This window comes from Megalobrama amblycephala, linkage group LG16, assembly GCF_018812025.1.
Source record: "Megalobrama amblycephala isolate DHTTF-2021 linkage group LG16, ASM1881202v1, whole genome shotgun sequence".
Lineage (NCBI taxonomy): Eukaryota > Metazoa > Chordata > Actinopteri > Cypriniformes > Xenocyprididae > Megalobrama > Megalobrama amblycephala.
The window spans coordinates 1,542,516-1,614,604 of NC_063059.1; the positions used below are offsets into that span (position 1 = coordinate 1,542,516).

The 72,089-nt window shown below is 38.6% G+C and overlaps 2 protein-coding genes across 3 annotated transcripts; one reads left to right on the forward strand and one right to left on the reverse strand.

The window, feature by feature from the left end:
• The first annotated feature begins 5,750 nt into the window (after positions 1-5,750).
• aadac (arylacetamide deacetylase) lies at positions 5,751-51,624 on the forward strand. Of its 2 annotated transcripts, none has more exons than XM_048161186.1 (5): positions 5,751-5,882; positions 33,981-34,209; positions 35,068-35,137; positions 49,877-50,048; positions 50,497-51,624. In XM_048161186.1, the coding sequence occupies exons 2-5, from the start codon at positions 34,026-34,028 to the stop codon at positions 51,115-51,117; spliced, it is 1,047 nt and encodes a 348-aa protein (XP_048017143.1). In that variant the 5' UTR covers positions 5,751-5,882; positions 33,981-34,025; the 3' UTR covers positions 51,118-51,624. The 2 variants fall into 2 exon arrangements, with proteins under 2 accessions (XP_048017143.1, XP_048017142.1); XM_048161185.1 differs by lacking the exon at positions 5,751-5,882 and adding an exon at positions 25,771-26,240.
• Positions 51,625-57,379: 5,755 nt separating this feature from the next.
• LOC125249475 (sericin-1-like) lies at positions 57,380-57,811 on the reverse strand. The gene has a single exon (XM_048161775.1). It carries the CDS (start codon positions 57,809-57,811, stop codon positions 57,380-57,382), a length of 432 nt encoding a protein of 143 aa, XP_048017732.1.
• Positions 57,812-72,089: the final 14,278 nt, after the last annotated feature.

Below are 72,089 nucleotides of genomic sequence, written 5' to 3' on the forward strand. Positions count from 1 at the left end.
GCCGAGGCACTGCGTGGATTACGTGCCTGTAATTTTATATTTATTCTATTACGAGCTATAATTGTTTTTGTGTCTAATATTTCAGCTAGAACATTCAGCATGTATTCTTGTGTGTTTGTTTACTGGCTGCATTTAATTTGAGAACTAAATGAAATATTGTCTGCTTTGAAAGTGTATGTCTGTATGAGAATATATCCAGCCTCTCTAGACCGTTTTTACTTGTCTGGTTGATATGGCTGCATTTAATTTTTTAGAAATTAAATGGTAAATACTTTTCAGAAGTTAGACATTTGTAGCCTATTAGTACTATATTCAGCCTTTCATCTAGACCATTTATTTGTCTGTTTGACATTTGGCTACATTATATTCTGAGGAATTAAATGTTAATTACTCATCTGTTTTGGGTGAATCAGATGTCTGTATTAATAGTTAGTTTATTTATTTGTCCTTTCAGAAAATCTTTTTGCAATACATATTCAGCCTCTCATTGTCTGATATTTGGCTGCATTTAATTTTGAGAAATTAAATACTTATCTGATTTTGGGGAAATTAGATGCCCATTTTATTCACTATATTCTGCCTTTAGTCCAGACCGTGTTTACTTGTCTGGTTGATTTGGCTGCATTTAATTGAGGAATTGAATAGTGAATTCCCAAGAGGAAATGGATAACTCATCTCCCTTTGGATCTATTAGCTGAAGTCTCCTCTGGGTAAGACGAATCTGAGGATCGTTGTTATCGCGAAGAAGGCTTCGGTGAAGAGGTTCTCACATCAGTGGTGTCAGACCTCTGAGGGCATCCCCTCTGGGGGAAATGGATTACACCTCATTTCACTTTGCCCATCTCCCTTCACTGCCTTCAGGGGGAATTCTGCCAACCCCGCCACCTCGGTGCTTTGGGGCACAGAGGTCCCCAGTGAGTTCTAGCTTGGTTGTTCCCTACCGGTTTCCCGTTTCAGGGCATCTAATTGGCTACTCAATTTATGTCAGAGCCCAGTCTCAAGAGGCTGGTTCTCTTAGTACGAGGTCTTTTCGGGGTAAGGTGGATCTGAGGACCGTCAGGGGGCCGTTTTGCCAACCCTGCCACCTTGCATGGTTCAGGGCACAGTGGTCTCCAGTGAGCATATATCTCAGCGTCCGCCCAAAAACATAGTGGCACTAGGATGCTCGCTCCCTCTGTGGAGGGTTGGGTTTGGCTGTTCCCTGCCGGTTTGCTGCTTCAGGGTACCAAATTGGTCACTTGAGTAATACCAGAGACCAGTTTTGAGAGGTTGGTTCTCTTGGCCTCAGAAGGAAAGTGGTTAACACCTCACTATATGGTGCCCGTTTCCCTTCGGGGCCATCATGGGGCCGTTCTGCCAAATCTGCCACCTTAATCAGATACGAGGACTGGTTTGTTATGATCCCTTGAAAGGGAACATCTCGGTTACGACTGTAACCTTAGTTCCCTGAAGAGGGAACGACGCCATTCTCGACGCAACGTCTCGTTCCCTCTTCAGGGAACTAAGGTTACAGTTGTAACTGACATGTTTTTACTGTTTCATTCATAAAAAAAATAATGTTGTAAACTATATTGAAAATGTCAAAAATTCTGGTAACATTGTTGCAAACTAAAATAAATGTAAAATAAAACAGTTAAGCTGTTAGCCTGCACCCCCACTTTTGAAAAAAACCAAAGAAAGTACATAGCCAATGAAAACAGATACAGTTTCCTACAATCATAAGTATGGTGTCATTGTAATTTATTAGAAAATTATTTTTTATGAAATATCTTTATGCAAATAAAATTGAAGTTGGCCTGTAGAAATGTATAATTGCAGTTAAAGCCATGTTCTATTTCAAATCTGTAGATCATAAGTCTAAAACTATGCATTTTGTGTTTTTAAGACCATGTTGTGTGTTTTTTTTTGTTTTTTGTTTTTTTAAGACTCTAAAATGCTAGCTGAGGTTTGTCATCTTCTAAGCATCCATTAAGTGTATTGTCACTATTGCTCTGTGGTGCAAACTTCCCCATTCAGTTTCAGAGCCATAACCAGGCCGGAGATGTGTGAATGTGTGCAGGGAAGACTAATTATTACTCTTTTGTCTTTTTTGTAATTAATGATGACTTTCATTGTTTGTTTTAATCCCTCGTTTCTTTAATCAAACTTCTCCCATCACCTTCTTTGAAATTGCATCAAATGCCCTTCTTGGAGAAAAAAAAAAAAAAAAAAAACATTCCAATGAGCTTTACTATTCAAAATTATTCATAAAACATTCGCTTCTGGTGGCAGGTGCATAAGGGCTAGCTAGTGTGTTAGCTTAGCACACCATCAAAACATGACAATTTATGAGATTAAAACCATGTTTTTGCACCAATCTCACTTTATATCGCAAGTCAAGTATTTTAAATAACCTTCTGTGATACGATGTGGCTTCAAAAAAGGCTATGTCGATTAACATTGCATTATAAATATACTCTGCTGAAAATAAAGTGGGATGCCATGAAAGGGATTTCTGGAATGTCTTATGAATTATGGCTTTATGAATCTCACTCAACATGCAGACTTTCTGCATGAGGGCGCCCTCTGGCTACCAGTATAAATGAAACAGACATTGTCAAACAATATGAACGTTGCTCAAATCTCCCTTTACTGAGCATTTGTTGAAAACAAACAACATTTTGTAGCTATTTAATAGTTTAACTGTTTATCTAAATGTGATGAAGTGCTTGAAGCGTTAGAACTTGAAAGTTGTTCAGCATCATGAATGAATGAAGAAGAATAAACACCAGTCTCTTAGTTCTTCAGTATCTTCAGTGTGTTTCATTCTGCAGCGTTCTGGATCACTCATGTTCTCACTGTCCTCTTTAATAAACTCAGTCTTTGCAGATTTCAGCTCTTCCTGATGCTCGTCTTCACTTGTAGGCTGATGGGAATATTCCAGCATTTATTGGTGAATTGCTGTAGGAGGAGCCTCACTGATGATGTGACTGCTGTGGGAGGAGCTTCACTGATGATGAATTCCAGTGTGGGAGGAGCTGATCTGTAAAAAATAAAATAAAAAATATATAAGTTACTGGGTTTGTTTTTAAAATAAATGACATTTCTAAGCATTCGTGTCTGTCAGTCTATTCATCGTAAAGTGATTCTAACTCATAAATTATTTTTATTGCTAATCATAACATTATTTTTGCTTCTTTATTCAAATAGATATCAAGAAATATAGAAACGAATACATATAATGTAATGTCAATTCATGCAAATAAAAATAATGGTAAGAAAAACCTTTTGAAAGCATAAACACCACAGAAATAAATATATAAATTAAAAAAAACAGTTTTTTTTATTGTATTTATTGTGCCATAACCTTTTTAAATCCATGAAGAAGAAATTACTCGAGAGAAGCAAAACCGCATGAAGTGACTCTCTTTATACAAGTTGTGTTGTGTGTAACTTTATACATACGCAGCGATTGATCAGATCACTGATTTGATGACTTTGAATTTCATTCAGCAAAATTAAATAATCTTTAATCTGTAAAATCATACAGATTTTTCTTTGTTTTGTTATAAATTTGTTGCTTATATAAGTATACAGATGCAGAAAAGTGCCTAGATTAAAAATGTTATGTCATCCCTACTCATTATCACACAATAAAATATTACTTGTCAAGTAAATAAATGAAATTAAAAATTACATTAGTTCACGTGTAGAAACTGCAGAGTGAAACATGACCCAGTAAAAATGACTTCCCATAATCCTGAAAATAGATTAAAGTGTTAGTTCACTCCAATCCTGTATGGGTTTCTTCTGTTGAACAAAAAAAACTAGACATTTTGTTGGGAAAAAAAAAGAAAAGAAAAAAGAGACATTTCTCAATGTCTTTTATGTTCAAAAGAAGAATGTCAAATTTGGAACTACATGATGGTGAGTAAATGATGACAGAATTTTCATTTTTAGGTGAACTATACCTTTAAGATAAAGGTTAACGTGTACCCCCTAAAAGTACAAGCGGCCCCTGCTTGGCCCTCTCAGTTACCCTGGTCTAGAACCGCCACAGAGTATTTCACAAAGATTTTAGGACTAAAACCAGCTCCTAAATCTGTGAAAAGTTAGAGGTAGTCAAGCAGACTCCTAAGTCACTAAGACCAAATCACAAACAATCCTAAAATGGTTGTTGAATGTGGCAAAATGATACCTCGTTCTACAATATTTCTATGGTTAAATCACTGACAGAGACTCCTCCCATCAGCCAATCACTGTGGACATAGTTAGTAAGCGTACTGACATCATCCATAGCAACGAGGTCAACCCCATCCTTTCTCTCAGTGAACCGGGTATTAAGAAAAGTATGGTTTAATATAACAAAGTCTCAGTCTCTTACTGAAATATGTAGTAGAAAACCCACTAAAGGTGTGATCTGTCTTGTCCGTTGAAGCGTTGTCAGTGTCCTCTTTGCTCTGCAATGTATTTTTCACTCTGCGAGAACATGATGTGTGGCGTGATAGCGGCTTGTCGGACATAGCAACAGTAACTAAAGTGGTGGGTCTTTGGTCAAATTGAGCAAATCTGTCGCAAATTGAAGAGTTTGCAGCAGTCAGAGCAAGAAATGTCTTCTTTTAAATGGTGAATCAACTGTATTAATTCACTACACCTGTATTAAGTCAACAGTAGGGGTCAATATGATAAACTGCCATTTTATTCTCTTAAAAATTTTGAAAGTAGGGGGTGGCATATTGCTATTTTTCCCAGAGCGCTGGATTGTTTTTAACATCGGCCACAGCCGATGTTAAACACACCTTAAGACTTCTCTCTGTTCCTTAGTAAAAGTTGGTCTCAGCAGCTGTGAATAGTTTTTAAGAGAGAAAACTCTTACCTAAGATCTTTTACTGCTATTTAGGAGAACTCTTACTGGTAAATGTTTTGTGAACAGCCCCAGATTTGATAGTTAAATGTGTGTATGTTAATAAATTCCAGTCATTCCTATATAGGGTGGGCATGCTCGCTCATTCACAATTGGCATAATCCCTGTCTGCTGTTAATTATAGAGTCCGGGAATGCTGTGGAATATTTTGGACTCCCTTCTCAGGTTTGGCTTCATTATAATGCCAAAGAGACTATTAGGCCATATGTCTAACATTAAATATTCAATTAACGTGTCCACCAAAGTGGTTTTAGCCAGCTGAAGAAATGCCAGGTGCTCTTCTGAAAACGGCCTGCTGGGGGTGCTTGAGAGTGATTTGGAGGCACAACGTTTTTCCCACTGAGATATTGGTTGCTATGATATGGAATATCCAATGTGTGTATTAATAGTATCTCATTTTTAAGAACTCATGAAATATTATTATGGTATATAATAATGCATCAAAATGCAGTGTCATCAGTTTGCCTAAAAGAACATATAGCGTTCAAATTTTTACGCACCGTTTACACATGGTACACATTCTTTCATACCAGCTAACATTTTGAAAATACGAACTTTTCATGAATCCAAAAATGTATGTCAGAGCGACTTTATACACACAGATTCGTTCTGCTTGTGTTTGATGAATGAGGCCGACTGTGAGAAAAGAGCTGATGCTGCAATGTCTATAATGAGAAAATAAAACTGTTTTGTGATTTGGAGACCTCCAGAACAAAATTAGGAACCTTTAATACATAATACTTACAATACTTAATTATATTTATATTACAAGTTATGTCTAACATTATTAGCCTGTTAAATCCAGAGTTTTTGTCCATTTATCATCTAGGGATACTCCTACCAACCACTTGGGGTCGCTGTGGCTTCTTGTCTGAGGTTGAGCTCCTGTTGTTTTTGTCTTCCTGAGCCTCCATGACTTCATCTGTCACGCATCACTAAGTCATGATCTGGGAAATCTCTTCTGGGGCCTGATTTTTAGGTAAATCTTTATCGATTTTTTGGGTATAAATACAAAAACACATTTATCTTTGTTTAGCTCTTGCAAAGGTCTCAATACTCAGAATGAAAATGAGAGAAAGACACGCATATAGAGTCATACTGTTGGTGTTAAACTTTCTGTGACCCACTTCTTTAGCAATAAGAAATGTGCAAACAGAGACATGGGTGGATGGAATTAGACGTTTAATATTGTTATTGTAATAGCTCCAAAAGCATTTAGGCATTTTTTTTTTTTTAAATATGCCTGTTTAAAATGAAAATAGATATAATCTTGTGGATTCTACACCCAGTTAACCGAATTTGCATGCAAAGATAATCAGGACTGCAGAGCTAGTGAATATTATTAATAGCAGCAGCATGTGTAGCCTTTCCATGTTAAAAGGGATATTTAGTTGTTTTTGAGACTGTATTACTTAACTAGGCTGTGCACCAAAATCCATTTTCATACATACAGTAGTGGCCAAAAGTGATGTCCGATGTTTTTAATGACCCTACAAGTTTGATTGAATAGGGAAATTAGTTTGGCTTCACTGCTCAGTTACTTAAAAACCAGCATGAAAAGAATTGTGATAAGATCATGGACTGTGATCCTGTCTGAAAAAAATAGTTATATGATGATATTTTTGCCATGTCACCCACCCCTAATTACACCACAGGGAGCTCTCTCTTTCAGCTCCAAGTGTGGAGAGGTTGAGTCAGTGATAAGCATGTGACTGAGAATAATGGCCTTTTTAATAATCTTTTGCCCGAGGACTTAGTGTTGGCGGATTGTGGATTTACCAATCGACAACAGTGTCAGACTGATGTCTGCAGAAGTTTTCAATCTCTTTATTTGTGTGTACAGCCCCCTACCCTGTCACTGGGAATGTTATGGGTGACGCCCAGGTTTAGTTTAATTTGTGCTGCTATCTATTTTGCTTCCAATCCTCAGTACATCAAGAGAGGGCATACATGGGCGCTAAAAATACATGGCTGCTTCACTTAACTGAGCCACAAATGATTAAAAATAAAACAGGTACCTTTGTTGAAGATGTTGATCTATTAAATCAGGTTCACTCCCAGTCACAGTTTGTCAGGTTCCTAATCGGAATCCATCACAGCTGTGAAACGCACTCAGCAGCAGTCAGCGTTTCTTTATTTATCCAGTGAAGCAGCTGATTCCATTCCCTTCAGAATGTCTGTTTCCCTTAACATAATCATGCTAAAAGTCTTGCGTAGATGCTACGTTTCCACACGTACCATCAGAACTAACGTGAGCAAGAATCACAACTGGATGTACGGGAAGCCAAATAGTTAAAAGTACTGTCTTTTTCTCTGAAACTTGAAAATGTTTTAGATGCGAGGTTTTCCAACTTTCAATTCAATTTCAAAAACTTTCAATTTTTTTTTTCTCTGCAACTTTTGAACTTATTACTGACTTCGATGTAATGATTATTGAAGGGGTCATATAATGCCACTTTTACAAGATTTAAAATAAGTCTCTGATGTCCCCAGCGTGTGTATGTGAAGTTTTAGCTCAAAATACCCCACAGATCATTTTTTATAGCATGTTAAATTTGTCACTTTTTTTTAGGGTGAGCAAAAACGCTCCGTTTGTGTGTGTGTCCCTTTAAATGCAAATGAGCTGCTGCTCTCAAGAAGAGGGTGGAGTTTCAGGAGCTTGTGTTATGCCGCATTCTAGGCAAACCATAACCCGTGTTTTTCCAAACTTCTACCCGTGATAGTGCACTGGAACAGCAGTCAAACCTGTGACTTCCCACCCGTGAACTCGTACTAGATCGACGTACTCCCAGTTCCGCGCTCTGACGTCACATAGCCCGCGAAACAACAATGGCAGCCCCTACGGATGCGGTGTTTATGCAAGTGGTACACGGTGAGAAAAAAACTTTTGGACAATATAGCGTTGCAATCAAATTAATAATAATATAATAATGATAAATAATACACACGATTATGTATTACAATGTTATGTGTTTGAAATGATAAGTATGTCGTGAAAGTATATCGAAATTCCTTGCGCTCAGGCAGTTTGGCGTGACTTGCCTGGAACGCTACAAAGTCGTGAGTCGTGGTTTGAAGTCGTGACTTACGGGCTCAAAAACCTGCCTGGAACGCAGCATTAGCAGCACCTCACACAGACTCACTGAAGATGTCAGTAACGGTGTTCAGCCTTTTATGTTCAAACCAGAGTTGGACAGTGATGGAGACTCAAGAAGAAGTGACAACATGCAGAATGAAACAGAATGTTTCCAAATGGTTAATTGATGAATTTATGTAGCTGATGTGGAGTTAACTATCTTAAAGTCATTAATTAGCACATTCTGTCATGATAATCTATAAATGGGAACTGTTGTAAAATGCCTGCAGAGCCAGAGAATATATGCTGCATGAAGATAGAACAGAGATAGTTTAGTTTAATTACGGTTATAACTTGTCATCTTGCTTTTATGACATGCTATTGGATTTGTGTTACATTTTGTAATGCAATAACATGGTCTCATCTTTATGTAAATTTTAGGGTTAGTGATGAAGCTCGTTGTAGTCCCTACCAGCTGTTTATTGTAGTCCTTAAAAAGTGATTTCTGTAAAAGAAAATATCTCCCTTTGCATTGTACTTTCAGCACTGTAACTTTGCAGATGTTGTTTATGATCAAACAGCAACATTACACACTAACTAAAGTTAAAGTCAAATCATGATCAACCACCCATTTAAGGCTTTGGTTATTATGGATAAGCCTCTAGCGTTGGCCTACTTGAACCACAATGACTGTCACGAGTGTGTTTTTAAAGACATAATGCTTGTTTTCAGAGACTAATTTTCCAGTAGGTGTAACAATTCACTCAAAGCGAAAAAAAAAAAAAAACTCATCAAAACATCAGACTTCAAAACTTAGTGTGATTTATTGCAAGAGAAGCATTTGTAGTCACCCTCTGTGGATGGATTGTCCACCCACACTGTAAAACTCAGTAAGTTCAGAATACTCAAAACATTTGAGCAAACTGATTTTTTAGTAGAAGTTAACATGTTTGTGACAAGTGGGGCGGGGCCTAACCACAGGCTCTACTCATCACCACAATGGTAACCATACAAAACAAACACAACAGAACCTCTGTAAATCCCAACATAACACAACACTAACTTACGTAGAAACAAACAAAATAACACTTAATTTCAACATTTATTTATACAGTCTGATGTAAAGCATGCAGGGAATTAGAATCTGCTGCAACACAATCATATTAAGTTCAGCTCACAATCAAATTTGAGTTCACACAACTTTAATTAAAAATGTTCGGTAATTTACTCACTCCAATGTCATCCAAGATGTTCATGTCTTTCTTTCTTCAGTGGAAAAGAAATGAAGGTTTTTGATGAAAACATTCCAGGATTTTTCTCCATATAGTGGACTTCACTGGGGTTCAACGGGTTGAAGGTCCAAATGTCAGTTTCAGTGCAGCTTCAAAGAGCTCTGCATGATCCCAGACGAGGAATAAGAGTCTTATTTGTTTTATTTGAATCTTATAAGAATTAGTTCAAACTTGTATACTTGCAGTAGCATATTATATATGAGAATTTAGTTCAAACTTTGACCTGTGGAGGGCAGTAATACACTTAGCAGCATCTACACTGACGGAATTCTACAAGAAGAAGAAGAGTGCTATTGGTAGATGAGCATTTGTGGTTAAAAAGTATGTAATTTTTATTTTTTTTAGAAAATGGCCAATGGTTTCTCTAGATAAGACCCTTATTCCTCGTCTGGGATCATGTAGAGCTCTTTGAAGCTGCACTGAAACTGACATTTGGACCTTGTTACTTGTTACAGGTGCCTGGTTACTGAAACCACACCCGTGTTAGCGGGCAAAGGAGCTATCTATCTATCTATCTATCTATCTATCTTAGATACTGTCTAAAATATTAATAATGATAAGTTATATCATTAGAAAGTTTTAAATGTTTACTGTCAACAGTGTCGTTTTTACGAGTACCAGTAATTGTAATTTGTGTCAGGTGTGCAAATGACAACACGCAAAATCAAACGGGACTTCATAGCTTTATAATGAAATGGCGATTGAGAGATGAATCCAATCCATGGCACTTGGGTAAAATGTCCATGAGTGTCCATTGAAAAACAAAAGCGTTAAATCCATGAAATATTGATTTATTATCCATTGTTTGCATCACATTTCTTCTGAATGATCTGCTCTCTGTCATCGTTCTTCAAGAAATTATGCAAACTGAACAGCGTTTGTTGTAAAACTGTATATGATCGTATATATCTCACAAACAAATGAGCCCGCGTCCAAAGTATAATTTTTCAAAATAGTGCAGCAGTTTTGGTTATAATATTCAAGCAGTGCCGTCGGAGTTTTATTTCCTCCCACCATTGTCATTGTAGTAAATCTCACGAACAAAACTTTTAGCCAATGCCACGATCCAACAACGTGTGTTCTGTTTATCTTCCGCATGTGTGCACATCTACACATAACATTAACGCAGCAAGCCATATTATTTTATAATTGTATATATTATTATTTTATAATTGTATAAACCCCCCCCTCCAAAAAAAACAAGAAAGACGGCAGAGATGCCATATTCAGTAGCTGGAATTAGCTGAGGTAAAGTGACGTTTCACAGACCTGTCACTCAAGTGACCACGCTCTTAATTATGCAGAACTTTAAGGCTTAATATAATTTAAACGGATGAGTTATAAAAAAATTCACCCCCCTCAGAGTTGTCATGAAGGGCAAAAATAGCAGTATAGACCAAAACCGTAATATGTACCAGCTGTAAACATGCTTTTTTTCTGCTGTAAAATTGGCCATTTTAACACTGGGGTCAATGAGATTTTGCCCTCTTTTGGAGCCTGTCCCTAGCGGCCGTATTGCTTCAAGAGAAACTGGGGGAGGTTGCCACTTGGTAAATTATCAGGAAATTTTAATTTGAAAGTGAACTAATCCTTTAAGTACAATGAACTTTCATTATTATTTGAGTGAAACAAACTCATTTCATTTAATTAAGTTAACTGTTCAGTTTTACAGTGGAGGATGTGCCCAAAGCTGAATATCTTATTTGGAAAGGCACAGATAATGGCTTAGAAAATGAATAATTCTGAGGAATAATAGAAAAAATATTTATGTGAGGCTGACACAGTCACTCCTTGTGATTGCTCACTAGGAGATAGAATAATATATCTAAACCTCTAACATCTTTACATAATAATGAGTGTGTGAAGTGAATGAGTGCAAATCAAATAATCGAGCTGCCGTCTCAGTGCATCTCTCTCTCTATATATATAGTATGATATAGTAACTAAAATACTATATCATACTGTAATGAAAGTCCACTGAGGCGAGTTGTGGTTGAGAACCCATGTGCAGTTTATTCTAAACATGAACAAAATACAAAAACAAAGATCTGATTTGACTTGAAACGTGGACTTGAACAAGAACATGAAACTCAACAAAAGAGGTTTACAGGGAACAATACTAAACAAAGGAACACTGCAACATGGGGGCTATATATACACAGAGACTAATGACTTTAAGACATGTGAAAGCAATGAACAAAGAACCACATAGGACACATACACATGTTCTACTATTTGATATGTCTATTCAAATCATTTAATCTACAAACCCGATTCCAAAAAAGCTGGGAGAAAGATCTGGACTGCAGGCTGGCCGTTTCAGTACCCGGATCCTTCTTCTACACAGCCATGATGGGAGCATATGTTGTTCTAGAACTTGGATATACCTTTCAGCATTGATGGTGCCTTTCCAGATGTGTAAGCTGCCCATGCCACACGCACTCATGCAACCCCATCCCATCAGAGATGCAGGCTTCTGAACTGAGCGCTGATAACAACTTGGGTTGTCCTTGTCCTCTTTAGTCCGGATGACATGGCGTCCCAGTTTTCCAAAAAGAACTTCAAATTTTGACCACAGAACAGTTTTCCACTTTGCCACAGTCCATTTTAAATGAGCCTTGGCCCAGAGAAAACGCCTGCGCTTCTGGATCATGTTTAGATATGGCTTCTTTTTTGACCTATAGAGTTTTAGCCGGCAACGACGAATGGCACGGTGGATTGTGTTCACCGACAATGTTTTCTGGAAGTATTCCTGAGCCCATGTTGTGATTTCCATTACAGCAGCATTCCTGTATGTGATGCAGTGCCGTCTAAGGGCCGAAGATCACGGGCATCCAGTATGGTTTTCCGGCCTTGACCCTTACGCACAGAGATTGTTCCAGATTCTCTGAATCTTTGGATGATATTATGCACTGTAGATGAAGATAACTTCAAACTCTTTGCAGTTTTTCTCTGAGAAACTCCTTTCTGATATTGCTCCACTATTTTTGGCCGCAGCATTGGGGGAATTGGTGATCCTCTGCCCATCTTGACTTCTGAGAGACACTGCCACTCTGAGAGGCTCTTTTTATACCCAATCATGTTGCCAATTGACCTAATAAGTTGCAAATTGGTCCTCCAGCTGTTCCTTATATGTACATTTAACTTTTCCGGCCTCTTATTGCTACCTGTCCCAACTTTTTTGGAATGTGTAGCTCTCATGAAATCCAAAATGAGCCAATATTTGGCATGACATTTCAAAATGTCTCACTTTCAACATTTGATATGTTATCTATATTCAATTGTGAATAAAATATAAGATTATGAGATTTGTAAATTATTGCATTCCTTTTTTATTCACAATTTGTACAGTGTCCCAACTTTTTTGGAATCGGGTTTGTATATGATACACGAATGAAATAAGCACAGCACAATCACAAATCAAATAGCCACGTTGCGTCTCTCAGAAACCAAACCAGCTCTCTGTCAAGAGTAGCCTAATAATTAACTAAAACACTGAATCATACTCATTTTCTACCACTTGAAATATCTATTTAAATGTTTTAAACTTTGTATGATAGGCTACATATTCCCCTGTCTCAATCTCTCTTGGAGACCTATTCTTTATAATTTCTTCAGAATTGCAATTGTTTGCCTAGTAAAAGTTGTTTTAGCAATTTTCAACCACTGAATATTTTCTTCAAGGTTCTCTAATCAGCTGATAGAGTCCGACTTTTAAAAATAACAACAGTCCAAGGCACTCGAGTGTTATTGAAAAAAAAATATAAAAAGCCTTTATTTCATCATTGCTTAAGTATTTAAAGGGAACCCCTGGAATTAAGACTTGTATGTCTTAATATAATTTAAATGATGTCTCTTACTGAAATACTGTGCACCTAAACAAAATGGCGCCCCCCATTGTCCAAATATGTCATGGATTTTTTAAAACGTAAATCTTTAATGGGTTTTCTACTATATATTCCAGTAAGAGACATCATTTACATTATATTAAGCCATACAAGTCTTAATACCAGGGGTTCCCTTTAAAAACAGGTGACAAGTCCTACACACCTATGTGTTGCGGCTAATGAGCCTTCGTCAGAGTCTGACTCTTATTTGAGGTTGTGCGTGACTGTCGTGACATAACTCTTCAGAAAGTTCCTCTGGAAAATAAAAAAAATATTTCCCCTCCTTTTATTTAACATTTTGTATTATTGTTTTAATTAGAAGATATTTCAGTATTTATTTGTCAGGATTGAGAAAGGTCCCCGAGCCAGGACTTGAACTCAGTTGGCCTGAAGCACAACCGAATTAGAATAAATGTCTTAAAAATCATTAATAAAGCAATTATTTTATGTTTATGTTTATATTTAGTTATACAAGGCATATTTGTTCAATGATAACTACAAAGGAAACAGATATACATTTAAAACCAGACAAAGGTCTTCTTCTTCTGGTTAAAGCCCCACCCATTTCCGATTTTATCCCAATACAGATATGAATAATTTTGAGATTGTTACTGATACAGATACTGATATTGGCTCTGCTGCACACCCCTAGTCCACAGGCATAACAAGTACAGGTATAAAAGAAGCATGGGAGGCCGCTAATGTGGTTTCACCATGCATTCGGTTGTAGAAGTTAAAAAAAGTAATAAAAAAAAACATTAAAGAAGTTTTTGAGTCACAGAACTATCTCCATGGAAATAATTCCTTCAAAAATATCATGCAAGATGTCTGGTGGGTATCCTTTAAAGATGCTGAAAAATGGCTCAATTTTTCTGTCGAGAAACACTGCCTTCTCACTCCAAATGTATAAGCATACAACTTTGAATTTGCAATGCTGTTTGAATGTGTTCCTGTTTTTTCCTTAATTGAAATGCACCAGAGCATACCTCTTTTGACCGATTAAATAAAAAGACAAAATCTTCATGGGTTCTGTCCTGAAAAGCTTTCTATGAATCCGCCAAATGAATGAGCTCCTAGGTTGTCTGTGACTGCACATTGCACTGTACCTTTGACATTTTTGGCAAGACTTGAAACAGAAACTCCTTTCCTCTCCAAGATTACAAGATCTTTCAAAAGTGGTTCCAGAGGCAATGAATTATGTGCTGGTATATTTCCTAATACCCAATAAACTGCAGTTATCTTCTTTTTTTCCCTTCCCTTGAAGTTCTGAGTGGATTACAGATTTCAAAGTCATCCACATATAAGATCAGGTGAAACCCTAAATTCATTTCCAGAAACATGTTCTCCTTAAAGTATGTGCCATCATAAAATGATATGGACTGTATTGATTCACACACGTTTTTTTTGTGATATCAAAGCCTACAGCAGCTTTTTCCTGAATTTTCTTATCATTTAGATGTTTAGACTGTAATTAGACAGAATTAGATTACCACAGAAAGAGAGTTCAAGGATTAGTTCACTTTGAAATGAAAATTAGCCCAAGCTTTACTCGCCCTCAAGCCATCCTAGGTGTATATGACTTTCTTCTTTCCGATGAACATATTTGGAGAAATAATTAATAAATATCCTGATGCATACAAGCTTTATAATGGCAGTGAATGGGATCAATGATTATGAGCTGAAGAAAGTGTCTCCATCCACATCCATCCATCACAAAGATGTACTCCACACGGCTCCAGGGGGTTAATAAAGACCTTCTGAAGCGAAGCAATGCATTTCTGTAAAAAAATATCCATATTTAACAAGTTATGAAATAAAATATCTAGCTTCTGCCAGACCACCTTCCATATTCTCTTGCAGTTCACAAAACTTATGCTACGCCCTACGCCTTCCCTATTCAACTTATGGAAAAAGTGTAAAAAAGGGAAAAAGGCGGTCTGGCAGAGGCTACATATTTTACTTCATAACTTCTTTTAAATATGGATATTTTTTTACACAAATGCAATGCCTTTATTAACCCCCCGGAGCCGTGTGGAGTACGTTTATGATGGATGGATGGATCTGGATGGATGTACTTTCTTCAGCTCATACTCACTGATCCCGTTCACTGCCATTATAAATAGGGCTGCACGATTAATCGCATGCTATTCTCACGCGCATTTCGTCAGTAAAGCCGGTTCCCTGATTACCGCTAAATCGCCATCACCTGCTTTCAAATGAAGCGGCATTTAATAGACAGAGCCGTAGGTCACTGAAAAGCCACGCAATATCGCGTTCATATCGCAGATGAATCGCCTGCGATAATGAACGCGATATTGCGTGGCTTGTCCGTGAACTACGGCTCTGTCTATTAAAAGGCGCTCCGTTTAAAAACAGGTGATGGCGATTTAGCGGTAATCAGGGAACCGGCTTTACTGACGAAATGCGCGTGAGAATAGCATGCGATTAATCGTGCAGCCCTAATTATAAAGTTCGAATCTGTCAGGATATTTATTAATATTTCTCCGATTGTGTTCATCAGGAAGAAGAAAGTCATATACACCTAGGATGGCTTGAGGGTGAGTAAAGCTTGGGCTAATTTTCATTTTAAAGTGAACTAATCCTTTCAATTTTACAATTTTATATATATATATATGATTTTTTTTCCAATCAATAACAAAACACACACACACACAGGTTTGTTGTTGTGAATTGTGGGGTAATTCCATAGACGTAATGGTTTAATGGTTTTTAATGGTTTCTCTCCCCCTACACTACCCCTACCCCTAAACCTAACCATCACAGGAAACTGTGCACACTTTTACTTTCTCACAAAAACTCATTCTGTATGATTTATAAGCCTTTAGAAAAATGGGGACATGGAGTAATGGAGTACAGGGTGGAGTACATTTATGCTTCGGTCAATAATATTTCTCAATGCTTGCACTGCTGTCTCTGATGAAATAAAATGGAATTATTCTACTAACAGATTAATTCAGTTGGCTGGAACATGGAAGAGGTTTTCCAGTTTAAGCAGCAAAGAACCAACTTTTCTCACTGCAGTATTTTGTACAGATTCACCTTCCTCATCCATAGACAAAAAAATGCCTTTCGAGTCCCTCTGTGTCATTTACATAATCAGCAGCTCTGCCAGGATCCAATGTTCTTTTCAGCACTTTTTAAAAGAACAGCAGGTTTAAAGTCAGCTACTGAATGAGTTGTATGCCTTCTGCTTTTGTGAGAAGCAAATGTTCCATACACATTTGTCTGAAAATCACAACCACAGTAAGCTCATTGGACAGTTTCTTTATAGTTGAGATGATGTGTAATGTGTGGAGAGAGAAAAACACCCTTAAAAATTCCCATTCAATTTGCATTGCCATTTCATTTTAACAACAACAAAGACTATTACAAGCTTAAAAACTTGATCTAATGAATTGAATTACCTTTATATTTTGGCAAAATATGCCACAGTATACAAAAGATGAAGTGATTTAAGAAACAATTGCTTTTTACACTGTCCAAACAATATTGTAACATTTCTTAAAGAAAGTAATAATAAAAAAAGTCAATTTACTCGCCATCATGTAATTTCAAACCTGCGTAACTTTGTTCATCTTCAGAACACTGCCTTTACTTGCATCAAAGTGTTGGTCACTGTTCACCGTCATTGTACAGCTGACAACATCCTTGAGATATCTTCATTTGAACCAAAGTCATAATGATTCGGATTTACATTTTTTGTTCATTCTAAGATGGATCCTACAGTCTATTTCGGCTTACAGTGCTTTGGGGAAATGCCGACCTGACTCAGTGATTCATGATTCACAGTTCACTGTTCAACATATGCACAAACAGTCTGCTACATCATCCTGAAACATTACTATGAAAGTTCTTATCTATCAAAGTCGATGGAACTGACTCCTTGACTCCATTTAAAACGGTGTCAGGAACAGAATACAAAACTGTAGTTGTTATTTCACACTAAATTCATTCTTTTCCCCGACACAAAGATTTAAACTGACTTTATTAAAACAACTTTAATTTAGAGATGACATTACCTTGAAATCATGAGTAACACATCAACATCATTACCGTGTTGTCAATAATATATTTTACAGAGCTAAATTTCAGAAGAAAAACAACATTGGTTGAATTAAATAAACAAGAGAGAAGGTAACAAATTCTTTAAATAATTTTGTACAGTGATCCAGTGATGATGGCAGTAAATCATCTGCAATTCATCTCTTTTCCTAGGCTCAAAAAGGTGCTTGGACAGGAGATGTCAAGATACTAGAGATAATAAATAGGCCTGCAATATACACAAAAATATATTAGATACAATGATATACGCTTATTGATGTTTAATATTGTTGGCAGCTTTTCATGATTTTTATGATAATGCGGTAAATTAATATTGCTCACCTCATTTCATTCACTCCTTGCTGATATAGTGCACTCAATTGCCATGCACTATATAACTCACAAAAGTTAGAGACTCCGCCATGCATGCAAAGCTGGGTTATTTGGGAAGCAATGTTATCTTTCCCTCACAACCAAAACTTTGGCGACATTGTTGATTTCGTGGTCTAAAAACAAACTGACAAATCGTTCTCAAGCAAGTCCTGTGCAGGGCTGCCGATGACTTCCATAACCCAAATGAAGCGCGTTAATGGGCGAGCTCTCGCTCTCGCTCTGGTTGATGTGTGCGCGCGCTCTTCCCGGAGAAGTGTCCATACAAGGAATTCTGCCCTTTATTGTGTCATACAGGGCCATACTCGAGAGAGAGAGAAAAAAAAACCTTTCCAAAACTTGTACGAACCCTGAAGGAGTGTATTTGACACAGAAATACTTTGTCATACGTCCAATTAATTTTTTAAAACTTTGGTCATGTTTAGCAAGAGAATCTAACTCTTTAACAGTGTAAATAAGTCAGAATGCATTAGACCCCCCCCCTTTAAGGTTCAACCACTGGAGTCACATGGACTATTTTAATGATGTCTTGACTACCTTTCTGGACTGTGAAAGTGTTGATTATATTGTTGTCTATGGAGGAGTTAGATACCTCTCAGATTTCATCAAAAATATCTTAATTTGTGTTCTGAAGATGCATGAAAGTCTTACGGGAGTGGAAAAACATGAGCGTGAGTAATTAATAATGACATAATTTTTTCTGGGTGAACTAACCCTTTAACTATTCTTAAAAAAATGTTTATTTATACCAAACATTTTATATCACAGCTCTATGGAGGCTTGTTTACACCACTGAATAAAAAATAACAAATTGTAATTGCCATTTTTTATCTCACAATTTTGACTTCATTGCTTAGAATTGTGAGATATAAACTCGCAATTGCAAGTTATAAAGTCAAAATTGCAAGATATAAACTGCCAATTCAGTCTTTTTTTCCCACAGAATTGGACTTTATAACTTGCAATTGCGAGTTTATATCTGCCAATTCTAAGCAATGAAGTCAGAATTGTGAGATATAAACTCACAATTGCAAGAAAAAATTAAGAATTGTGATAAAAGAAGTCAGAAGTGAAGCACGCCCATCTAATCTTCCAGTTAATACCAAAGTATAAAAACCAGCCTCTTACTTCTTCCCGTTGTTAGTTCTTTTGACAGCCCCAAACCCACATCATGACTGACTTCCAGGAAGTTGAACTGTTCCCCTCCGACGATGAACTCTCAAATCTGCCAGAAACACCTACTTCTTTTTCCCGAACAGATCATCTCGGGACTCGACTGCTTCTTGCCATAATGCATCTCGTCCTTCATCATCCTCTTCAGCTACAATCCCTTCTGTCCCTGTTGAGAAATGGTCTGTCAACGCACTCAGGAAAGCGCTATCCAACACTGGTATCCATTTCTTCCAGAGGAATTCAAAAGCTGCCTCCGCTAATGGTCCTGCCCCCCCCCCCACCCATTCCTTCCTCCTCCGCCATCGGAGCAGACCCAAGCATAAGGCTGCCTCCATTAATGGTCCTTGTGCTGTAAATCATTCACAAATCTTATGATAGTTCAATAATCTCAATTCAGTTTTCACACAGTTTTAGTTGTTTTCATGCCTTTTGCACAACATTGCACCATTTCATGCTTTTCATCTTCAGAAAGATCTTTCTTCTTCCCCATATTGCATAAGAACTGTGACTTGCCTAATAATGTGGAACAACCTCTAAGTAGGGTTTCCATTTACCTAAGTTGACCTGGAAAACTATTTAACAAACCTGTCTGAGATTGACACCAGTTATCTATAAAGATATGGAAAAATAAACAAACACTTTCTTCAAAAAACTAAAATCTGAATGTTTATTGTACTGAAATCCTACTGATATGTCACTTTCATAATAAATGGGTACACAGTGTATATTCATGGATACATTAATTCGCACCAAACATTTCTATTTTCGCTCAGCCTTTGCTTTTCCATTACAGACTGAAGGCACCTTGTGAGTAACGCGCTGTAACACACTGCACCATTACTTTCACCTAAAAAGAACAATACTGCAATTTTCTGGTGTTATTTTTTGATTAGTTAGGGCATTCATCAAACTTTTCAACACACAGCCCACTCTCAGATTGTATTCAATCAATGCCCAAATCGTAAAAAAAAAAATATATTAACACTATCTTGGGTAAGCTCAGCTCACCCCTGCCCATGCCTAGATCTGGCCCTGGCCCAAAGTCTCCTTTGTCACTACTGGTTCCGCCAAGCTCCCACTCCCTCCTCCTTTGCAGATTCCATCCAGTTCCTCATCCTCACCTCTGCTGGCTCCCTTCAGCCCTTCGACTCCTACTTCGGTGGCCCTGCCACGCTACTCGGATCCACCTTGGACTTTCCTGGTCTCCAGCCTCTGCCTTGGTGTGAGGATTCCCTAGCTCCACCTCGGCCTGTCGACCCATCATCTCCACCTTGGCTTCACAGTCCCTCAGCTCCACAGTAGTCTGTCATCCCTCAGGCTCTGCTTTGGTCAGTCATCAGCCTGGTTACACCATGGATGTCCGAGCCTCCAGCTACACCTCATCCCTCCACTCCTTTGGCTCTAATGGGCTCCTCCTTCCCCCCGGCTCCGTCATTGTCCTTACTCCCTCCGGCTCCGCCATGGTCAGCCGAGTCTGTGAGCCTGCAGTTCTGCCTTGGCCCTCCAGTCTAATAGTGTCACCCTCAGTCCTTATCTCCTCAGATCCATCTGGGTCTCCAACTCTCACTGCTCCACCTCTGTCCGAAGTCCCCTTGGGACTCTGCCTGGACTCAAGCATTCTAAAATAATTGCCCTTCATTAAACAAATTATTGCGTTTTTTTTGCGTTATTGTTTCTTTAAAACAGTAATATACTATAGAAACAATGCATTCTGGGTAATATTTGGTGTTTTCAAGAAAGTAGCCTACAGAAATATTCTGTGAATAATTTTATAGATTGTTTTATATTTTTGATTATGGTATCTCTGTGATTCTCCAGCATGAGACCCATAATTGATGTGACAACCAGATAATATAAATGATTCTGAAAACAGTTTGGGGGAGGGGGTATTTCATGTATTCTGGCTTATTTACACTGCTAAAGAGTTGCATTCTCATGCTAAACATGCCTGATCATGGCGTTGATCAACATCCTCATCTAGAATCATCCCTCAGTATTTGACATTTTCTGGTTGAAACTTTTCCTCTGTCTTCCATGACCCTTCATGTTTATTTCTGTAAATACAGCCAGAGTGTCATGCGAGGTGATAATATCTTCTCACCCAATAACTCGGTAGGGGAGGGAGGCATCCAAACCATCAGATGACCCAAGAGGTTATCTGAGAAATTTGAGAGGAGCTGATCTGTGAAGCTTCAGTCATGTTTCATTTAGAAACATTTTATTTCAAATAGAAAACAAGTAGGAAAAACAGATATAAATACATAAAATACTGCCTAACAACTAAACAGTATAACTGTTAGGGTTGTGTGTGTGTGTGTGTGTGTGTGTGTGTGTGTGTGTGTGTGTGTGTGTGTTTCAAAACCACTTTCTTAAGTGGTAACTCACTTAAAGTTAAAACACCCAATAATCTCCCCTACACATCAATAAATAACAGCAATACTCGAACCAAAAAGATAAAACTTAATAATATGGAAAACACAGGGTTGCTTTGGTGTTTGCTTTGTTGTGCTGTGTTTAGCCCACTCCACCTCACCAAAGACCACATACAGCTTGAGTTACAATGCATATGACACTGTGTTCCAAATGCAAACTCTTAACAACCTTGAAATACTAACCAATCTCTTTTTGTAGGCTGGATCCTTCAACATAGTGCACAAATCTTCCATTTCCTTTGGTGTGTTACAGGGCTTTTGAGAATCTCTCGTCCTTCATGTGGTTCAGAACACATGTTAGTCCTAAGGCGTTCAGTGTTTTGGAGTCTTTCTTAGACTTGATTGAGATGAAGGAGTACAGCCCACTCAAACTTTGATGACTCTGGATACCATACACTCCATTAATCTCATAGACAAAACATAAAATTACTTTGTTTATATAATGAAATGCCATACTGTTAGAACCAGAAGTTTTTTCTATTTGGTGTACACTTACTTGCCACTGATGTCCTCTCTGTGTTGTGGTCTTCAGATGGACTGCTCATGCAAAACACTGCTTTAAAAAAATATAGTAATAATATGATAAATTACACCAGTACATTTTAATTATACAGGCCTAATACCATCACTGTTAGATTACCATCACTGTCTTGTTGGGTTGTGACCAATAGCTGGTTGTCAACCCAAAGCATCATTTAGAAAACACATATGCAAATACACATGACCCATTGAACTCTGAGGCCTAATTGTTGTTACTTCTAAGTGGTCAAAAAAGTGCAGTGAACTTACCTGTAACGGATGGGAGCAGGACAACGGAGTTGGAGATCCACGTGCAGGCTTTATTAATAAGAGCGTAGTCGTACAGGCAGTAGGTCAAACACCAGCAAACAGTAACAAGAAGGAAAGGCAAGAGAGTAATCCAAACACAGACTATGGTCAAGGCAGGCAGCAAACGATCATCAAACAAAGAAACAGTCCATGGTCAAAAACACAGGCAAGGCTAGGAACAAGGAACACGGAGACAAGGTAGAACAAAGGCTAAGCAATACTCAGCCTAGTGATGGCCGAATTCAAAACACTGCTTCATGAAGCTCTGAAGCGTTCTGAATCATTTGTTTCGAATCAGTAATTCGGAGCATGTATCAAACTGCCAAAGTCACGTGATTTTAGTAAATGAGGCTTCATTACGTCATCACTGTTTCAAAACGTTTCAAAACAGATCGGAATTTCAATGGTTCACCGTTAGAAGGCTTTACTTGATCTCTGATCAGTTTTATACATTTGTAGATGTTTTATTTAGACATTAGAATAATTAAAATTAATAATGGTAGTTATTAATCTCTTATTGGCCTGTGGAACATTATTATTGAGCCATGGAACAGAGAAACAAGCCTTGAAAATTGATAAAAGAACACATTATACAGACACACTATATTTAATCATATTAGATGATTAGTTAATTACATTTGATTGATTTTACTTTCAATAAAACTTTTACAATACATTTTTAAAAGGGTATTTTTAATGCATGTTTGGCCTGAGTTTTGTTGCATTTAAACCGCTCTGACCACTAGGGGTCACCGTGGAGACGGGTGTCAGATTGTTTCGAAGCCTCGACACATCATGGCACGACTGCTTCAGTGTTTCGAAGCCTCGATCTGCCCATCACTAACTCAGCCATGGCTGCGTTCCACTCCAGTTTTAGACACGCACTCGTGAACTTCCCTAAACACTTCCCCTCGGGGGAATCCCTGCCTCCATTTTGAAGTGCGTTCCACTTCGTGAAGTGGACGAGGGAAGTTTATATGGACAGACCCTCGCTGCCTCGATTTTAACCGAGGGAGCGAGTTTACTTCACATGTACACTTCAGGCAGCTCCATAACCCACAATGCAACACGATTGTGACGTCACCGCATATCGCGTTTAATTTACCCCACCACAAACAACTCTATGATATATTAATTATATTTTTAAACATTTAAAACACACATATATATATATAGAATTCTGTATCAAACACTTTTGTAAGGGAAAAATAAATAAATAAATCAACTCCATTGCGGATTCCAAGTGATCAAGGGCTTAGCACGTTCCAGTTCAGCCCATTGCATAGGTTCCGCCAGTAGTGGGCACTCATGCAACGTAAGCAATGACGTACATCCAAGTCAATGAGACTGAGGGAAGTTAGCGAGGGAAGGGCATTTAAAAAACGAACTGGAACGCAGCCCGTGTGTGTGTTAGAGTGCAGCTTATAAAGTGTCACTGATAGGAAACAGGTGTGAGTGAGTGATTAGTTCCTAGATGGGGAATTGTGGGAAATGGAGTCCATATAACCAAGTTGATGCACACAGACCAGGGCACATGTAACATTACCACTGCAGGTTGTAGCTTTGGGACCACATTGATATGTTTATTTAAAGTAAAATGTGTGTTTATGATGCATTATATTTATATATAATAATATACACACACATTTTTAAATTTCAATAAAATGAAAACTAAAAGACTTTCAAATCACAAGAGACAATATTTTATTCACAATAGATCATAGATAACATAACATGTTTAAACTGAGAAATTTTACACTTTTATCCACTAAATGAGCTCATTTCAAATTTGATGCCTGCTACAGGTCTCAAAATAGTTGGCATGGGGGCAACAATTGGCTGAAAAAGCAAAACATTTTGAAAAGATTCATCTGGGAGAACATCTAGCAACTAATTAAGTTATTTGATATCAGGTCTGTAACATGATTAGCTATAAAAGGGATGTCTTGGAGAGGCAGAGTCTCTCAGAAGTAAAGATGGGCAGAGCTGTGAAAGAGTACGTAAAAAGATTGTGGAATACTTTAAAAACAATGTTCCACAATGTGAAATTGTAAAGGCTTTGCAAATCTCATCATCTACAGTGCATAACATCATCAAAAGATTCAGAGAAACTGGAGAAATCTCTGTGCGTAAGGGACAAGGCCGAAGACCTTTATTGGATGCCCGTGGTCTTCGGGCCCTCAGACGACACTGCATCACTCATCGGCATGACTGTGTCAATGACATTACTAAATGGGCCCAGGAATACTTCCAGAAACCACTGTCACTAAACACAATCCGCCGTGCCATCTGCAGATGCCAATAAACCACTGTCAGTAAACACAATCCGCCGTGCCATCTGCAGATGCCAATAAACCACTGTCAGTAAACACAAGCCACCGTGCCATCTGCAGATGCCAACTAAACCACTGTCGGGAAACACAAGCCACCGTGCCATCTGCAGATGCCAACTAAACCACTGTCGGTAAACACAATCTGCCGTACCATCTGCAGATGCCAACTAAACCACTGTCAGTAAACACAATCCGCCATACCATCTGCAGATGCCAACTAAAGCTCTATCATACAAAAAGGAAGCCATTTGTGAACATGGTCCAGAAGTGCCGTCGTGTCCTGTGGGTCAAGGCTCATTTAAAATAGACTGTTTCAAAGTGGAAAGGTGTTCTATGATCAGACGAGTCCAAATTTGACATTCTTGTTGAAAATCATGGACACCGTGTCCTCTGGGCTAAAGAGGAGGGAGACCTTCAAGCGTGTTATCAGCGTTCAGTTCAAAAGTCAGCATCTCTGATGGTTTGGGGTGCATAAGTGCATACGGTATGAGCAGCTTGCATGTTTTGGAAGGCACTATGAATGCTGAAAGGTATATAAAGGTTTTAGAGCAACATATGCTCCCCTCCGTCTATTTCAGGGAAGGCCTTGTGTATTTCAGCAGGACAGTGCAAAACCACATACTGCAGCTATTACAACAGCATGGCTTCATCGTAGAAGAGTCCGGGTGCTGCCTGCAGTCCAGATCTTTCACCTATAGAGAAAAATACGTCAAAGATGACCATAAACTCTTCAGCAGCTGGAAACCTATTTCAACACCAAAACTCCAGAAACTCATAACCTCGATGCCCAGATGTCTTCAAACTGTTTTGAAAAGAAGAGGAGATGCTACACCATGGTAAACATGCCCCCATCCCAAGTAATCTGAGACCCGTAGCAGGCATCAAATTTGAAATTTTGTGCATAAAATTGTAAACTTTCTCAGTTTAAACATTTGATATGTTATCTGTTCTATTGTGAATAAAATATTGTCTCATGTGATTTGCAAGTCTTTTAGTTTTCATTTTATTTAAATTTAAAAAACATCCCAATATTTCTGGAATTTGGGTTGTATAATGTGTTTGTGTGTGTGTGTATATATATATATATATATATATATATATATATATATATATATATATATATATATATATATAATAGAGAGAGAGAGAGAGAGAGAGAGAGATCGATCATATAATCATGTGCAGCAGCATAACACGTTGACAACAGCTGGTTTAAAACAAAACACAAAAAGCTTCTTCTTCTTCTTTTTTTTTTTTAAATAAATAAACTGCTCGTCAAAATGTCAACACAAAGCATGCAAGAAAAGTGGAATCATTCAACAGTGTTAAATGTTAAGTATACATAGGGAGGCACACAACCCGTGCGATGACCCACAAGGTTATCTGAGGAATTTGAGAGGAGCTCTGCCTAATGCACTGAAGCTCCAGCCGCGTTTCATTACGATTTAATAAATTCTTTGCGCAAGCCACGGTGAGGATCTGAGAAGAAAAGCAGTGCGAGCTCAAGCGCAAATCTTTCCACATGCACGCGTACAGTATCACGATCAGATGACACTAACACGTGTTGTCATATCTCGCTGGCTCCAGTCCAAAATTAATCCAGGATTACACTTTAACACAGAGAGAACTCAATGACTAATAAACGCAGCTGACGGAGGTTTCAGTTGGTCGAAGACTTTATATAAACAGAAGACACAGACGAGATCCAAAGCCAGATCTAAAAATGAGGTCTAAAGGAGTGTTTGTGCTTGTGTTACTCGGCGCGTTAACTGCTTATCACGTTTATTCACCAATCCCGAATAACATAGACGAAAGATGGAAATTAATGCTCACTGACTCCTTCTTCAAAAGTTTAAGCCAGTTGGTAAGTTTGCTTGCATTCGTATTTTACATGCATTGAGCTGCCTGAAATATTGACAGCCATCATTTTAATGCCAGTTAGACGCATGCATATTATCATGATTTGCAATGTCACTGCCATATATGTCGTATCGTGTTATTATTTTGGGCAGGGTTGATCAGAGAGTGCTATTACGCAACTAATCGCAGTTGTAACGCATTTGTTGGGTCAGTTACGCATTTGATTATTTATTTGGATTTCAGAAGCGTGTTTGGCATGACACCACACCAGTGTCTGATCAGGGTTGTGTGTAAATAGAGTGAGGCAGATTTACAGATTATGTCAATTCTTAATCCCACCATTATAGCTTATATAGTGAGCTTTGTGGCTAATAATAGAAGGAAATTGTAGCAGCAAATGCCAATTATAAATACATGTGTAAAATCCACCTTTAAGTGTTGCAACATGATTTGCTTAAACATCTAACTCTGTGGTGGTGGTGTTTCTTTTTCCCCGGCTCAGTTTGTCAGTTACAAATTACAATCAATCTTATTAACTGTGTAAATTGGTGTCACTGTTGTTACAACTGCTGGTTGAGTTGTAGCAGTAGGTGGGGTGGGGTGGAACACTAATAAAAATATGGACATCAGTTTACATTTTTGAAGTGACATTCGTCTTGTTAATGAAATTTACTGAAAATTCATGATTTTTTTTTAAACCATTCCCCGTCATCCTGACTTCACTTTTCATTTTAAACATTTCATTAAATGAATAGGAAATGTTTACATTGTAAACAAGTTTGAAAAACTAATAATAAATACTGTACAAACAAATAAAATACGGACAACAACTTAACAGACTGTATTTGTATGTGTGCTATGCTGCATCCTAATTTGCCTACTTGTACTGTGCCCCCCAAAATACATTCTCACATCATAATTGTATCTTTTTTCTTAGCATAGCTTTGTTGATCCTGTCATCTTGTCATCTTGTCACAGTTAGCGTCCTCATATGCTGTCTTCACATGCAGATCAGAAGTTTCCTACTTCTTATGATTACAAGTTTGTCACATTCAAGTGCTTTGTTGTTGGAAAGAACAGGAATCATGGAAGAAACCAGGTTTACCCTTGCTTGTTTATTGGGAAAATTTTATTAAAGCTAAAATGATTAGCATATAACATTCACCGCGCTAAATGCTTGCTCCGCAAATACAGTATGCTTCAAATGAGTAGGCCTATTCATATTTGTAAATATGCACTACTTTAACAACAAGACAAGGCAGTGTAGTTAAACTAATGAAGAATATCAGTCACAGAAGCAATCGTTCTCCCCTCCTCCATGTTTAAAGTTTATGGCATGCCCAACTCAGGAACTCAGGTATCAAAATTACCCCCGAGCTTCCCAGAGGTAAATACGATTTGAGTTCATGTCCAATTTTTAACTAGGAAACTTGTATTTACGATAATTCCGATAGCACATGAAGGCAGCAATGTACTCACTCCATATTTCAGTTCATTTAATCTGCGTCTTTTATGCAGATAACTGAGAGACCTTCATCTGATCAATTTTTGAAGACAGCATAGATGTGTCTTCACTGCCTTTGATGTCCCACAATCCTGTGTGTTGAATTCCCTGACAGTTGAGCTAAAAAATAGAGATGGCATCTGAAAGTTTGTGTATAAATGTGTGTCTTTGAACAACTTTGTATTTGTAAATAGTTTTAACATTTAACTTTCTATTAAGTTTACAACGTTGCTGCAGATGAAAAAATCAGGTTAGATTTTAATTTTTAATCACACAAATCCCTTTATCTAAATCGGTCTCATGCACCATGATTGTACTTTTTTCTTTTTTTTGAAAGGAGATTTTACTCTTGAATAAAAAGTAAATGAATGATGTGGTTGTGTGCCGCTGTATACTCTTGTATTAATCTATAGATATTGAGGGGGACACGTCCCCAGTATTTGATATTCTTGATGCTGCTCTGCTGCTTTGCATATGCATGTTATTAGGATTAGTATAGTCTTAGTGGTCTCAGAGCACTTGTCAATATCAAAATAACTGAGAAGACCAATCAAATCAAAGAAGGCAGCGCTTTTTGTTGTACAGAAGCCAAGTGCAAATTCCAGCAATTTTAAGGGTAAAACAGTGTGATGTAAGAAAAAGGATACACAGTAAACATTTAACATCTGACAACTATTATACGGTTGAAATATGAAACTGTAATCCAGTGATACAAACTACTGGTGACAAACTACTTTTCTTTGTCAAATTTTGTGATTTTGAATTTAAAATATTATTTACGTGATTCATGTAATTCATAATTTAATGGGATGAGAAAAGAAACTGAGCCATTTTTGGCATATTAGGCATTAAGAGTGAATGTGTGCATATTTTAAAATCAAATTATTATTTGCAAATTGTGCAAATGCATTACGATAAATAATTTTACTGTTTTCTTTATTTTTCTTTATTTTATGTCCTGCATACCCTTCTTAACTGTTCATGGCACCACTGCTGGAAATAGTACACCATCCTGGTACTTTTGGGATACTCATTTCAACATACTATGACTTTGGAAGACACAAATTCTGATCTTAAAAACTATTTACTTCCAAGCTAACTCTGTTTTAGAAATACTGAGGTCCAAAAACTGAGTTAGCTTAGGGGGTTAAGGGATCCTCAGGAAGATTTTGATTGCTTCGATCCATATATGCACATTTTAAAAACAATAGCTTTAAAACCATGTCAGTTTTCTTCATTTCTATCTAGGCCTGTGTCAGTGGAAAAAAAATACACACATGGTCATGAAAAATGTCACAAAACTGTTTGAACACAGACCGGCCATGGACATATCAGTATACAAAAGTTGCAGACACTTGGGGGTTTCTTGTCAAAAAGACAAAATTAAAGAAATAAAGGAGATGACGTATAAAGAAAAATACCCAAAGAACTTGAATATAGTAATGCATTTGATCTCTCTCTCTCTCTCGATGTTGTAAACTGTGTATATATGTATATATATATATATATATATATATATATATATATATATATATATATATATATATATATATATATACAGACACAGCATAAAACATCAATGGTGGGCCATGTTTAGGATGGATAGTATGTGAATTGATATGCATCAGTTACCCTCACAATTGCAGTAACTCATCTGGTGTTACTCTCCAATCTCCCCTGCATATCTCTGTAGCCTGATTATGAGTAACACATTATCGGTAACTAGATTAAAAAGGTTTTCAAGGCAAATTTTGATGTTGTTAGATTGCTATCATGTCACTAGCATGTTTTAGCACATTGCTGCCATGTTTCTAACATGTTTTTTTGCATGTTGTGAGAATGTTTCTGGCATGTTTTAACACAGTGGATCTCAACTTCGGTCTTTTTTATTTAACACAGCTGATTCAGATCATCAGTTCATTAGGAAAGAGTTTCATGAACCGAACTGAGTGTGTCAGATAAAGGAGACACACAGTACCGTGCACAGCAGTGGGTCCCCAGGATCGGAGTCGAGGAACACTGTTTTAACACACTGATTGCATGTTCCTAGCTAGTTTTATTGTGTTGTTAGCATGACGGTAATATGTTTTGGCACGCTTCATGTTGCTGGCCTGTTTTTGCACGTTGTGAACATGTTGCTAGTTTGTTTTAATATGATGCTAACATGTTTGAGCACATTGCTTAGTCATGTCGGATAAATCATATTTTTGAGTTGAATGCATATGAATATTTTGTACAAATTCAGGATTTTTTAAGTTTAAATTTTTTTTTGAGTTGTAAGCGTGTCAGTGAGAAAACACAGTGGTCATAATTAACGAATCCAGCATCTGTAGTTGATGGTAAATTTGTTCAGATTTGTTTTGTTTTTTTTATTTTGCATTAACAATAAAACTAGCTAAGTTGCATATACAAAGTACTATAGTATTGTACAGTTATGATATAATTGTACTGTATATAGATTCAGTTTACAACATTCAATAAAATGAATTCATGAATTCAATAAAACATAAAAAAGCAAAAACACACTTGATAATTCATAATTTTGCAGAAGTAGTAGACTTAAAAAAAAAAAAAGAAAAAAATCCTTGGTGTATTAAGGTACATTATTTGGCTGTACCTCATGTTATGATTTATGCTGCATTCACGTCACCGCGTAATTACCGTAATCTTGAGATGACAACACGTGACATTATATTCGGAGCTGTTCACATCCTCAGACTGGGAATTATGCGTTTCTATGCCACCACGATCAACGCCTAAATGAATCTACAGTGGTGAATGCTTTTTACGAGACAGAATCTCGTACAGTAATTGCGATATACCTTTAGACTTCCCAACTAGTAATAAACTTCCCTGGAGGAATTTAATGCATCATGGGTATTGTAGTTCTAGAGCTCAAGCATGTGAGATCTTTGTAGTTCCAGTGCATTTCATACTTAAGTATACAGAGCTTGTTTTCTTTCAACTCAACATGCAATTTATATTTTAAAAACAGCATAAATAATCCAGAAAAAGAGCATAAGAGAATGCTACAGTGGAAAGCAGCAGTACTCATTCGCAGCGGTGGGTATATTCTGCCCTTAAGCTTGGCTGCCATGAACTTTGCTGTTGTCATGACAATCAGCGCAACAGGAAAAAATAAGAACTCCAGAAAGTCTGAAAACGTAGGCAGCTGACTTGTTTCCCCGCTGCCCTATAAGGCAATGACTTAGCAGACAGCGTTTGCGCACAAAGGTACCTATCGAAACCGATTTCTGAAAGGCTTCTGAGGCAGTATGATGGTCTAATGATCTACAACAAAATAGAGAGATCATTAACTGAGCAAATATTTACCACAATACTACTACAATACTATTTACTAATACAAAGTTGTTCAAAGACATACATTTATACACAAACTAAACTAACCACCAACTGTAACTTTCAGATGCCATCTCTATTTTTTAGCTCAACTGTCAGGGAATTCAACACACAGGATTGTGGGACATCAAAGGCAGTGAAGGATACATCTATGCTGTCTTCAAAAATTGATCAGATGAAGGTCTCTCAGTAGACGTGATGTGACTTGATATCTTCTACAATAGTCTTTACTCATCTCACTTTACTTGCACAAAACAGATTCGGTATGTCTCAAAATGAATAAAAACACAAGTCTGCTAAAATTAAATGCTAAATAATAAAAAATCTACTTTAATTTCACTTCATTAAACAATGTCTTTGCTGCTGACAGAAGATCCAATTCAAGCATACTAATAAGCAAATATGTCTACTGCCTTTAATTAAATGTCAAGTCTGTTCAATTTTTAATTAATTTAATTATTTTTTATTGGTGAAGTAAAAGTGTTCAACTTGCTTTTCCTGCATCCTATTCTTCTGCAATCCAAAATGGTATTGCAGCTGCAAGGTGCGTTTGTGTTGTGCCCTCTACTGTAAGGGCATGGATTTGCACTTCCTTCACCCTGATACATTTATTTTGCTTTTTAAATTTCACCTACTTATACTATGCCCTAAAAGTTTGTACTGTTCTTGTGAAGAAAAATTACATACTTTTGAGTGTGCAGTAGAGCTTCACACTGATGAAGTCAGCAAGCTTTGGGACATTCTTCTTCGTCTTAATTGCGTCTTTAATGGACTGCTCTGTTGCTTAGTTACATGCAACCTGTCACTGTTTAAACTGCCCTGTCAATCATCTTGTCACAGTTATAATCCTCCACATTCAATTTAATTAAATTTCCTACCATATCGGAGAGAAATGTAGTTCACGTGGATCTGCCAGTCTTTCATATGAAGACTCTCTTCAAGTTAATGACAAATCATATCTTTATAAAAGTTCACAATGCTGTTGCAGATGAAATATAATGTGGATAACATTGAATAAATATTTTTTGTCAGTTTAGATACTGATAATTAATCACTCAAACCTCTTTATCTAAACTTCTCTACTTGTCTCTACTTTAATTTTTTTCTTGCAGTAATTAGTTTATCCACAAGGTGGCAGCCGTGCCCTGGGGGCGTCGATTTACAAGGTAGTCAAAGAAAAACTGCATAAACTGAACAGAACGGAACACATGCGAGCTACAGCGACAACGGAAGGCCTACATAGACGAGAGATTATGTGAAGAGATTAGAAAGTTCCCTCATTTGTACAACTCTAGAATGAAAGAAAATAAAGATGTTTATATCCGTTGTAACTCGGGGGAAGAGATTGCTCAAAACTGCCCATGCGTCAAATGCCTGTGTGAGTCATGTGAAGTATACTTCATTGTTCATTGACTTGTGTTAAAGTTATGCATTGTTTTATCTCCGTTCGTTCTGCGTCACGCATCTCTCTTCATTTGGATTATACGACAAACTCCTGACAGTGAATAAATATTTTAACATTTTATCATATTAATTTAAATGTTAATTGTTTCTGAGGTTTATTTAACATTTAATAACATTTTTAAGTATAAATACGTAAGTATGAATATGTATTAAGTAAAAAGTACTGTTGTTTTTCCTTCAAAAAATGTAATTAAATAAAAGTACAGGTATTCAGTTTAAACTGCACTAGAGTAAAGTACAAATCCCTCCAAATAATATGTAATTATAGTAATCAAGTAAAATTACTCAAGTATTTTACACCCTCGCTAGGAGGAGTTCAAAATTTTTAGTCTCAGAGGAAGAATAATAGTAATTTTTGGAATAGTGAAGTGTTTATTATCAATGATTTATCCATGCACATCATCTTTTTTTATTCATGTGATTTAATCTTTAAAGAAAAACATTAACCTCCTCACTTCACACATCGCTGAAATGTTAGCTAGATTGTGTCAGGATTTGTCTCTATTCTGTTACCTGGTGGAAAGTTTATTCCTTGCCGCTGTTGCCTTTTGTCTTGCCTAGTTGGGGACACTTGATATTCAGCAATGTTTTTGATCTGCCTGCATTGACACCATTGCATGCAAATTGAACTGAGCTGGACGATGACATCACAGTTTAGATAAATGAACTAAATTAATAACTATTGATTTTTACCAAGGAATGAATCAATACTGAACTTACTTAAGCTGGACAGTGACACCATTTTCTTTAATAGCTGCTGTGCAGCCAAAGTTATGTTCCTGCTATCACTGTAAAGCTGCTTTAAAACAATATGCATTGTAAAAAGCGCTATATAAATAAAGGTCACTTGACTTGACTTATCTCTTCTCTGATGATGGGCAATAATCCGTCTCCTCCAGCAACCTGTCACTCAAATGAGGTAGCAGCAATTAGCAAATGATAAGGATTCCATCAATTCCCAATCAAGTTGCACCCTACATTTTTTCTTGCTTCAGAAGTTATTTCACTCTGATATAATGTTATTTCATTCAACACTGTAGGCCATTTAGGATGATTCACGTCCAGTAGAATCCAAACATGGTTTATAATACTAACCTGCAAAATATCAAATGGTATTACTTAAAGAGATTTTAAGTTGGAATGAAAAATTGTGTGTCGAAGGCTAATGTGAACATGCTGGAGTAACATCATTTAACATTAAGTGGCTTAACAAAGGGCTGTTGTGCATTGAAGCAAAAGTTTAGGGTGTTCTGGCTATTAGTGAGATGATCTCAGCTGATCAACCATGCGTCTGACTTGTTCATAACCTTTGTGAGAAAATACAGCAATGCATCGTGTGGTAAGCTCTTTTGTGGAAGCTTGAGCACAAAATAACCCAAACCATTTCAATTGATTTGTATTTTTCCCTCTTCACAGGCAGAACTTAGTGAGCAGGTGGGACTTTTGGACTTTTGGAGAGTTATGATGTTCATCACCTTTGCAGAGCGAGTTGTACCTGTGTCAGATGAGAGGGTGCAAGTGGCAGATGAAGTTTTTGATGGGGTAGAGGTGATTGTGTATCAGCCTACCCAGCAAGAAGAAACAGGAGAGCTGAGAAGAGCCATCATTTACCTGCATGGAGGAGGATGGTGTCTTGGCAGCTCCCGTGAGTCCCATTAACCACACACTCAGTATAATGGAATATTCTAGCTTTCGTATCCTAAAGTAAATGTATTTCTATTCAAACTGCCCACTGGAATGTCATTTAATTTATGATCAGGGTGGGAGCTCAGAACAAAAATTCCAACAAAATGAACAAAAATGCCTCCTAAATTCAAGATGCGAGATTGAAGTGGAATGCGAAAATAAATGAAAGTGTTGATTGCAGCATTTACATTTAGATCTGCTCATGTTGCATCAAAGATGGTATAACAAAACTCAAGTGCTCAAAATGTCAGTTTGTTTCAGAGCACACTCACTGACTGAATTCTGCACTCTTGCAAATTCTATTATAATAATCAACAAAGTATGGTATGATGTAAGTGATTCATTGTGCAGTAGACCACTTCAGTGATTAGAACAGTTTTTCTGACTGTGCAGAACTCGTGCTGAACTGAAATCTGCTACAGTGATGGAAATGTTTTTTTTTTTTTTTTTTTTCTCTTCTGTATACAATTTAGTTTGTATGACTTTTGCTTTTCATGCTGCTAAGGTAACTAATGCGAAGTCTTGCTTTTGTAATGCATAAAAACGAAATGTTGATTATTTGTATAACTAAAAAATTTCAGTTTTATTTAATAGATTGAAAACTGCTTTGAAATTACACAACATGTAGAGAAGCTGTTCTAAAACACCTTCTAAAATGCTATTGGTCTTGCATAGTAAAATAAAGTAATGGATAAATAAATACGACCTAGTGGAAAAATGTTTTCAGCCAGAATTTGCTTTAATCCCTTGTTACTGTTTCATCTTTAGAGGCTCAATTAAATAAAAGTCAAATGTATTTTTTTCTTTTTTACCTTAGGTATGGGCCCATATGATCTCCTAGCCAGGCACATGGTTACAGAACTCAATGCAGTTATTGTATCTGTCGAGTAAGTATCTGATGTTGTTTATTACAGCCATTAAATAGTCAACTCAATAAATATCATCTCTAACCCGATTTGTAATAAAATAGTAATAAATTGTTATAGAATTCCCTCCATTTTTTTCCCATTTTAAACAGGTCCTGTTAGTAGCTTTATCTGAATTTGTATCTGAATGGGCAGTTGGACAGTTAATTTCAATGAACTGGTTAAAAAAATTAATAAATAAATAAATAAATAAATAAATCACCAGTTTGTTTACATAATCATGCAATGATGTCACATATACACAATTCTATTATAGTGAATAAACTAGTATTAATCGGCTCATCTTTTTATATAAACCATGAGAAACCATAAAGGAAACTTTCTTTTCGTCCCTCATTCAAGTCAACTTCTCATTCACGCAAATGCTCTTATCAGCAGCTCATTGGTTCTTCACGGACATGTCCGAGTCTGAACTGTTTCCTCAGTTCAGTGTACTGGTGACTCGAGAACTGTTAAAACCATTAACTGACTCTTACTTTGAGAGAGAACTGCTATCAGTATACAGCTTTTGACTCGAGAACTACTGCCATCGGATCACTGTTATATTTCCAATACATTTTATTTGTTATACTTATGCTTTTCAGCAAAAGACATCAGAAACATACGTTTGCCCCCTTTATGAAACCCTTGGCGTACAGTTCTCTGGACATGCCCGAAAGTCTGTTCTCATTTCCGAGGGAGGGGGATTGTAAAGGCCGGGACTTCCCTTGTTATAGACCATAGAAGCTTGGGTATCTTCTTCTGCTATTGGAAGATATCGGCTTAGGGAGCGGCACCGCTATACAGTCTATATCAGTGGAGCAGGAAACAACAACAAATGTAATTTAGTGTTTTTCTGATGTGAGACATTTATTTTGAAAGCCGTGTATGAAAGCTGTTGAATCTTCTGTCAGATGCAATTTAAGTAAAGAGTTCAAAACATGTTGCCTGTTTCAGCATTGTGCGGTCAGATGAGACATTGTCAGGTTATATGTCAGTGTCATTATTCTAATGTTATTTTCTTGTTACGAAATAAAAAGTCTCTCACCTCAGAAAAACACACTTTTCCTGTCCTGTCATGCTCCTGGCAGGCATTCCCTCAGCATGGTGTAGTGAGTATTGGTTGCCCATATCGAAGGTTCACTTCAAAAAGGGAACTTCTGGGTTACGTATGTAACCCTGGTTCCCTGAGAAAGGGGAACGATACACTGCATTTCATTGCCATGCCTAGAGCTTGCCTGTACATCTCCTTCAGACAAAGGAGTTGATGACGTGTATTACAGTTGCCCTTTTATACTCAGGAATACTTAACAGTATAGATTCCTCTGTTACTCCAGTCTGAGAAAAATGATCACAACATGTAATCATTGCTACATGCTCACTGTTTCTGCTTAAATGTGCAGTGTGTAAATTTTAGCGGCAACTAGCAGTGAGGTTACAAATTGCTCAGTCCACCACTCATCCCTTCCTTTCGAAGCACATAGAGAAACTACGGTGACAGACACAGGACAAAGACATCGTCGCCTGAGACAGCAGAGAGTAGCCAGTCAAGCAATGAGGTTCTTACTTCTAACAAAAAATGGTCTCTGCTTCTAATAAACCAGGCGACTACTACTACTTCTTCTTCTTCATGCATATTCAATGTAGTGACAAAGTTTTTATAAAAACACCAGTGATGAAGAATAACAACAACATAGTGACGAAACATGCTCTGTAGAGCAGTTTGTCCATTTAGGGCTACTGTAGAAACATGCTGGCACAAAATGGCGACTGGTGCATTTTCTAATTGTAATTCTTAATTGTAATTTTTGAAACAATATGTATTATTAAAAGTGCTATACAATTTGAAAAAAAAAAAAAAAAGAAGAAGAAAAAGAAATGGGTCAACAACCAGTGTTGGGGAAAGTTACTTTGAAAAGTATTTGAAAGTGTTTTATAACTCGCGTTACTTATTTGAAAAAGTAACTCAGATATTTTGTTGTAAATTTTAAAAGTAATGAGTTACTTTACTAGTTACTTGGAAAAGTAATATGATTATGTAATTCAAGTTACTTGTAATGCGTTACCCCCAACACTGTCAACAACCTCAGTAGCTTTTGTAGCTTTGCATTATGGAAGAGAGGGAGATTAGAATGAATTCTAGAATCTAACTTTGTTAACCTTCCTACAGCATTCCATACTGTAAAGGTGTTGATATTTGATATCACCAAAACAACCACGCCAACACAAAAACGATCACACACCTTTCTTGATGCCTCCATCCCCACAATCACGTACACACTATGCAACACAGGCAGCGACTATGGCGTGACCTGCTGTGCTGCCTGCCACCCAAGGGTATGATGTAATCAATAAGTGAAAGCAATGTGCGTTACTATGGTAATTAAGGTGAAATGTCCTATTGTTATTTAGCTCCTTTTCTCCTTCTATGGCAAAATCATTCCTTCCATCCAAAAAACAAACAGTTTTCATGAACAGCTCCCTACATAACACGATAGTCCAAGTAACTAATATATTACAAATGTAACAAGATTAAGGGGTTATAGCGATCACTAAAAGCGGAACCAAAGGAGTATGTTTGTTTTCTCACTTTTCAGACAACTTTGAGAGCCGATGCTTGAAACGGGGGGTGTAGGAGGTTTAGAGGGTCCATGCTTATAATAATAATGCAAATGAACAAACAAGAAAAGATGACACATGAGAATATTCAAACTAAAGACAGCATATCTCAAGTTCAGTAGCGTTTTCCAAAAATCATTACTGCACCTTTAATTAAATAAAATTTAAAACAAATTTAACTCTATAATTCCTATCAGAAATATTGGAGTAAATAAGATCTTGTAGCCTAGAGTGGAGTGGAGATTGAGCATTTGCTGCAGCAGCTCCTAAACTGCTCTACCTCTTTTTTGCAGTGTTTTTAAGTGCAAGTTAAAGGAATATTTCTTCACATATGATGAGGCAGGGTAATCATAACTGGCTGTTTTTTTTTAAATTTATTTTATGTTATTTGTGGTTTTTATTGTTGTGTCTTTTATGGTTGTGATTGTCTTCATATGTGGCTCATAAAATTATACAGGACTTTGGTGAACGGGCTGTTGTTTATAATAGTGCTTAATAAATAAACAAAAAAAAAAAAAAAAAAAGGAAGTGGAAAGAGTCAATAACAGATTGAACAGAGATGTGTCAGAAGGAGAGAAACATATCAGACTCCTATAATATGCTTTATTCATGGCCGGAGGACCTTGTGTCAATCACAGAAAATCCCACAGACAAAAAAAATGCAACAGTTTATATAGGATAAGAGCATGGTAAATCAATTCTACAATATGATTGGTTCTTCATATGTCAAGCCATTCTGTTACTAGGTAAACCAAAATCTGCCTAACTCATGGGCTTATTAGTTTGTTGGTTAATCAGTATGTCATGGGGCTATTTTATTTAGATAGTTGTCTAGTTTAATTTCCCCTTGTTATATTCAGATATGATTCAGACACACACTGACTGGCCCAAGGTTTGGGGATATTTAGGTTTCAAAAGCATATAAACATTAATCCTGTAAGGAAAAAGAAATGTTAGTTATGATTAATTAAAACATTCCATCACAAATGAGACTGAAAAACAGCAGAAAAATTAAGAACATGTGGAGTGTGCATGAGAGCAGTTTCAGTGCCTGCAGGAACAGGGTTGGGAAACACTGCTATAGTGAATGTGCTGTAGGCCTGTGTTTTGTTGGCTGTTGTGTTTGACCCCCTCCCTTCCACTCCCTATGCTTTCCTCACCCTTTGCTCCCCTCTTCCAATCATCAATCATTTCCACAGGTTTATAGACTCAGTTTTTTAGCCTTTTTCAAGTCTTAGGTGTGAAAGATCAATGCTAAAACGTGATTTTCATTACCCTTAACAAACTTGCATGCCCTAATACCTATGATAGCACTCACTGTTTGCTTTATCTATATCAATTATATCTTTCTATACCTTGCCCTAGTTTGCTAACAAAGCCGAACAGTGCACTTCCTCAGCCCTAACTCTGTTGGAGCATTTTCAACAAAAGGACATTAGTATGAGGATACGTTGTTCAAAAAAAAAAAAAAAAAAAAAAAAAACAGGGACTCTAGGCTGTTCTTGCTGTACACATATTACGTTTTAGTCAACCACAGCAGGAATAATGACATTAAAAAATTGCTGATGACACAGCTGTGATCTGATAACCATCAACAATGAATCTGCAGTGAGAGTAAGCCCTCTCTGCGCATACCAGTGCTTCAGTATTCTAAATCAGAATCCCTGTAGTATCATGGACCGCAGCAAAAAACAAGGACATATGATATTCAGTGGATCGTGGTAAAGAGATAAAGTTGAACATAAAAGCCAAAAGAAACATAGCAAAGTAACAATAAAATTTTTGATAACCTTAAGACCAAAGGTCTAATGCACCTCATTTTATCTTCTTAACATATCACTAGCCCCTTATGAAAAGAAGTTTATTCAAGTGTGCTATTAGTATACTTCTTTTAAACTAAAAATAAGAAAGCATACTTTTAGTTTACTTTTTATGTACTTCTCAGAAATAAACTTTAAATTGCACTTAAAACCCAAAAAGCCAGAATGATCATGAGGCCCCGGTTTCACGGTCTGTACTCATACTGAAAATCAAGATCAAGCAAGCTTTTGCCCTTCTGCTTCACGGGAGGTTTCGGTCCTCTCTGAGCTTGCCTTAGGCCACCTTAGGTTACCGTTTGACAGGTGTAGCGCTCCAGTCAAACTCCCCACCTGCCATTGTCCCCGGGATGGTTCGCCAGGGGGACCTTGGGGAGAGGCCCGCCCCAGCTTGATGCCGAGAGCCCGCTGGGGGCTCGCCTCACTGGGTAAGTGAGGAAACGATAAAAGTAGTGGTATTTCACCGACGGCGCCCGTGGGTCGGAGCCCCGGGGCCTCCCACTTATTCTTATTCTATACTCCTCATGTCTCTTCACAGTATCAGACTAGAGTCAAGCTCAATAGGGTCTTCTTTCCCTGCTGATTCTGCCAAGCCCGTTCCCTTGGATGTGGTTTCGCTAGATAGCAGGTAGGGACAGTGAGAATCTCGTTCCTCCATTCATGGATTTATGAGGTGCGTGCCGCCGCGTCAGCGTTATCTGACACTGGATGAGACACACGGCTTGTGCGTTATTTGTCTTGGTGAGGATCACGCATGTTCTGTTCTCGAAGGAGCAGAATGCGTGGATTGCGAGGGCTTGTCTATGAAGAAGCTCCATTCATGACAGAAGCTCCATTCATGACAGGCATCTGCACTTTGCAGTTCGGCACCTGCTGCAGCTGAGGCCCAGCGAAGACTCAGATCATGGGAATCGCTGGTTGAGCTGGCGGAGGAATTTGATCAAGGTATTTCTATCTCTCGTTCCCCTGCCGCTCACTCGAGCGATCTGCTAGACGTGGATGTACTTTCTTTAAAAGACTTATCCGATCTAACAGACAGCACTCTTTTGGCTTCAAGCCAGGAAGAGCAGGATGTGGCCTCTGAGGGTGATGAAATGCTGATGGAGCCCTCTCAGCCTGCCTGCCCCATGTACGAGGAGCTGTACGAGGATCTCCCTTGGAAGCACAAGACACCCCAGATTGCACTTGGAAATATGCAACCCCGATCGCTGCTGGCAGGCACTATACACCGCATTCTCTAGCGGTCGTCAGTGTGAAGTGGTTTACCTGCACAACTCTCTATAGCTAGCCACAGTTACACATGCAATGCAAGAGTGGATGTCTGTTTATTACAGCTGATGCGCAACAAAATAGTGCTTCATGAAAAATAAAGCGCAGATGACGAACGACAAGGAAGCACAAAAAATGAATGTACAGTTCACAAGAGTACATACAATCAAGAGTTTATTGTTAGTTGCCAACAGCACAGCAGCTCCATACAATCAGTGAACTCAAACCTACTCACACATGGAGCGGAATCAAAGTAGCCTCCGCGTCTGTTTTTCAGCTCTCTCCAGTGGTGGAAAGCTTTTCTAATATTAATGTGGGTCCTAAAGCGCTCTTTTGTATTGTGTCTCATCTCTCTTTCTTCAAACCCCCCTCTTTCTCTTTCTGTCTCCTCGACTGTCATATGCCCCCTAATGCTGATTGGCTACACGTTTGTTGTTGTCATTTGTGTCAGTCCAACTAACTTCCAAACAGTGTTTTTGAAATATCGCTTCCCCTACCTTGAAATGGCAAGACTCACATGGCTACAGGTTAAGCCTACCAGGCAGACCTGCTAAGAGATCTGAATTATGGCCAGGGCCTTTTCCTCTGAAGCGGTTGCTGAGCTGCGCCGAACCACAGATCTTGCTCTCCGGGCCACCAAACAAACCGCTGCTGCTAACGGTCGCTCAATGGCGGCAATGGTGGCCATGGAGAGACATCCGTGAGGCAACCTGGCTGACATCAGTGAGAAAGAAAATTGCTTTCTTCTTGATGCGTCAGTATCACCCTCTGCTTTTTGGCACATCTGTCAAGATGGTGGTCATAAAATTCAGAGAGGGGAGGGTGTGGTCTGTAGCATTTAAGAAATGTATACTGTGCCGTCCCACATCCGTCCCTCAAACCTCGGGGGAACCTGAGCCATTTCAGTCTGAGGACTATAGACAGGCCCAGAGGCAGAGCGCTGCCAGCCTTGCCCCCCCTCCTAAACAGGGGTGCAGGGCACAAGGAGGCGTAATCAGAGGAAGGCGAAGGATGACCTGAAGAGGGTTACTTAGAGTAAGCATGCTGATGAACAATCGTGGTGTAGAGGGAAATAACATCTCCCCTCCTCTGATGTTCCTCACTCCTTCTTCCCTCCCCCCAACACCATTTTAGAGAGGGCATGGTAACTTGGAAGCACTTGGACTACGTCAAAAACAGAATGGGAAATTCGTTCACTGTTGGGAATGTGTTGTCTCGCATGACTCGCATCACACCGCGCCACATCCAGTGTAGACAATATGATTATAAGGGGTTCTATTATCTTTTGACGCGTTGCGCCGCTCACGTCCGGTGTAGACACGATGTTATATTCTTTGAAAACAGTGACGACTTCATTGCAGATAAGACACACCGGCTTTGCATTCACAAAACTAGGTAGGATGAATGCATAGCTGTCTTTCCATTCTTCTTTGTATGCCCTATTTTCACTGTCAGCTTTCCTCTTTAGACACTTTGGTGCTATTTTCTCTCACTAGCTAGCTTAAATGTTAACATCACTCTTTACACAACGTAATAGCATACCTCCAGCATGCAAACAATTTAAAGTAAATGCAGTTTAGTACGTGAGGATGCCAAGGAATAATTCTGAGTGTAAAAGTAGGCTACTTCAAAAAAAATATTACAATAAGTTTGGCTCCATTGTGTAACAGGCAAATTAAAATGAGACACATTTGTTATTCACAAATGGAAAGAGGAAATAAAAATAGCTTGTTAAGAGCGTGACTCAAACATGACAGTGAAAATGGGCTTATTCAAGTCCTCTTTTATTTTTTGAGTTATTTTTATCCATTCTGCATCTCCCACATATGTGTGTTTTAGCAGGGTGGTCTGTGTTGCAAGTGTAAAACCCAGACACCACCACACAAATGTGGCTTTTTGTTAATGACTGTCCTACTTCAGGATTTAACACAGAGTAACAGCTCAATACAAGTTAAGAGACTGTAACAGTCTGTCACAGGCAATTCTAGTTGCATTTTCTTTTCTTTTTAAATTAATTTAAATTATCCTTTGACTATGTTCTGGCCCGCCATCTAGTGGTGATTTTTTTTGGCCCGATGCCAAACTTAATTGCTGACCCCTGCCCTATGGGATCTTATAAGCAGGCAACTTCCTTGTGGCAATGAAGTTGTAGCTGCCTCCCCCAGAGCTGGGATCCCTTAAGCAGGAATTTCCTTCATTTATCCATAGGGAACTGCCACCCCTGTAGGTTTTTTTTAGGCAGTTTCCCTAGGGTGCAAGCTTTAGAATACTCTCAGGGTCATATGCTGCTATGTGGATTACTAAGTAGGCGGCTTCCTTGTATAGGCAGCAAAGTAGAAACAGCCTCCCCCATTCAGGGTCTTTTTATGCGGGCAGTTTCCTTGTGTGCACTGGAGATCGTTAATGTGGTCTGCCTTGGACCTCCCCCTTGGGGTCTGTAAGTAGGCCCTTTGCTCCCAGAAAAGAGCTACAGGGGCTATCGTGGAGGGTCTGTTCTGGCAGGCAGATCTTGGAGACTATAGCACAGCTTTTTTCTGCAGTCTGATCAGTCCAATTAATGAATGAATTTTATGTGATTTGCGAACTGATTTAACAGGATGATGGAAAAGAATTAGTTCTTGCACAAATGAGCATCTGATGATTTCTTCATTTAAAATAATGATTAATGATATGTTTTATGAAATGTAGTGGACTAAAAAGTATGATCTTATGCTTTGGAATGTAGTGACGTAAAAATAAAAGTTGCTCAAAATAAAAATATTAGAATAAAGTACAGATACTTAAAAAATTTACTCAAGTACGGTAACCCGGTAAAAATACTTTGTTACTGTCCACCACTGTTTGTTTCCCAAAGTGTCCTCTAGAGGACGCAGTGTGAGTTCCCATTCGAAAGGGAATGTCTCAGGTTACGCATGCAACCATGGTTTCCTTTGAAGGGGAACGAGACACTGCATCTCTCTGCTATGATTTGGGCCTGCCTGTCTACATCTCCTTCAGACAAAGAAGTTGATGAAGTATAATACAGGTGCCTGTTTATACTTATGGTTCTACCAGTAATGACATCACGAACTGTCGTCAGCCAATGACATAGTCACTTTTTTTTACACCTGTTTCAGACACCAGTCACGCTTAGGGCTTTCCCCAAAGTGTCCTCTAGAGGATGCAATGTCTCGTTCCCCTTGTCAGGGAACCATGGTTGCATGTGTAACCTGAGACATTTTTCCTGACAAAGTCTTTGAGCCTTGATACGGTCCTGATTATATAGTTTGAGCAATGAAAATTAGTCCTTGCTAAAATGTTTTGACGGGGGGTTCCTAGCATGCTTCATCATCTTCTCACCTTGTTATATTATTTTAATCCATATCGAATAATCAATATTTTCAGTATTTTTCTTTTATGGATTGATTAGTGAGTGTTCAAAATAAATATAGAATAGTGTGTACATGATTTAAGTTGTTTTGACTCCCATGTTCCAGCTAGAAGTGATACAAGTCCTTTTCTGCACGTTCACCCAAACTGTCATACTGTTAGGTGATCTAAGTGCCTAAGGTCACATAGGTCAAGGAGATCTCTCTCATGTATAAACTCATATTTTAATACAAACAAGATGTGTGTGTGTGTGTTTCCTCTGTCTTCCTCTTTCTCTGTAGGACTGGGACTGGCGCAGCAAGGTGGGAGATGAAACAACTATGGAGGGGTCCTAAGGACTATAGAAGGATAATAATTTATGAATATGCTGTTATGTGACATTCCTGGGTCACTTTGTCCCTGACTTGAAATACTTTCTTGCAATATGATAATTGATGTGCAGATATGAAGGACATATTGGAAAGTTTTGTTTAATCTATGTGTTAACCAATCAGAACATGGGCCGAGCATGGCCCTGTATAAAAAGGGCAGAATTCCTTGTATGTGGACTTCTCCCGGAAGAGCGCGCACACACATCAACTAGAGTGAGAGAGCAAGAGAACGCCCATCAAAGTTGTCTGCAGTGGAGGACAGCACAGGACTTGCTAGAGAAAGATTTACCATTTTGTTTTTAGACCACAAAATCAACAATGTCAACAAAGAAGTGTGTTTTTGGTTGTGAGGGAAAGATATCATTGCTTCCCAAATAACCCAGCCTTAAGTGGAGCTGAGAGATTTGTGCTCAGGCACATTGATGCTCTCTCGACATTTGTCACTAAAATAACCATACAAACCACCTTAAATTAACTATCAAAATAATGTCTGAGTCATGTCTGAAAGTTGCAATCAGTTTTTTATTGGTTAAAATGAATGGCGTCATGTCTTGTCATGTCTCTGCCCAGGCAGTTGTGGCCCAGACTGAGACTGGATTTTACAATGAAGAACCAGAGACCCTGGAGTTTAATCTGTGTCCAGTCTATAAAACCTGATGAATGTGTGTGGAGATAACCATCCTGCCACAGCACAAACATCTTGCAAGGATGAATCCCTAGCATGAGCTTTGGAAGATGCAACACCCCTAGTGGAACCCATTCTGCAGAGTCAAACCCATTCTGCAGCATCTTAGGAGAGGTAGATTGCAACAGTGATCCAATGCGAGATCACTGCTGCTTGGTGACCGTGTCCCCTCTATTGCGGCCACCGAAGCAGACCAGAAACTGAAAGGACTTACGCCACTGGCCTGGACATATAGCCTCTTCCTGCTTAGACTTTGTCCAGGTGATGTAGAGCTGTACTGCACACCAAGTGTACTGTTCCAAAAGTTTCTTCTATGGCTGTTCAGCCACTGGTCTTGCAGGCTTTCTTCCTTCTGCCTCATGCAACACAAGAGTAAGAAAGTCTGCACCTGTTATGTATAGTCTATGCTTGTTTACTTGGCCTGCAAGTCTCCTACTTGATGCTATCACATTCACTGAGTGGTGGTTTGCAGGGCAACCACGTGAATTTGAGCTGCTCAACCTTTATTTTTTTAGCTTTTTAGACAATTTTTAAACAATGTTAACTTAGTATGGAAATGTATGAACAGATCATCTATTGATGTGACTTCATGCCTAAATTGGGAACTCTGACATGTGGATGGAATTATTTCTAGGAGATTTTGGATGGATTCTAGGAAATGAGGCCTACTTGTCTACAGCTGGATGAACTGTAATCTCCACTGCAACCATACAAGTAACTTATTCTGTCTTTCTCCTTGTTAGTGATGGCTTTACTTGGATATGAGTAATTGTAACTTTTTAAGAAGTCTGAAAAGATATTGATTCCCTTTTGGTTCCTGAAGTTGAGACCATACTGCAGCAAAATGGGATTCTACAACTTGGATCTTGCACGAGGGGCAAGAAAACTGGGAAAAATTACATTTGCAGTTAGTTAGGTAGGTACAGGTACAGTTGTTTGAAATTTCCCTACTTTCTGTAGAACTACAGTGGACATAAAAAGACAGCTGACTGAGCAAAGACTGTCTACCATCCTAAGAACTTAATTTGTATCAGGACTAAAGAACATAAATCAATGCCATCTATGCTTGGTTATCTCCTTTCCAATGTGCATTCTTTACACTACAAATGCAATGAGCTGCATAGTATAGCAGTGAATTATAACTCAGCAGTTATTGCTGCATCAGAGATCTGGCTAAATGCTGACATTTCAGATTCAGGTAACTTTTCCTGGATACAGAGTACATTGGCTGGATTGTGAGGGTAGTGGGGGAGGAGGTGTTGCTTTGTATGTCTAACAGCATCTCTCAGATTTGACTGACATACTAATCACTCAGTACCTGGATTGTTGCCTTAGAAATATTAAATGCAACCATCAGCAGGCCGCAATCATCATACTTGTTGATAAAAATAAGTACAAGTCCGAAACCATCTGCAGCAGACATGGTCTGAAAAAGATTGTGGCTGGAGCAACAAGGAAGGCCAGTCAATTAAACCCAATCTTTACTAACATTTCATCCATGTATGAGTCACCAGAGCATTTGCCTCCTGTTGGCTCTTCTGACCATAAGACTATCTTGCTAAAGGCTGAAAATTGGCCTACCAAGCCTATCAAGCAATTTTTTGTAGAAAACATACCTCTGAAACAAATAGGCAACTGGGCCTTCTCATGAATACTACTGATTTTTTTCATACTCATGAGGATATGGACCCTGAGGCTAAGGTTAGTGCCTTCACTTTACTATCTGGTCTGTCTTGGATAAAATAGTTCTGTTTAAAAAAATTTCTATCACAAACAATAAGCCGTGGATGACTGTACAAATTAAAGATCTGATAAAAGATAGACAGTGTGATTTTGTTCAGGCAATAAAACCTGTTATAGGAATTTAAAATCAATCATTGCCAAAAAGTAAGGACACAAAGAAACAATAGTATAAGCATGAGGTGGAGGAACTGTGAGGCACTAAGCCTAAACAATGGTTTAAGTCTGTGAAGGCACTAATGGGCATGGAAGGAGATAAGAGTGATGTGGTGTCTCAGGATCATCAGAACATCATGCAACATGAGTGTGACATCTTGACCATGCACTTTGCTTCCTTGTGGGATTATGCGAGTCACACTTCTCTGTCTGAGGAAGAAGTTACCTGTAAGTTGTCCTACTAGAGTATACCACCTCTGAGTATTGGACAAGTTAAGGCTAGACTCCACAAAGTGAACTGGGTCTTTAAAACTTTTCTCGAGGAATTGGCGCCAGTGTTATGTGATATCTTCCATTCATGCATGCAACATAATATTTTTCCAAAACAATGGAAGGAGGCTATAGTTAAGGTTGTTCCTAAAAAAGCAAAGCCCAGTTTTCCAGCAGATTACCGCCAAATTTCTTTACTCAGCTGTTTTGGAAAAAATGTATAAAGGAATCCTCAGAGATGCTATTCTGGAGGTAACATGGCTTTATGGCGAACAGATCTGCTGACACTGCTTTGATTCAAATTTTGCAAGACTGGCACAAAGCACTCAACAGCAACCCTAAATTGGATATTCATGCTGTTTTTGTTGATTTTACTCAAGCTTTTAACACTATTGATCATTGTAAAATGCTTCATGTTTTAGCTGACATGAATGTCAGATGACCCCTTTGGCTCACTGTAAGGAGCTATCTGAGTAACAGAGAGCAAAAGGTGAAGTGGGGCTCCTGTGTGTCTAACTCTTATTTAATTCAGTCAGGACCACTTTGACAATGAAACATATTTATTGTTATTAATATACAACATTTGGTTTGGTGGTATGGTTCCATATGGGGGTTCAGCTTTACAATAATAAAGATTATCTGGGCCTGTAATAACCCCCCGGAACCATCAGCATAACATTGAAACAATTACTATTCAAATAATGCAATGAAAGATATGAATAGAGATGGTGAATGAGACAACGTTCGAGGGCTGCTTGGAAGGCTTATCTTGATTCAGTGATCTGAAACAGAGAGAGAGAGTGCAGAACATACAGCTATATGAAATAGGAATAGCCTACTGATTTCATGGAGGGTGGGAGGAAGAGTTGGTTGCGAGCTGGCTAAGCTGGAAATGCGTAATAGTGCCACTTATATTTACGTGTACCGTGATAGGAGAATCATTGTGATTGGAGAGATTGGACAGCTGATAGTCAGCTGATGAGCTATGCCTACGTGGCCTGCCAGAACTAATACTTTCCAGCTAGATTTCCAGCTGGTGTTCCTCAGGAGGAATTTCTAAAAATTATTTCATTTTATCTGTTTTTTTTTTTTTTATTATTTGTTTTAATCCAGGTACATGAGGTTGTTTCGATTGTGTGTTTTGTTTGACAGACTTCAGGGTTTTGTGCTGCAATATCCTGCCTTGTCAAACTTTAAATAAAACTAAACTAAACTTTCTTGATTGAAGTCAATGCTAGTACAAGAGCCACTTTAAGAGTCAACTTTTTTTTCTGAGACTCAAATTGGGCTTCTGCTAATGCTCCCAGAACCAATGCTAGGTCTCAAATTATTTGAAATTTTGGTGTTACGGGAACAACAGTTACCATAGTAAATACACAATACTAATATGAACTATTATTGAAACATATGGACACTGATCCTTATGAATAGAATGAACATCATACCTGCATGCAAATCCTTCTTAGCTAACACACAAAGTACAAACAATGTAATTTATTGGTTCTTTTTGGCAATCTCACGACTTACTATTTGACAATGTAACAACGACGTTGCATGCTTATTTATTTTGCTCTTCATAGTGAAGTGATTTACAGCGCCCGCCGCCGCATTTTCATGTGTAATTAAAGAGTGTTGTGTTACGAGCAGTTCAACATCTGACAGGACAGGAAAGTGTGTTTTTCTGAGGTGAGAGACTTTTTATTTCGTAACAAGTTATGAAAATAAGAATAATAACAGACATTTAGCCTGACAACATCTCATCTGACCTCAGATACTGAATAAGGACAATGCGTTTTTCAAAGGCACTCTTTACCTAAACTGCATCTGACAGGAGTCGACCACTTTCATTCACATCTTTCAAAATAAAAGTCTTGATTCAGAAAAAAAAGAAAAAAACACCTTGTTTCCTTGACTGCACACTCCGTGACCCACTCAAAACGGTCTTGCGACCAACTTTTGGGTCGCGACCCTCCAGTTGAGAAACACTGCTTTAGACCATTGTCACACCTAGGGATGTTTCCATAGCGTCAGAAACCGATCTCGTTCCCGATTCAGGTTACTAAGATTCCAGACGTAACAGAGACATTTCCTAAGGTTTGTTTTGCAAGAAGTGAGAAGTCTATTGGAGCTTGCAAACCAACAATAAACACAGATCAAGCTTAGTGACCTCAGCTGCCACTACAGGAAGCGCAGACACTATTACAGATGGGATGCTACTTTTTTTTTTTCCTTTTTAACATTTTATTAAAATACATTAAAACTGCAACATATGTAGTTTGTGGTGACTATGGACAGCCATGCTATCCATAACATCACTCCTACTTGAGTGATATTGCTTAGGTCAATATATATTTGAAGAATTGTTTTATTCTGACAGAAAAATAGAATTAAGAATAACAATACCAGCATAATTTGCTCTGTGCAGGTATCGTTTGGCCCCAGCTTATCATTTTCCTGTCCAGTTTGAGGATGTGTATCGTGTGGTGAAGTACTTTCTTCGTGTTGAGGTGCTGAAGGTCTACCATATTAATCCAGAGCGGATTGCTGTGTCTGGAGACAGTGCAGGAGGCAACCTTGCAGCTGCAGTGGCTCAGCAGGTAAGATCTAAAAAAATTGCTTGAAGGACTAGAGTAGGATTTACAATTTTTAGTATAATACTTTTTATAGGACTCTGACAGATGAAACATACAGTAATCAATTCATTATTCTGCAAATGTTGTGCCTTATACTAATTAGTAGCATGTTACCTACACTATATATTTTTTCATCATTAGGTTTTTTTTTTTTTTTCATTCATTTAACTTGTCACAATAATTACTTCTTTTCTAAATGATTTTAAGAGTTTTGAAATGTTCAGCTTTCTTCAGCAGAACTGCTTGAAAAAAAAAAACAGTTAACTTAACACAACAGTTTGCAACTTTTGCAACACTTTGATTTTACTTTTAAACTTTAGACATTTAACTGAAGTTGTTTTATTTCACTGAGTTGAATTTTTACAGAGGAATATATAAACTGTTCAATATGTATATATTTATGTATACTCAGTTGCAGAAGGACCCACAACAGCATGTCCAGCTAAAGGCCCAGGCTCTAATCTACCCTGTCCTGCAAGCCTTGGATCTTAACACTCCCTCCTATCAGCAGAACCAATACATGCCTATACTGCCTCGCACACTGATGGTGAGGTTTTGGAGCGAGTATTTCACCAGTGACAAATCATTTTTCAGAGCCATGATGGCAAACAGACATAATAACCATGAATCAGCTGCTCTGCTTAAATTTGTCAATTGGAGTTCATACTTACCTGATTCTTATCGCCAGACTTACAATTACAGTGCTCCACCTGTGGTCACTGGAAAAAGTCCAGTGCACTCTATTGGTCCCCATCATTTGCTTGCAGATCCACGAGCATCGCCATTGCTAGTGCCAGACACAACGTTGCGTTTACTGCCTAAGGCCTATGTGTTGACCTGCGAGTATGATGTACTGCGAGATGATGGTTTGATGTATGTCACACGTTTGCGTAATGCTGGAGTTGATGTCACACATGAACATTACCCCAGTGGATTTCACGGTGCACTAATGTTAACTATGTGGCCCACAGACTTTGATATTGGGCACAGGATGATGGACAACTATGTAACATGGCTTAAGCAAAATCTATAAGATTAATGTAGAATGCAACAGTGCTTTATGCATTGGTTTTGGTTGACTGGGTTATATAATTTCTTTTTTTTTTTTACATTTATTTTTTTGTTTTTTCTGTTGTTTACAGTGCACCACTTTTTATCTTAAAAAGGGCACACTTTTGATTGTATTAATCCATTATGGTACAGGCATTCCTATTATGACCAAATCTGGTCTTAAGAAACACTGGACTATATTGTTTTTAAAGGTCAATCATAAATGAAGAGTGTTGGTTATATGTATCCATTGCTATCCCTTAACTATGTATATGTTACTAATGAAGTTGTTCAACACATTAACAGTTTTAGTTGATCAATCTTCTTTTGCCAGTTGACTCTAACATGACACTAATATTATTTTATTTTATTTATTTTTATTATTATTATTATTATTACTATTATTATTTCTCTAAATCTTTTGCAATTTTCACTGACTGCTTGACATTTTGACAGGTTTGGTTTGATATGCAGTAAACTGTCTAATGAAGTTCCTGGTTCTTTGAATTCTTATCTTTAAAAAATTGTGAGAAGATTGACTTTAAAGAGCTGTGATGGACTTTTATATTACTTTTCTGTCAGGTAAAAAGATTGAAGTAAGATAAAATCTTCAGTAGGAACAAGTAATTTGCTTCTGAGAACTGACAATTTTCATGACACCATGGCTTGAATCAACAACTCTTTTTGCTCTCACAAAACAAATTAAAGTGCCTCACTAAGTATGAAAGGTGAATCAGCTGCTGTACTTAAATGCTGTACTTAAATTTGTCAGTTGCAGAAAGGCCAGATAGTTTGTAAATTTCTTCTCCACCAATGAAAATAGTTCCAAAAAACTAATAATAATAATAATAATAATAATAATAATAATCAAGCTTTGTGTGTCACAAATCAACACATTCTGAAAGCTGGCCTGGAACAGTGTGGCTCAGTGGAGTGGAGCAACATAAATTTCCCTTTGCCCACTCAAAGTGTTCTGTAATCACTCGGCTTCAGCACCACTCAAAATTTTCCATTTCCTCTTTAGAGAGAGAAACACAGTCTGAGAAATCATGCAGTGAGAGAAAATGCTTAAAAACAAATCAGAATTATGCTACCATGAACCATAGCATCTCACAAGAATGTGTTCTTAGTGTCGCCTACAAACAACTTCAGTCATTTGATGCTATGCAACAAGAAGAGTTTACAAAACCAAAAAGCATCAACTACATGTATGCTTGTTCCTATACCCAGCTAAGCTATTGAAATAGGTGTTACCTATAATTTCGGAAACCTTTCCCAACATTATTAGCTCTTCACTTTCTTTAGGAAATATCCTATAACTTTTAAGGTGCCAGTCATCAGAGCCCTTATCAAGACCAATCTCAAATATCCCACACACACATATATATATATATATATATATATATATATATATATATATATATATATATATATATATATATATATATATATATATGTATATATATATATAATATACAATTCATCAAAGCCATCAGTAAACTATTATAACAAGTTTGTTAATACACATTGAGTGATTCCAAGAATGTAAAGTTGATGAAAAAAAGAAAGGAAAAAAAAAAATCAAACTGACTCTAAACATAACAAGGCTGGACCATCTCCATGTTTGACAATGGAGATGGTGTTCTTCTTGCTCATAAGCTTTGCCTTTTTTGCACCAGACGTACTGCTGATCCATGGGTCCAAAATGTTCCAGTTTGGTCACATCCCTCCATAAAAAATTCTTCCACAGGTATATCCAAATGAATTTAAGCATATTCAAGTCAGCCCTTTATGTTCTTCTTGGTCAAGAGCCTGTTTCAGGAAAGCTGCAAAGCTTATGAGCAAAAGAACACCATCTCCTTGGTCAAACATGGAGGTGGCCTAGTCTTGTTATGGGGGTTCTTTGCTGTTGCAGCAAGTAGAAAGCTTGACTGTATGAAGGACATCATGAATTCTTTGAAGTATTAAGCCATTTTGGCAAAGATGGTGATGCCTTCGGTGCAGAGACTGAAGTTTGGTGATCAGTGGACTTTCCTGCCGGACAGCCGTCACAAAGTGTACGGTTGAGCTCAAAACTATTGGCACCCTTGGTAAATATGATCAAAGATGACTGTAAAAATAAATCTGCATTTTTTTATCCTTTTGATCTTTTGATCTTTAATTCATAAAATTATAACCAAAAAAAAAAAAAAAAAAAAAATATATATATATATATATATATATATATATATATATATATATATATATATATATATGAGCAATATCACACGAGTAGCCGTGCGATATGGCTGTATATCAGCACGCTGTGATTCGTCCGTAGGCACGAGGCCGCAGGTAATCACAGCGTGCTGATATACAGCCATATCGCACGGCTACGAGTGTGATATTGCGTTTATACAACAGTTCGACGGCACGAGTGTGTAAATAAATAAGAACAACAACGGAGTGTCTTTAAAACCCTCTTTTGTGCAGCACTACTTCCTTCCGCCACGGATTCAAATCTCAATTTGACAGTTGGACCAAGCCTCCGTTACTAATTCTAAAACGTCACTTCAGAACTAGTAACGAAGGAACGTTTCAAAACTCAAGTTGTCAGTTGAACCAAGCCTCCGTTACTAACTCTAAAACGTCACTTTAGAACTAGTAACGAAGGAACGTTGAGTCGCTTCATTGAAACACATTGAATTTTGTACAGTATTAGAGAGAGCGAGAGCGAGAGAGAGAGAGAGAGAGAGAGTAGGCTATTACCTGTGTCTGGTATATTGCATTACATTCATTCTTCAAGTCGATGTCTATAATATTATATCCTTTATACAAGTCCGTTTGAATGTCCGCTGAGGAAAGCGATCTTTGTATTTGTCCTTTTCCGTAACATCCATTACACCACAGCGCTAAAACAACTTCCTTTTGCAAAAGTTCCTTTCAATTTAAAAGTCTCTTGTGCTTCACTGACTCATTCTCCTGTAAAGTGTTGCCGCCATCTAATGGCGTATTAATGTAATGTTCACTCAATCCATATTACTTAATGGACATCTTTATATAAAATCATATTTATTAACAATAATATTTAGAACAACAAATAAGCACAAATGTACAGTTCAGTCAAACATAAAGCACTAGTAAAACATTAGGTCACCATTTACGCTTGTATGTGGGTTTTACAAATATTTAACGAATGAAAAGGATTTTAAAGAGCTTGTGACAAAACCTCCTAACTCCATTGGATCCTCAAACTGTCAATCAAACCTCATTAATCTGCCTCACCTCCTGAATAAAGTGCGCACGCAGTTTGGACATCTCCTCTGTGCAATGCAAAGGTAAATAAAGATCTGTTGAAAAAAAATTGTAAAGCGTTTTCTTTACTCAAAAATACATATGTTTATAAAGTTTAATGTTTTACGTATTTGAAGAGCGGAGAAGAGTCTGATATGTCCCGTCTAGTTGTAGCCAATGTGCTATATAAGGATGTAATGTAACGTTTATTATTATCAAATTTAATATAGCACAATTCGACTTGCTCTGGAACAAATAATAGATTAATAAGACCAAAGATTGCCCGTTCTATGTACTCAAATTGAATTATGTCTCATGTTTAACCACTATAAGAGCCAGCGGCAAATCCCCGAGGCATTGGCCGAGATGAAGCTGTTCTCGGCGGTTACAGAAGCACTGAACGGCCGCTGACCCACTCGAGCTCGCATCTCCGAAAACGTCAAAACAAATGGTAAAATAGGCGCTGTTATTAAATATGAGTCACATATTTCAGGTCTAAACAACTACATTCTCGCCTAAAAAACTATTAAAACTACAGTTCGTGGTACAAGAAGTAGTATTTGTAAAAATTACGGTTGATTTGATCGGCCGCCATGACGGTCACTTCAAGCGGAGTGATACAAACGGTGAAAAGGCAGTAGGAGTGCTGTTATCACTGAAATATCGCATGGCTATCAGCCAGTCAGATTCGAGAACCAGACAGAACTGTTGTATAAATATATATATATATATATATATATATATATATATATATATATATATATATATATCCCATTCATATTCCCTTTTTTTTTTTTTTTTTTTTTTTTATAAACATGAAACATGAAATTGTCCAGCCATGACGTCCTGTTCCACAGGATTATAAACATGAGGAAACACAAAGACCAAATTCCTGTAATCATTAATCACAATGAGTAAACCCAAAGAATATAGTTCTGATGTGCAGCAAAGATTGTTGAGCTTCACAAAATAGAAAGTGGCTGTAAGAAAATATCTAAAGCATTGGAAATCCCCATTTCCACTATCAGGGCAATAATTGGCAACACTTTATAATAACATTCAGTCATAAGTCATTTATGAATTATTAGTAATGATTAACGAATCATTTACGAAACATGAATATACATTCATAAATGATTAATAAATTATATACTAATATTTTATGAATGTTTTATTTATTCAGTTATAAGTCATTTATAAATTATTTGTTAAGTGAACCTCTGAACCGGTTTTACCTTCCACTGAAGCTCACATCAGGTGCTCACATAATTTTGCTCATCAATAACAAATAATTTATAAGTGTCTCATAACTGAATTAATAAAACATTCATAAAATGTTAACATATCACTTATTGATCATTTATGAATGTATAGCCATGTTTTGTAAATGATTCGTTCATCATTAACTAATAATTTATAAGTGACTTATAACTAAATGTTATTTTAAAGTGTTACCCAATAATTAAGAAGTTTCAATCAACTAAAGATGTTAAAAATCTGCCTGGAAGAGGACATGTGTCTATATAGTCCTAATGCGTGGTGAGGAAGACAGTTTGAGTGGCCAAAGACTCTCTGAGGATCACAGCTGGAGAATTGCAGAGATTAGTTGAGTCTTGAGTCTCAGAAAGCCTAAAAAAATTATCAAACATAACCTACATCATCACAAGTTGTTTTTTTGGAGGGTTTCAAGAAAAATCCTCTGCTCTCATCCAGAAACAATCTCCAGCATATTCAGCTGTCAGACAAGACTGGAACTTCAAAAGTGACCAGCTTCTATGGTCAGATGAAACTAAAAATAAGAGCTTTTTTGGCAGATGGGTTTGGTGCACACAGGGATAAAAAGTACCCCATGCCTACGGTTAAATATATTGCTGGATCTTTAATGTTGTGGGCCTATTTTTCCGCTGGAGGTCATGGACATCTTCTTCAGATACATAGCATTGTGGATTCTATCAAATACTAACAGATAAAAATCAAAACCCAAATGCTTCTGCTAGAAATCCTATAATGGGCCATGGTTGATCTTCCATCAGGACAATGATCCAAAACAAAGATCAAAACCAACACAAAAATGTGTCACTGAGCACAAAATAAAGCTTCTGCCATGGTCGTCCCAGTTCCCTGACCTGAACCCTAAAGAAAATGAGTGGAGTGAACTGAAGAGAAGAAGAACCAACATGGAGCTGGGAATCTGAAGGATCTGGAGAGATTCTGCTATCTTGGCAAAAGGAGGTTGCAAAAAATATTGAATAAAAGGGTGGCAATAATTGTGGCTGTGTTTTGGAGAAAAACAATTATTTCATAAAGAGATTTTCCCTAAATTTTCAATTATTTTACTTCTTTTATTTCTTTAAATAAAAGATCAAAAGGATTAACAATGCAGATTTATTTTTACAAGCTTCTTTGTTCATATTTACCAAGGGTGCCAATAATTCTAAGCACCACTGTACATCCAAATCTACTAAAACTTGGTTCAGGGATCAGTCGTAGAATGTTCTTGAGTGACCTGTACAATCTTAGGTTGAAATCTCATTGAAAATATTTGGTGGAATTTGTAGAAAGCAGTGGTAATGTCAGAGTTCATATGTTTCATTGTGTTTCCCAGTGTGTCTGATTGTTTTACATTCACCTGTTCAGTTCAATATCTTATCAGTCCTTCTTATTTAGTCCTCCCACTCCACATCCAGAGACCAGCCATCTGCCACCGACGACATGCACGATGGAGAGATGAGAGCCCACCACAGACCATGGACTTCAACTTGCCGCAATGGACGGGACCAATCCTGAAGAGAGAACAGGAGGAGTCGTCGCCCCAGAGTTTGAACCACAACCCATGTGTCTGACTAGGTGCGTGAGATGCAGAGTGTGTTGCAGAGGGAGTGTTAGTGGAGTTCGAGGGGTGGGAGGAAAGCCCCGCCCACAACCTCACCGCGGTGGATGAGATCACTATGGTAACTGGAACAACTGTTGGACTATTGAATGTGTTTGAGGAGGTAATTTCTTCTGTCCCCACTGGTTCCGTCCAGCCCTGAACTGTCTGTTTCCCCGCTGGTTCCATCCAGCCCTGAACTGCCTGTTTCCCCGCTGGTTCCGTCCAGCCCTGAACTGTCTGTTTCCCCGCTGGTTCCGTCCAGCCCTGAACTGTCTGTTTCCCTGCTGGTTCCGTCCAGCCCAGTATCTCCTGTGATCCCTCCCAGCCTCCCTCTCCCGCCTCCTCTAACTGGAAGTTCCTCAGCCCCGCCTCCACTGGTACCCTTCAGCCCCTCTTCATCTCCTGCACCCAAGTGTGTGAATCTGCTTTGGTGCCTCAGGTCACCAGCTTCGCCTAAACCAGAGGATCCCCTGGCTCCACCTCCAGCCTCTGAACCCAACACTCCACCGCAGTCTGTTGGGTGTTGACACATCGTCTCTGCCTTGGCTCCTCCCTCCCTCGGCTCCACTGGAAACCTTCAGCCTTACGACTCCACCGGGCTCCCTCGTCCCACGGGCTCTGCCTTGGTCAGACGTCGTCCTACCTGCACCTTCGGTTCCGCATGGCTCCGCCTTCGTCCTCAGTCCCACTGCCTTCGCCTTAGTCTTCAGGTTCCCGTGTTACACCTCGGAGGCTCGTCGCCGCAGCTTCACCTCGGTCTCCAGGGCCAGCAGTGTTGTGTGGGCTCTCCGCATGTCAGCTCCACCTGGGTCTCCATGTCCAGTGGTGTCTCCATCGGCTGTCCCCAGGGTGGCACCTCTCAAGTCTCCACCATGGCTTCTCCCACCTTCGACTCCACCCTGGGGCCTCGTCATGGTTGGTCTCTGGTCCAACATCTGGCTCCTCCTGCTCCAGGCTCCCGCTTGGCTCCTCCCACCCTCCACTCCCCCATGGATTGTTCTGTTTTTTATTGACTGTTTTTGTCCCTCTTCCTCGTTCACCTCCAGAGCCCCTGCCCTCTCTCCTCAGTTGGACCTTGCATGGCACAAGGACGTGCCTTTCCAGAGGGGGGCGTACTGTCAGAGTTCATATGTTTCATTGTGTTTCCCTGTGACCCAGTTTCCCAGTTTGTCTAATTGTTTGATTACATTCACCTGTTCAGTTCATTATCTTCTCAGTCCTGCCTATTTAAGCCCTGTGTTCTTTGTCTGGAGTTGTCAATGTTAAGGTGTGTTATGTTTGCTTTCCTGATTTCTCCTGTTGTACATGCTTGGATTAAAGGCTATATTATTTAAATCTTCGTCTTCGTGCACTTCCTGCCTGCACCCATGACAAGTAACATGGAAACCAAAGACATTCAGTGATCTGGAAGCTTTTTCAAGTGAGGAATGAGGTGAGATTGCAGTAGAGATGTGACAGAAGCTTCTAAGCAGTTACAGGCAGCGTTATTTGGAGGTTCTAAAGAATAAAAGATTCTACACAAAATTTGACTTTTGGGGGTTGAATAATTTTGTATAGGTATGTTTAGAGCCGGTTTGATTTTTTTTATTTATTTTTTTATTTTTTCATTTTTCATCAACTTTACTTTCTCAGAATCACTCAAATGTGTAATAATAAACTTTGTATAATAGTTTACTGATGCCTTTGATGAATTGTTTTCATAAAATGTTGGGTACTGTCCCTGAAAAATATGTTCTTAGAATGTTTTGCTAACATTCTCATTCAGTTATAAAATGTTTATTTTTTTAATGTTTTTTTAATGTATTATTCTTTGTTTATGTAAATGTTAAAGGAACATTACATTCTATCATTTTGAAAATGTTATGAAAACTTTTTTTCCTAATGTTTTCTGAACATTCAAAACAGTACATCACCAGGCTCACACACAGACAATTTAGTATTGCCAACTTACCTATGCCTCATGTTTTTTTTTTGTTTTTGTTTGTTTGTTTGTTTTTTTACTGTGGAGGAAATTGTACCTGGAGGAAACTGACAATCTTCTAACTCCTAGCTCAGCCGGGACTCGAACTGGGGACATTCTATCCTGTGAGGTGACAGTGTTACCCTACTGTGCTGCTTTCTTTATATTTATTGTTTGTATTTACATAAACATGGATTTCAAATTAACAGAATTCTTACATACTAACGATTGTTAAGACACATTTTTCCAGAGTATTTTCCCAGAGCATGAAAGATTCAAAGTGCATTAAATATTTGAATTACACACACACACAAAAAAAAATAAAAAAAAAATAAATAAAAAAATAACAGGGAAGACTTTATATGTGCTGTAGTAGTACACTAAATTGTGTAAGAGTCTCTGGGAAGTTCTGAGTGATTAGTGTGATGCATTAGGTTCAATTCCAGCAGGGAACATTCCCATAACTTTGAATAACATTCTTTAAAAGTTATGTAAATGTTAGGACAAAACTTTCTTAAAACATTTTAAAAAAAACTATGATTTGAACATTCAGAAAACTTTCAGAAATAACGTTTTCATAACTTAATGGGAATGTTAGCAAAACATTCTAAGAACATATTTTTATTAGCTTTTTATAAAACTAGTGTATTAGTCCTGCTTGCCTGCATATTTAATATACAACTTCCATTCATTGTTTGTTCCTTATGCATGTTCTCTTCAATTCTCTTGATCAAAAAGTAGTAACGTTTAAAAACTGTTAGATGAACATCCAACTAAAGTAAACCATTTCAAAAATATGTTCCATGAACAACATATAAATAACTTTTTGTGCTAACATTTTGAGAACTTTTTTAAAGACCAGATAACTTTGATTGAATGTTCTATTAATGTTACTGGAAGAAAGTTTGTTCATAACTTTGAGAGAACCTTGTGAAAACGTTAGCCAAAGAGAACGTTATCTGAGTTGGGAATCTGTTAAATGAGACTACAGGGCATTAAGATTTTAAGATACTATAAACAGTATAACATCATGATTTTCTGTAAAGCTGCTTTGAATCAATGTGTATTATGAAAAGTACTACACAAAAATTTGAATTAGACTTTAAAAAATAACACTCTAAGGACGTTTCATTAAAATTGTTGTCACAACATTTTATGCAAACATTCTAAAAATATTCAGCAAATATTAATAACACCATAAAGACATTCTGAGAAGGTTGTCTCTCAATGATATGAGAATGTTCATCAAGTTAAAAAAACATGGTAAGGATGTTCCATGAATGTTGTTCTCACAACATTTTCTCTCTATATTACAAGAACATTCATTAAATACAAATTACATCATAAGGATGTTCTATGAATGTTATTCTCAGAACGTTTTATGATAACATTATGAAAACATTCAGCAGATAATAATAACATTATAAAGATGTTTTGTGAATGTTATTCTAAGAACGTTTTCTCTCAACATTACAAGAACATTCATTAAAGGGTTAGTTCACCCAAAAATGAAAATTCTGTCATTAATTACTCATTCTCATGCCGTTCCACACCTGTAAGACCTTCGTTAATCTTCGGAACGCAAATTGAGATATTTTCGATGAAATCCGATGACTCAGTGAGGCCTCCATAGCCAGCAATGACATTTTCTCTCTCAAGATCCATTAATGTACTAAAAACATATTTAAATCAGTTCATGTGAGTACAGTGGTTCAATATTAATATTATAAAGCGACGAAAATATTTTTGGTGAACCAAAAAAACAAAATAACGACTTATATAGTGATGGCTGATTTCAAAACACTGCTTCAGGAAGAATTGGAGCATAATGAATCAGCGTTTCGAATCATGATTCGGATCGCTTGTCAAACCTCCAAACTGCTGAAATCACGTGACTTTGGCGCTCCGAACTGCAGATTCGACACACTGATTCATTATGCTCTGAAGCTTCCTGAAGCAGTGTTTTGAAATCGGCCATCACTAAATAATGTTACGTTTGCTGGTGTAGAGATGAGGCAGATACGGATTTCCACAATACATTCAATACTTTAATATAAACGAAGGCAGAGAACACCATACAAAACGCTAACACAAACAGAGAACGGACAAGGAGTGCAGGGAGTGAGTGCATTATATAGGAGAGCTAACAATAGAGTCCAGGTGCAGGTGATGAGTGCTGATGAGGAGCTGACGAGGGAAGTGAGTGCAGGTGTGGAGAACAGGAGGAACTTGGGAAATGGAGTCCAGGGAGACAAGGGATCTATAACAGTACTCCCCCCTCCCGGTAGGCGCGACCTCGCGCCGTAGATGGAGACACCGGGAGGGGGGGCGGGCGCCCTGGAGACCTCATGCAGGTGCAGGGAGAGGAGCGGACAGGAACGGAGGTCTCCAGGGCGGATCCATGAACCATGGCGGGTCTGGAGCCGTGGGCAGCCATGGAGGGTCAGGTGCAGCAGGCTGCCATGGAGGGTCAGGTGCAGCGGGCTGCCATGGAGGGTCAGGTGCAGCGGGCTGCCATGGAGGGTCAGGTGCAGCGGGCTGCCATGGAGGGTCAGGTGCAGCGGGCTGCCATGGAGGGTCAGGTGCAGCGGGCTGCCACGGCGGAGGCCCACCCACATGTGTGGCGCCCACATGTCCCCCACCCACGGGTACTTGGCCCCCCCCAAAAAATACTTGGAGAGGTTTATGATCATATTGAGGAGTCTAAGGAATAAAGTCAATATGTGGGTGGAGGAGCATGGAGCTGGTTTGGCGGCGCATGGAGCGGTTGGTTCGGCGGTGGATATTGGAGCTGAGGGCTCGGCGGCGGCTGGAGCTGAGGGCTCGGCGGCGGCTGGAGCTGAGGGCTCGGCGGCGGCGGCTGGAGCTGAGGGCTCGGCGGCGGCGGCTGGAGCTGAGGGCTCGGCGGCGGCGGCTGGAGCTGAGGGCTCGGCGGCGGCGGCTGGAGCTGAGGGCTCGGCGGCGGCGGCTGGAGCTGAGGGCTCGGCGGCGGCGGCTGGAGCTGAGGGCTCGCCGGCGGCGGCTGGAGCTGAGGGCTCGCCGGCGGCGGCTGGAGCTGAGGGCTCGGGCGGCGGCTGGAGCTGGGGCAGCTGAGGGCTCGGAGAGGGTTGGAGCGGCAGGCTCGGAGAGGGTTGGAGCGGCAGGCTCGGAGAGGGTTGGAGCGGCAGGCTCGGAGAGGGTTGGAGCGGCAGGCTCGGAGAGGGTTGGAGCGGCAGGCTCGGCGGAGACTGGAGCGGCTTGCTCGGCGGAGACTGGAGCGGCTTGCTCGGCGGAGACTGGAGCGGCTTGCTCGGCGGAGACTGGAGCGGCAGGCTCGGCGGAGACTGGAGCGGCTTGCTCGGCGGAGACTGGAGCGGCTTGCTCGGCGGAGACTGGAGAACTTGGCTCGGCGGAGACTGGAGAACTTGGCTCTGTCCAAAAGTCTATAAGCCAGGCCACCTCACTAGGTGGCTCGCACAGGGTTGGAGCAGGCTCTGGAGATACTGGAGCGGGCTCTGGAGATACTGGAGCGGGCTCTGGAGATACTGGAGCGGGCTCTGGAGATACTGGAGCGGGCTCTGGAGATACTGGCCCGCAGGAGACTGGAGAGACTGGCTCGCAGGAGACTGGAGAGACTGGCTCGCAGGAGACTGGAGAGACTGGCTCGCAGGAGACTGGAGAGACTGGCTCGCAGGAGACTGGAGAGACTGGCTCGCAGGAGACTGGAGAGACTGGCTCGCAGGAGACTGGAGAGCGCTCGCAGGAGACTGGAGAGACTGGCTCGCAGGAGACTGGAGAGCGCTCGCCCTTCTTCCTCTTCCTCCTCTTAGGTTTACCGGACCCAGCGGAGATTTGTGGGCCCGGCAGGACACAGGGGGAACCTTCGCTGGAGGGGTATGCGGAGGAGGACGGAGGCTGACTGACTGGCCCGGCCAACCGTGTTTCTGGATGGACTGGACGACAACACTTATCCTGAACCCTATCCACGTAGAATTTGGAGCCATTTAACCACAAAATTAAATTGATAGTTTCGCTTAAGGAGAAACAAAAAACAGGTTCATCAAAACGGATAGTGTCGTCATCCAATCCATCCAAAAACAGGGAGATCAACCATGCATCAGGCCAGTCAGACAAGAAAGCAAGCTCAACGAACTCCTCCACATACCTCTCCAGCGAACGACCCACCTGTAGGAGCCCGATGAGGCGATCGCCGGTTGTCAGAAGAGTGAGAGGCGTTGGAGGAGCAGGAGCCAGGAAGCTGGTGGAAGTCTCCATTTTTTTTTGTGGAAAATCCGGTCGCTTAGGGTCCGTTCTTCTGTTACGTTTGCTGGTGTAGAGATGAGGCAGATACGGATTTCCACAATACATTCAATACTTTAATATAAACGAAGGCAGAGAACACCATACAAAACGCTAACACAAACAGAGAACGGACAAGGAGTGCAGGGAGTGAGTGCATTATATAGGAGAGCTAACAATAGAGTCCAGGTGCAGGTGATGAGTGCTGATGAGGAGCTGACGAGGGAAGTGAGTGCAGGTGTGGAGAACAGGAGGAACTTGGGAAATGGAGTCCAGGGAGACAAGGGATCTATAACAAATAAGTGTTTTTTTTGTTTTTTTTTGTTTTTTTGGTGCGACAAAAATATTCTTGTGGCTTTATAATATATAAATATTGAACCACTGTACTCACATGAACTGATTTAAATATGTTTTTAGTACCTTTATGGATATTGAGAGAGGAAATGTCATTGCTCCCTATGCAGGCCTCACGGAGCCATCGGATTTCAACAAAAATATCTCAATTTGCGTTCCGAAGATTAACGAAGGTCTTACGGGTCTGGAACGGCATGAACGTGAGTAATAAATGACAGAATTTTCATTTTTGGGTGAACTAACCCTTTAAGTACAAATTACATTGTTAGGACATTCCATGAACGTTGTACTTAGAACATTTATGATAACATTCTGAAAACATTCAGCAGATAATAATAGTACAAATAACGTCATACGGACGTTCCAAGAACATTGTTCTAAGATCATTTTTTCTCAACATTACGAAGGTATGGGAATGTTCCCTATTAGCTAGGGTAGTCCTAACAATGTTTGTTTCTGCAGAGTGACTTCTGCAGAGAGTACATCTAATTTTTTTTTTTTTTTTTTTCATATTAGTAAGATGGTAGAATATAATCTATCCATGGAATTACTGTTACGCTGTCTTCTAAAGTTAAGAACCTGTTAAGGCCCAGGTGTTCAAAAAATGTAATCTCAAATATAATTATCTAGATTTGGAAATCCCATATTTCCCAGGATCAGGTAATCCATCTAATTTTTCCAAAGCAACATTGGATTTGATCACCCTAATCCAGAGCCACATTTTTTCAGATGGCCAAATCTTTACCAGCTATAAATGGGATCACATGTCACAATGTAGGCTGTTAGAACAACAGGCAGAAGATGTGGGTCATTTTAAGTGTTTTATATGAAGAGAATCAAACAAACATCCCCTTCCATTTTCAATTTCCTTTAATCAACCAGACCCCTACAGAGGCACTAAAGGGACATGGTGATGGAAAATAAATATGAAATGGGAGGAAAATTATATATTTTTATATATTTCTTTCACAAAAGTTTTGCGCACCCCCGAGAAAGGAATGCAAAACATTTACGAGAAAGGAATTCAAATTAATTTTCCCCCTATCACCATGTCCCTTTAGGGTTTCTGTTGCACTTCATGTGACCCTCAACAAAAACAAACAAATATACATGCCATTGGTGACCGTGATTTCACCAAGTACAACATGTTCCTGGACATCTTTGTTGATCCTGGAACAACATTCCAATCAACCAATCAGATTTGTGGGACAAGTTTACCATTTATGTCAAGTTTAGGGTTACAACCTGGGTTAGGTGCTTCCACAACATATCATTATGCAACTATCATTTCCCTCTGATTTTAGGGAAAAGTTATGGGTAGGGTACACATACTTTTGGACCATGAGGTGGAGTAAATGATGACTGAATTTTAATTTTTGGGTGAACTATATCTTTATTTATTTATTTATTTATTTTTATTATTAATATGGAAATATGATTTTTTTTTAAAGAAATTATACTCTAAATAAGAAACTACAACTGCCAGTATGTGTCGATAAATGCCTAATTCATTCCATTCGTTCAAACTGCTGATTCATTCAGGAGTGAAGTATTGTCTCTAAAATAACACCATATTAACTTCTTAAAATTTAGATTTTTCTGATCTACATATGCATTTTAAGACGTTTGAAGGCCAAAAAAAAAAAAAAAAAAGGATAATAGTAACATTTAAATTTCTCCTTGTCATCTCCAACATCACTTTCTTTTCATTTTTTCCCTTCAGTCTCCTGCCAAAAGTTTTGGGACACCTGCCTTAATGTGTACATGAACTTTAATGTCATCCCATTCTTAATCCGTAGGGTTTAATATGGAGTTGGCCCACCCTTTGCAGCTAAAACAGCTTCAACTCTTCTGGGAAGGCTTTCCACAAGGTTTAGGAGTGTGTTTATGGGAATTTTTGACCATTCTTCTAGAAGAGTATTTGTGAGGTGAGGCAGTGATGTTGGCGAGAAGGCCTGGCTTGCAGTCTCCGCTCTAATTCATCCCAAAGGTGCTCTCTTGGGTTGAGGTCAGGACTCTGTGCAGGCCAGTCAAGTTCCTCCGCACAAAACTCACTCTTGCATGTCTTTATGGACTTTGCTTTGTGCACAGTCACCTTGTCGATGCTAAGTCATGTTGGAAAAGGAAGGGTTCATTCCCAAACTGTTTCCATAAAGTTAGGAGCATGAAATTGTCCAAAATGTCTTGGTATGCTGAAGCATTAAGAGTTCCTTTCACTGGAACTAAGGGTTCAAGCCCAACCCCTGAAAAACAACCCCACACAATAATCCCCCTCCACCATGGTACCACGCTTGAACTCACTGAGCTCCTGAGAGCGACCCATTCTTTCACAAATGTTTGTAGAAGCAGTCTGCATGCCTAGGTGCTTGATTTTATACACCCGTGGCCATGGAAGTGATTGGAACACCCAAATTCAATGATTTGGAGGGGTGTCTTAATACTTTTGGCAATATAGTGTGTGTATATATATATATAGATCTAATTTGATTCCACAATCCTTTTTCTTTTTTCTTCCATTTTCAAGATTTGATCCCATCCGATAGCTGAAATCCGATCAGAAATCCAAACAACTGGGCCCTGGGTGTTATGTTTGATAGTATTCTTTTATAATACATACAATGCTTTGAATGGTCTAGCCTCTCATTACTTATGTGACCTTTCATATTCACTACAGTTGCAAAATTTTAACCTGTTGGTAATTCCTAGAAAATCCACAAGGTAGATCTTTACTATTAAATAGATCTAAACTATTGAATAGTGTTCCCAACACTGTTTGGGACTCAAACATACTCTTTGTAGAGTTGTAGACTCCATCCGATCCAGCTCAGGCCCAGTTCAAATTTGTTATCTGATATCTACAAATTGTAACATGTTCCAAGCATCCGGCGAGGGACATACAATTGATCTGACATTCAACATCTGAATCTCTTCAGCTTCCTAATTTTACCATTCACTAAATGCAGTAATGGCATGTGCATAATAATGTGGATAATTAGGCAATAAGGTATTACAAATATTAATATCATGCATTTCTGTAAATCTGCTTTGAAACAATGTGTATTGTGAAAAGCACTGGGGAAAACAAAACAAAGCAAAAACACTGACGTTTAAACCCGCTCTTCCCTGCAGGCAAAATTATACCATTTCGCTTCCATTTGTGAGAGTCAAAATACAATTTATTGTAAGTGTAGTAAAATCTCAACTCTAGAATTAGGTAACTTAAAAGTGATAGACCAATTGTATTTTATCTTGGTACACTCAAAACAACAGCAAATTATCTCTGGCTGAACTTAATTTAGTTGTGGCCAGTGGTAGATACTGAAATTCTGTAAATTAACAAGCAAGTATGGGGCACTATTGTATGTACAATAATAACTGGTTGCATTATTGTAATATTGTAAGCAGCCTGGGGTTTGACCAACATTTGTAACCTTAAGCATGCAACGAAAAGTCCCATAAGACAATGTGACATTCCAAATTCTTCTGATTCCTTTCTGGGATAATGAGTATGGTGTGATTGAGATTAAAATTTTACTCTCAAGTGTTTCTGTTTTGCATATGTTATCGCAGGACTAAGATGAACCACACAATAGTGATTATACCTTTGGCTTGTGCATAAAAGTGCTTTATACAATTGTTTATGTTTACATTTTATTTATTTATTCATTGCATTTGCATTTTGATGCACAGTCTATACATCAGTCTTATGCTTTGCTGTAGATATACAGAATAGAGTAGACCTTTTTAAAAGAAATTATACTCTAAATAAGAAACAGTAATACAAAATTAGTCGTAGTTATTAAAATTAATGTGGTCTGGAATTGGTAAGATGTGCCTGGAAAAAATATGATCAGAAAATCAACGTGCCTAATAATTCTGCACGCACTGTAGTTCTAAAATTATTGTCCTGGTTGTTACCCCTTTATTCCCCAAACTTAACATATTGTTCCCTTATACCTACATGTATGTACTTTATAGGTACACTACAATTACCAAAATGTATGCTGTAAACGGGCAGATTAAGATGGTCAGGGGCCCCTAGGCTGCCCTTTGTGTGATGCACCCCCCCACCACCCCCACCACCCTTATCATCACCCTTATTATCACCCTTATCATTATGCTTTCTTGAAAAAATGTATTTAGTGCCATACATTGTCCACACGCAAATAAGGTTAACTAGCATACACACACACATTGAGACAGCCGATACTACAGTTTTTCTTCTATGTTCCTTCCACTGGTGGGCCACCACAGTATGACAATTACAACCACAGCGTTAAAATGGGAAATTGAAAATCATAATAAATCAAATAAACCAATATATAATACATAGCCTAATCAGCACTCAAACGCACGCATAAAACTTGCCACAGCACACATGCAAACGTAATTATTTTGAATGTGTAGTGAAAAAACAGCAAGCAGACTTTCTAAACATTTTAATAATTTATTGTTAATGTTTTCTGTTTTCAGCTGCAAAGATGAAGTCTAGAACAGTGTTTCTCAACCCTGGTCCTGGAGGACCCCCAACACTGCACATTTTGAAAGTCTCCTCTGTCTGACACACTCATTTCAGGTAGTGGAGTTTCTTCTAATGAGCTGATGAGTTGAATCAGGTGTGTTTAATTAGGGAGAAAGACAAAACCTGCAGTGTTGGGGGTCCTTCAGGACCAGGGTTGAGAAACACTGGTCTAGAAGACTTGACTTGACTTGACTATTTTCCATATGGTTCGATTAAAAGTAGACATTTCCACCTTTCTATAGATACATTTCTTGTGTCTATGAGGGAACTATGGTTCATGTTTGTTATGTGCTCAAGTTCACAGAGATGACAGAAAGCGCATCCTGGTTGTTTTCATTTTACAAAAGCACAATGTTTTCTGTTATTATGAGTTTACAGAAATAAAAGTAGAGCCTTTACAGTTTATATTACTCTTAACTGTATGACCAAAATGACTGAGTATTTTAAGTGATCGCACCGGCGCCTCCATGTCAAGCAGTGAGCACGCTCTCCACACAAACAAGGATATCACCTCGCCACTTCTTGTCTTGATGTATCCAATGACTTGAAGTATCAAGCTAATTTAGGGATTTTTTTCAGTATATCTTGTTCACGTTGTCCTTTTAACCTTTGTATTTTCTGTTTTATTGTGCTACACTATCGTAATTTCTTTTGGACATTTTGCCACTATGCCGTCTAGCAATACCAGTGATGTAAATGAAAATGATTGACAACATTTGATCAGCAGCTGATTGGACAGATGTGACCCAAATGTCGCATCTATCCAATCACCTGCTTTTTTGTTTATTATTGGCCAATGAGGGTCTTTTTTTTTGTTTTTTTGTTTTTTGTTCGTGCTGTAAATAAAAAAAAAAAAAAATTATGGCCAATCCGGGGCCTCTACACACGTGAGTCTGTGCGTTAATCCGCGCCTGGCTATAAATTAATTTTAATTACATAATACTTTCCGGGCTGTAATCTAAAGCATTACCCAAAAGACTCCTGACATGCCTGGCCTAGTTCAGATTCTCATTTCTTAGGTTTACAGTTTTCCAGAATATTTGTTTTGTTTTCTTTAGACATATGTCTCATGTTTGTGTGATAAGTATTCTCTAAGTAACAGTTCATCTTCCGAGGACTATCAGAATGGACTTCATTCAGAGAGTGACGACAGATCACGCATCATGTTAGTTTATTTTATAAAAACATTTTGTTTTTACTGTGAGTGTACACAAATAAAAGAAGACATTTCACAGATTAGAATGATGTATAACTCTTAATTGTATGTCCAAAATTGATGGTGTATTTTGAGGCTCTTTTGCGCTGGTAAGAAAAAAACGAGTTGGTATCGCCGGTGCGGCCGTTGAGTGTTAGAGGCTGCTGAAAGAGCAATTTTAAGAAGCTGGAGGGTTGTCATTTTCTGGCTTGATTTCCTATAACCTTGAGTCTCAGACTCTTTGCCGTTCCAGTTGCCAAAGTACTAAAGATGTAAAGGTGGATTTCTCTCTTTGTTGCACTTTCTGCAAAGAATGACGTCTGTCTTCCTCACATATTTTCTTGTGACAGTTCCAGTGTGCTCCCTCTCCTGTTTTCACTTTCTGTATTGCTGAGTGGAGTAAGGAACAGCTTGAGTGGATGTCAGTGTCTGAGCTGATGGTGGCATAGCTGAAGGTAATAGGAGGGTGAAGAACACCTGTGAGTTACCAAGCACTGTAGAGGATGGCAGGCATGCGTCTATCACTGTAGGATGGTAAAATGAAAAGGAGAGAGACGGGTAGTGCTGGTGCAATGACAGGAGGTCCTTGATGTGATGGTGGAGCCTTGGAGATGGTCTGAGGTTGCAACCTCCCTTTTAGTTTTGCCTCCCCAGCAGTGTTTGGTGGCAGGATTAAAAGGTGAGGCTCAGCCAAATTGCCTGAATAAAGAGTTGGTTCTTTCTACATAGCCACAGGAGTCTTCTCCAGTCCTGCCATGAATGTGTCTGAGGCTTTGATCTTCACTGAGATTAACATTGTATTATGGATTCTTGCAGTCTATTGAAGACCATGTCATGAGCAATAAATCTTATATTTCATAATGGAGAAGAAAGCAAAAGTTGGACTCTTGTTCATTTCAAAGCAGCCATGGTTACATTAAGTCAACCACATCAATTATTTGAACCCTCTGTGTAGCCCTCAGCTGCTTTAAGTTTATGCTTAGCAGTAACAATGCTAATTTACATACCATTGTGTGACTGTTACAGTGTTCACTTCTGGGAGCTGGATGGTGGTCTCACTCATCACCTTAGCTTTGGTGAGGATGCACTCTCAGATGTGCTTGTAAGCACATGCTACCATTGTGAAGTGGGACACCCTCACTCCGTCACAGCACACAGCATTTGGGTAAAGAGCACAGAGCCTTGTGAAGATGGCCTCCACCACTCGGTTGCAGTCAGGCCACTGTGCAGGACTGTGAGCCCCAACGAAACACCGGCAAATTACAACAGAATACATATTATTATTGTAGGATTGTTTTCAATGTGTAGTCCTTACTATGTTATTTTTATTTTTTTATTTCCCTTTTCTATTCTGTCTGTTTTGCTTTGTGTTGTCTAGATGTTCATTTTTAATATCTGTGCATAGTTATGTTGTCTTGTTTGTTTTCTAGGTTGATTTTGAAATATAATATCAATTAATTAGGTCTCTACTGATGATGATGATGATGATGCTCAAACCCAAAGTGCTTCACAAAAAATAGACAAAATATAATAAAAACAACAAACAAACAAAATAAAAATAAAACAACAAAAGCAAAAGTACAATATTAAAATAATATTCTCAAAAGCAGTAAGCATCCCATGAAGAGCCTTATATGTTAAAATCAAGATTTTAAAATCAATGCGTGCCTGTCCTGGAAGCCAATGGAGTTCATAAAGAACCAGGGAAATATGCTGGCGAGCAGTTGTATAGGTCAGTACATGTGCTGCAGAGTTTTGAATATAATAAAGCTTCTTGATATACTTGTCAGGGACACCAGAATAAAGTGCGTTACAATAATCTAGCCTCAACGTAATAAAGGCATGGATAAGCCTTTCCGCATCAGGCAGAGATAGAGAAGGACGTAGTCTGGCTATATTTCTGAGATGGAAAAACACAGATTTCAAGACCATTTTGATATGGGCATCGAATGATGATTGCGAATCAAAAATAAAACCAAGGTTACGCACTTGTGAAGATGGAGACACATGGTTAGAATCAGTTATCAAATTTAGATTATTGAATTTATGCAAAGCTGACGGCATCCCAACAAGTAGAAGTTCAGTTTTAGACTCATTGAGTTAAGATAATTGTCATGCATCCAAATCATTATTTCTTCCAGACAGGCAGCACTAATGTATAGCAGGACTAGAATGCTACAAGCGCCCCTGTTGGCAAAAGTAAGAAGGTCATTTATGACCTAGACTAGAGCAGTCTCTGTGCTGTGTCCAGATCTAAATCCAGACTTGGATGGTTCTAATAGATTGTTTTTGGACAGATATTGCTGTAGCTGGCCAACAACAACTCGCTCAAGAACCTTGGCCAGAAAGGGCAGATTCGAAATAGGCCTGTAGTTGGATAAATCTTCAATATCTTCAGCACAGCCAGGTTTTTTAAGAACTGGTGTTATAGCAGCCGTCTTAGGCCCCGCTTACACTAGTGCATTTTTGAAAACGATCCTCGTCTACACTGGTGTTTCCAC

Excerpts from the sequence above, each read along its gene's own strand:
- aadac (XM_048161185.1), top strand. The coding sequence starts at position 26,100 with ATGAGGTCTAAAGGAGTGTTTGTGCTTGTGTTACTCGGCGCGTTAACT. Across the intron at positions 34,210-35,067 it reads ATGGTGTCTTGGCAGCTCCC|GTATGGGCCCATATGATCTC; the intron begins GTGAGTCCCATT and ends TTTTTACCTTAG. Across the intron at positions 50,049-50,496 it reads CAGCTGCAGTGGCTCAGCAG|TTGCAGAAGGACCCACAACA; the intron begins GTAAGATCTAAA and ends ATGTATACTCAG.
- LOC125249475 (XM_048161775.1), bottom strand. The coding sequence starts at position 57,811 with ATGTGTCAACACCCAACAGACTGCGGTGGAGTGTTGGGTTCAGAGGCT.